General features: G+C 41.2%; 11 protein-coding genes across 12 annotated transcripts; all 11 read right to left on the reverse strand.

The window, feature by feature from the left end:
* Window positions 1-9140: 9140 nt before the first annotated feature.
* On the reverse strand, window positions 9141-11055 carry LOC136699799 (zona pellucida sperm-binding protein 3-like). The gene is made up of 8 exons (XM_066674796.1): window positions 10515-11055; window positions 10309-10424; window positions 10108-10211; window positions 9860-10037; window positions 9665-9779; window positions 9513-9598; window positions 9340-9422; window positions 9141-9254 (listed from the first exon to the last, which is right to left on the reverse strand). The coding sequence occupies exons 1-8, from the start codon at window positions 11028-11030 to the stop codon at window positions 9169-9171; spliced, it is 1284 nt and encodes a 427-aa protein (XP_066530893.1). The 5' UTR covers window positions 11031-11055; the 3' UTR covers window positions 9141-9168.
* A 2875-nt stretch (window positions 11056-13930) lies between these two features.
* Window positions 13931-15852, reverse strand: LOC136699798 (zona pellucida sperm-binding protein 3-like). Of its 2 annotated transcripts, XM_066674794.1 has the most exons (8): window positions 15317-15852; window positions 15110-15225; window positions 14907-15010; window positions 14659-14836; window positions 14464-14578; window positions 14312-14397; window positions 14130-14215; window positions 13931-14044 (listed from the first exon to the last, which is right to left on the reverse strand). In XM_066674794.1, the coding sequence occupies exons 1-8, from the start codon at window positions 15830-15832 to the stop codon at window positions 13959-13961; spliced, it is 1287 nt and encodes a 428-aa protein (XP_066530891.1). In that variant the 5' UTR covers window positions 15833-15852; the 3' UTR covers window positions 13931-13958. The 2 variants fall into 2 exon arrangements, with proteins under 2 accessions (XP_066530891.1, XP_066530892.1); XM_066674795.1 differs by lacking the exons at window positions 13931-14044; window positions 14130-14215; window positions 14312-14397 and adding an exon at window positions 14232-14255.
* Window positions 15853-23200: 7348 nt separating this feature from the next.
* On the reverse strand, window positions 23201-24921 carry LOC136699407 (zona pellucida sperm-binding protein 3-like; the record flags this gene model as incomplete). Its single annotated transcript, XM_066674105.1, has 7 exons — window positions 24386-24921; window positions 24179-24294; window positions 23985-24088; window positions 23735-23912; window positions 23537-23651; window positions 23385-23470; window positions 23201-23294 (listed from the first exon to the last, which is right to left on the reverse strand). Coding segments are annotated over exons 1-7 (1209 nt in total), but the record flags the coding sequence as incomplete, so codon positions are not given.
* A 2158-nt stretch (window positions 24922-27079) lies between these two features.
* On the reverse strand, window positions 27080-29015 carry LOC136699305 (zona pellucida sperm-binding protein 3-like). Its single transcript, XM_066673912.1, has 8 exons — window positions 28466-29015; window positions 28259-28374; window positions 28059-28162; window positions 27809-27986; window positions 27609-27723; window positions 27457-27542; window positions 27277-27362; window positions 27080-27194 (listed from the first exon to the last, which is right to left on the reverse strand). Exons 1-8 carry the CDS (start codon window positions 28979-28981, stop codon window positions 27109-27111), a joined length of 1287 nt encoding a protein of 428 aa, XP_066530009.1. The 5' UTR covers window positions 28982-29015; the 3' UTR covers window positions 27080-27108.
* A 2449-nt stretch (window positions 29016-31464) lies between these two features.
* On the reverse strand, window positions 31465-33409 carry LOC136699323 (zona pellucida sperm-binding protein 3-like). The gene is made up of 8 exons (XM_066673944.1): window positions 32855-33409; window positions 32648-32763; window positions 32445-32548; window positions 32195-32372; window positions 32000-32114; window positions 31848-31933; window positions 31666-31751; window positions 31465-31578 (listed from the first exon to the last, which is right to left on the reverse strand). The coding sequence occupies exons 1-8, from the start codon at window positions 33281-33283 to the stop codon at window positions 31493-31495; spliced, it is 1200 nt and encodes a 399-aa protein (XP_066530041.1). The 5' UTR covers window positions 33284-33409; the 3' UTR covers window positions 31465-31492.
* Window positions 33410-35980: 2571 nt separating this feature from the next.
* LOC136699150 (zona pellucida sperm-binding protein 3-like) lies at window positions 35981-37906 on the reverse strand. The gene is made up of 8 exons (XM_066673618.1): window positions 37373-37906; window positions 37170-37285; window positions 36967-37070; window positions 36717-36894; window positions 36517-36631; window positions 36365-36450; window positions 36183-36268; window positions 35981-36095 (listed from the first exon to the last, which is right to left on the reverse strand). The coding sequence occupies exons 1-8, from the start codon at window positions 37886-37888 to the stop codon at window positions 36010-36012; spliced, it is 1287 nt and encodes a 428-aa protein (XP_066529715.1). The 5' UTR covers window positions 37889-37906; the 3' UTR covers window positions 35981-36009.
* A 3109-nt stretch (window positions 37907-41015) lies between these two features.
* Window positions 41016-42977, reverse strand: LOC136699151 (zona pellucida sperm-binding protein 3-like). Its single transcript, XM_066673619.1, has 8 exons — window positions 42423-42977; window positions 42219-42334; window positions 42017-42120; window positions 41767-41944; window positions 41574-41688; window positions 41422-41507; window positions 41249-41331; window positions 41016-41161 (listed from the first exon to the last, which is right to left on the reverse strand). Exons 1-8 carry the CDS (start codon window positions 42936-42938, stop codon window positions 41076-41078), a joined length of 1284 nt encoding a protein of 427 aa, XP_066529716.1. The 5' UTR covers window positions 42939-42977; the 3' UTR covers window positions 41016-41075.
* Window positions 42978-45112: 2135 nt separating this feature from the next.
* LOC136699193 (zona pellucida sperm-binding protein 3-like) lies at window positions 45113-47079 on the reverse strand. Its single transcript, XM_066673684.1, has 8 exons — window positions 46532-47079; window positions 46329-46444; window positions 46126-46229; window positions 45876-46053; window positions 45676-45790; window positions 45524-45609; window positions 45342-45427; window positions 45113-45256 (listed from the first exon to the last, which is right to left on the reverse strand). The coding sequence occupies exons 1-8, from the start codon at window positions 47045-47047 to the stop codon at window positions 45171-45173; spliced, it is 1287 nt and encodes a 428-aa protein (XP_066529781.1). The 5' UTR covers window positions 47048-47079; the 3' UTR covers window positions 45113-45170.
* Window positions 47080-50169: 3090 nt separating this feature from the next.
* LOC136699194 (zona pellucida sperm-binding protein 3-like) lies at window positions 50170-52136 on the reverse strand. The gene is made up of 8 exons (XM_066673685.1): window positions 51582-52136; window positions 51378-51493; window positions 51176-51279; window positions 50926-51103; window positions 50733-50847; window positions 50581-50666; window positions 50408-50490; window positions 50170-50320 (listed from the first exon to the last, which is right to left on the reverse strand). The coding sequence occupies exons 1-8, from the start codon at window positions 52095-52097 to the stop codon at window positions 50235-50237; spliced, it is 1284 nt and encodes a 427-aa protein (XP_066529782.1). The 5' UTR covers window positions 52098-52136; the 3' UTR covers window positions 50170-50234.
* A 2164-nt stretch (window positions 52137-54300) lies between these two features.
* LOC136699183 (zona pellucida sperm-binding protein 3-like) lies at window positions 54301-56238 on the reverse strand. Its single transcript, XM_066673672.1, has 8 exons — window positions 55691-56238; window positions 55488-55603; window positions 55285-55388; window positions 55035-55212; window positions 54835-54949; window positions 54683-54768; window positions 54501-54586; window positions 54301-54415 (listed from the first exon to the last, which is right to left on the reverse strand). The coding sequence occupies exons 1-8, from the start codon at window positions 56204-56206 to the stop codon at window positions 54330-54332; spliced, it is 1287 nt and encodes a 428-aa protein (XP_066529769.1). The 5' UTR covers window positions 56207-56238; the 3' UTR covers window positions 54301-54329.
* A 3089-nt stretch (window positions 56239-59327) lies between these two features.
* On the reverse strand, window positions 59328-61295 carry LOC136699184 (zona pellucida sperm-binding protein 3-like). Its single transcript, XM_066673673.1, has 8 exons — window positions 60741-61295; window positions 60537-60652; window positions 60335-60438; window positions 60085-60262; window positions 59892-60006; window positions 59740-59825; window positions 59567-59649; window positions 59328-59479 (listed from the first exon to the last, which is right to left on the reverse strand). Exons 1-8 carry the CDS (start codon window positions 61254-61256, stop codon window positions 59394-59396), a joined length of 1284 nt encoding a protein of 427 aa, XP_066529770.1. The 5' UTR covers window positions 61257-61295; the 3' UTR covers window positions 59328-59393.
* Between the last annotated feature and the right edge of the window lie 4107 nt (window positions 61296-65402).

Consider the following 65402-nt stretch of genomic DNA (forward strand, 5'->3'; position numbering starts at 1 on the left):
TAAGCATTTGTTCAGAGGGTGGGTTCGCTTCCATAGGAATGCATTGAACTGATTTTTTTTCTTTTTCAATTTTCTGCCGAACATTTCACCATAACTTCCTTATACTTTCACCTACAGACTTCATTTAAATTTTAAATGGTAGAGAAATCACCCCTTGCTCACACATGTAAGATTTCAGATTATTTGAGAATACTGTTTTTGAATTATGCATTTTTGTTCCACACTTGGGAGGGTTTCATTCCCATAGAGCTCAATGTATTTTAAGAGCAGGACGGAATGCAGAATTTCAAAATTTTGCCTGTTTTTAACTCATCATTACACCATCAATTCTCAACTCAAAGTGCAAAAATTTTCATCTCATTTACACCATCTCGATCGGCAGACTTTCCTTGTCGCTACGGTGTGTTTCATTCATTTTTGGCCCTTGGAAATTCATTGAATCGTGAGTCTGTCAATTGTGGTCTGTGAGCGTGCGTGTGAGAGAGAGAGAGAGGGGGGAGGTGGAGGGGCAGAGGCAGAGACTGAGGGGGAGAGGTGTGGGGGACACAGAAATACATAGGCAGTCTCTAACACTTCAAAGGTCATTTTTAAGGGGGACATCTTAATTATCCAGGGTTTCTTAAGGTCGAATTTTTTTTTACAATACTTCATTCACAATATATTAGTTGTCTTTTGAACATTTTAATCTTTATTTCAAGTGGTCATTTTTCAATGTGGACGTCTCTATACAATTGTGGGTTTCTTAAGGTGGATTTTTTTAAGGTGGTATTTAAATTGTATTGGTCATCTTTTTAAGCTTTTAAGACTTTTTTGGCCTGCGATGAACAACAGGGGACGGTTCTTGAGTTATGAAAGTTTGTTCGGCACTAGGAGGGTTTCGGCTCCCATAGAGTTCAATGACTTTTCAGAAAGCAGAATTTTACACATTTCTCCCGTTTTCATCTCATCATTACACCATCAATTCTCGCTCAAACTTAAAATTTCTTTACACCAACACGAATGCCTGACTGTCCTTGTCGCTACGGTATGTTTCGTTCAATTTTGATCCCAGGAAAGTTTTTGAGCTACGGGAGGTTTTTTGGAGGCCCCCCCGGTCGAAATTCATTGAATCGTGAGTCTGTCAGTTGTGTTCTGTGAGTGTGTGAGAGAGAGAGAGAGAGAGAGAGGGGGGAGGTGGAGGGGCAGAGGCAGAGACTGAGGGAGAGAGCTGTGAGGGACACAGAAATACATAGGCAGTCTCTAACACGTTAAATTTTTTTTAAGGCGGACGTCTTAATTATCCAGGGTTTCTTAAGGTGGATTTTTTTTAGAATACTGCCTTCAAAATATACTGGCTGTATTTTCTACATTTTATCCTTTATCTACAGTGGTCATTTTTACATGTGGACATCTCAATACACTTGTGGGTTTCTTAAGGTGGAATTGTTTTATAAGGTGGAATTCAAAATGTATCGTTTTCCATTCATGGCCTACAGAGCTCCATAGAGTCCAATGTAAACTGCCTGTGGGAGAGTGCTCTCTCAACATCCCACTACCAACAGCTTAGCAGTCAACTCCTTCACCATAGTGTCGCCTAATGACCCACACATTTACCATATCGACGGCCTCACTTGAAGCGGGAAAGTCACGGATCGGAGGACGGGGGTTTCAGCGGTGCAACATCTTGCGTTTCCTCCTGGAAATGCAGACCTCTAGTTTTTAGTCTGATATGGTTCAAGTTTCTGTTAGCATCTACTTTCTTGGGGCATTTTATTAGTTATTAATAAACTTACCTGTGACTACCTGTGATGTTCCCTATGTAGGGAGTATGGCACTATTTTGGGGCACGACCCAAGCTTCTTTACTGATGGACGAACAGAGCTCGTTTTACATTTCTTTAATGTAAGTGTCTAAATGAAGATTAAACCTGTTGACAGAAACAATAAAACCATTAAAAACTTACTGTGGGGCTACTTTACACAGTCACCTCTGCTGTAACAAATGGATAGGTTTTTCATGCATATAACAAGAAATTTTCTCAAAATTTCCATCAAGGCAAATGGCACTCACTTTGTCTATGAGAACACAATCCTGGGGGAACTGGACTCAGCAAGAGGACCCATCAACCGAAAGAAACATTTAGAACTGAGTTTCTCCTGCATTTACCAGCTCAGCCAGACACTCACAATGGAAACTGACTTCAACACTCCCCAGAGGTGGGGCAAGTCATCAAATATGTAACTCTGAAACTCATTGTCTGCAAATGGCTACTTTTATCAGCTATATATTCATTAATACCTATATTAGAAAAGCTGTTTATATGGACAGACTATTTATGCATTAGCAGTATAATCAACCTGTAATTCATCATTTCAATAGCATAGTGTACAAGACACTTCCAAACGGTCAGGGGATGTACCGGGTCAGAATTATTCCCTATCAGGATGCTGCCTTCTCCCTCCCTTACAATGGCAGTGTGGACATTGATGTGGACAAGCAGATCTACGTGGGAGTGACTGTTCAAGGGGTGGACAGTCATCAGAATGCCACAGTAATAGATTCATGTTGGGCTACTCCTGTGAATGACCAGAACTATGCTGTCTGCTGGGACATGATAGTTAATAAGTAAGGGAAATTCTGGACAGCAGAAAAAAAATTCTGCAGTCCCTCCATTAAGTCCCATGACATTTTAGAATACTAAAATATTTTTTTGACTGTCACAAAATATTTTCAGGTGTCCAAACTCAGAAGACAGCACATTGAAAGTTCTACAGAATGGCATCTCCACATTCAGCAGTTTCTCCTTCAAGATGTTTGCCTTTAATGGAGACTACCACAAAGTTTTCCTTCACTGTTCCATTCACCTTTGCCTTCTGCAGAGCAACAACTGTGCAGCAGTGAGTATATGACACTTTTGTTACATCACACTGCAGCATGGTTAATTGTTACTTAAAATATTTGGACTGTACTATTTTTTCACTATTTAATAATTATGTCTTCTAATGAATAAACTCTAATGTGAGTTTCCTCTTTCACATTTAATAAGCTTTTCAAGAGTTATTTAAAAGGGACAAAATAGAACAACAGAGGAATCTGTCAAGGCAAATAACAAAAAGAATGGAAATATGGCAAATAAAACAAAAAACAAAAAGCAAACAAACAAACTTGCAAGTGGGTTCACAGTGAATGTGAGGAGACCAGTGTGTACTATGCGTAAAAACTCTTTCCTCAGAAATCTAAGCTTAACAGTGAGCAGCATATATAGCATTATCATATATCTGTTTTTTGTTTTCTCAATAAACGTTGCTAATTTTTTCCCATAACACCCAAGATTAGTATTATACAAAACAGTTTTTGTTCACCTGAGATTTAATAGTACAGTTTACACAAATCATGATCAATATTTACAGATCAAGCATAACATTATGAACATCTGCTTGTTTCTTCACTCACTGTTCATTCTCTCAGTAACACTGTCCACAAAAGTACTTTGTAGTTCTACAATTCTAGACTTTAGTCCATATACAAAGTATGCATTATTTGCCTTTCACCCTGTTCTTCAATGGTGAGGACTTTCACAGGTCACCACAGAGCAGATATGATCATTCTCATTGCTGCAGTGACACAGACATGGGGTGGAGTGTTAATGTGTGTCATGCTGGTATGAATGGATCAGACACAGCAGTGCTGCTGGAGATTTAAAACCATCAGTGTCACTGCTAGACTGAGAATAGTCCACCAGCAAAAAATATCCAGCCAACAGTGTCATGAGGGCAGCATCCTGTGTTCACAGATGAAGGAAGTTAGAACGACAAACACAAACCCAACCCACACTGACACATTACTCCCATATCTGTGTCGCTGGGGATCTGAGAATGATCCACCATTCAAATCATACCTGCTCTGTGGTGGTGCTAACCATTGAAGAGCAATGTGAAAGAGGGGGACAATTAAGTATACAGAGTAACAAATGGACTATATTATAAATTATAATTATAAAACTATTTAGTGCTCATGTATGATCAATGGAAATCAGAGAAAGAACAGTGAATAAAGAAACAAAGACGTGGTCATAATGATATGGGTGATCGATGTATACTGGTACAACTTTTATTTAAATGAGACAAACTCATACTCATGGGGGTTTTAATAGTGTCCTTTTTTATTTATATTCCATAACATTCTCTTTGTATGTTGGCAGATGAATGAAGGCATCAGAAGCTACAGCTCTTTTGGGTTTCTGATGTTCCTGTTACCAATTCTCCTTATTATCCATGACTTTCTCAAAACACACCCTGAAAAGAATCACTATGCACTATGATCATTCCAAATTCATAATCATATTCATTTATAATCAGTATTATATAGATATCCCTAATCAAATATGAGGTCATTGTAATTCATGTCTATCAGTCTTATTTTAGATCATAAATGATTTTTTGTTTTATATATATATATATATATATATATATATATATATATATATCAATTGTGCCTGTTCATCTATAATATTTCTGTGGGTTTTCTGTGCTTTTTTTTTTAATAAATATTAATAAACCTCATTAATCATTTACTAAACCAGTGTATAAGCCAATGAAATGTTCAATAAATTGTTACACAGACCATTATTTATATAGAGATTCATTTTCAACTTTGTGAAAATCACTGAAGAGTGTGGATGTATGAATGCGGCACTCTTCTAAGGACTGGCACTGCTGCCAGAGTGTGTCCTGCGTTGGGCCTGTAGTTACAGGTAGGCTCTGGACCCACTGTGACCCTGAACTGGATAAGCAGTTACATACAATAAATGAATGAATGAAAATCAGTGAATTAAATTTGAAAATCTGATTTAGGCATTGTATACTGTACAGAATATAAATACATTTAAGGTGATGAGAAAACTAATACCTTGTTCCCTACATGATTGAATATTTTTTTCTTCTAAGAAATTTCATCACTTTACCAAGGTGTATGCTTGACAGAAACTAGAAGTATTTACTTCTAGGTAAGTAGTTACCCCATGGCATCTAATGTAAAAGGGATCCTGATCAAGGTCATGGTGGGTGAGGGGCCTACTAAGAATCATGGAGAAAAAGCAGAAACACAATTGACAAAGCACCAGGGCCATAACATTTTTCTACTAATGCTATTGTCTGCTATATTATGAATAATATGTAAACAATGACACACACACACACAAACATCTGTCTGATAAAGACTTGCATCCAATAATTGTGCATTATGCAACCACAATAAACTTCCACATAAAAGTGCTGAAAGTAATTATAAGTATGAAAAATTTTGAATAAAAATACAAATATAATACAAAGAATACATTCTTTACAAAAATTGTAAACACAAATTTTGTAAATGAATGTACAAACCAATATCCTCAAAATATGAAAAAAATTGAGATCTAATTGTTTATCATTTTGAGTACACTAAAAGATTGGCATACCTGTTATAGAGGGTGTTAGGTCTGGATCCAAAACCTGTCTGATGTAGACTAGTGCTGAGAGCAGATGCCTCAGGTTGTCTGACAAAAACAGAAATATATCATTTTTCAAACTTCTATTCACACACACTTTTGAAAATGCCACTAATTTTAGCTTGACCAGTTTGCACTTACATATAACCCCGTGGTTTCTCAATTCTGTGCAGTAGCAGGTCCAGGTGGCACTGTCACGAGGTAACCAACAGAATGTTCTGACTGGTTCCTAGCTGAGCACCGTGCAACCACCAGCTCAGCATGTGAACAATACACATAATCCCTGACCCAAGCAACAAGGCATGTGCAGTGGGGCATGGCAAGTTTTGGTGACAGCATTCTGAACAATACTATTGAAATACAGACTTTGATGTGAATACAACTTAACACACATTTGCAAATATTTCTCCAAACTAAAAAGTTAATGAAGGTGGAATCAAATGAATTTAGACAATGAAGATTAGGTCATTTTTCATTTGGTCTAATCCACATTTCCGTGAAACAGAAAACATCAAATTTATTATCACTTATATCCATCCATCCATCCATCCATTATCCACCGCTTATCCGGGTCCGGGTCGCGGGGGAAGCAGTCGGAGCAAAGAAACCCAGACCTCCCTCTCCCCAGCCACCGACTCTAGCTCCTCCGGGGGTATACCGAGGCGTTCCCAGGCCAGTCGAGACATATAGTCTCTCCAGCGTGTTCTTGGTCTGCCCCGGGGCCTCCTCCCCGTTGGACATGCCCGGAACACCTCTCCAGGAAGGCGTCCAGGAGGCATCCGAACCAGATGCCCGAACCATCTCAGCTGGCTCCTTTCGATCTATGATAATTGCTTTTGAGTTTAGTGATCTTATATTGAGTAACCCAAATTTTAGAGGTGTTGCTGCTATCATATGTGGATGATTTAATATTGTTTAAGTTGTTGAAATGGGATGATTTCATTTGTTTTTCTATGTTTACATTTAATTCGGCGGAAGGACACAGTCTCCATACTGTGGAACCTAGTTGACGCCTGTGGTAGCATCATATTATGACAGAAATAGGAAAGCTGAGCCTCTGAGTCTGCTTCAAGTAAAAGAACAATTTATTAACGGAGAGAGAATGCTGCCGCAACACTGTTACCTCTCTCCCTGACCGTTTCTCAACTAGCATCTCTTATACCTGGATCTCCTTTTGAAGCTACCATCTGCTTGCTCCTCCACATTTCAACCATTGGTTTTTACTCTTTTTTGTATTTCTAACACCTTTCCAGACGTGCTCTGTGCACCCCCTCCTCTCTGGTCTGGAGACAAAAGGAGTTGATTGAACGGAAGCTGTCGATATGTTGTTATTTGAAACACACATACATAAGTCCGCTGTTTCACACAGAGAATTGGGAATAAAACAATTTCAGTTACCCAAGCATGTGTGGTCATTGCTGATCAAAAATATCTATTGATTATGAATCATTTCAATAAACAAATTCCATCACACGTCTCAAGGCAGTTTGCAGATGGTCAGTTTAACCTGTCTACCTGCAGCATTGTCCCAGCCCTGGATTGTCAGCAGCTGTTTACACTACTCTGCTGATTAACTAAAAGACTATGTGCTATGGTGCAAGGTGGCACCCTCCCACATGGGGTGGATACCCTCCCTACCTATAAGACCAGGCTTGCCCTGAAATGTAACCACTTGTCTATAAAGCCCACTTGATTTTCGGAACAACACTTGGACATCCAGCAGTTTAACGCCGAAAGTCTGCTATAGGTTTCAGCGCCGCAACACATTGGGATGGGACCAGAGCAGATTACAGCATTTGACATCTGGGCCAGTTTAATCACCTCTCTAAAATTACCCTTAGTTACTGCAGGCTGCCACAGACGAATATCATTCCCTACATGAATGACTATCCTCGAATATATCTCCTATTAGCTAACAGTCTAAGGTTGCCTCTAATGTCCAGTGCTCTGGCTCCAGGTAAAAAGCTAACTGTTACTGCTGGCGCCCCTAAAGGACTAGCTAATTTCACATGTCGAATGATGGAGTCTCCTATTACCAGAGGCTCCTCAGCGTGTGCTTTGCTGAGCGAGGCAAACCTGTTTGACACATGAATCGGAGGAGCATGGCATCCCGGTGGGCTAGCTTTGGCCTCCACGTTAGAATCAGCCTTAGCTTTCCGGCTATATTGCCAAGATGTCACCCATTCACCTTGCTGTGAGAGCTCTATTGCCGGAGTGGAGGGGGTGCTGACCCTCTCTAAGACACCCGGAGTTGTTAGAACTGAATCTTGTTGTTTAGCCCTTGATAATAAGCAGCTCCGGATGCGCACTTCTATGTGGTCCACTTTATCCACCAGAGAGCTAACTAGCTAGCACAAACACAACCAGTATCATTATCGCTAGAGGTGGAAAAGAGGGTTAACTAAACATGCCACACTCTGAGCAGGCAAAACAACCAGCAGTAGCCATGGTATTGCAGGTATTTACAGCTTTTGGTTGATTTAGGAACTTACACCAGAAATGTTACTGCAGGAGCAGGTGGCAGTTTTCGTGCCTCTGTAATAAATAATCCTGTGGAGATAATTTATAAAACAGATCTATGGATGGTTAGTAAGTGGTAAAAACAGAAGTACAGAAATAACAGTAGAAACAACAGTAAAACCAGGGTGAGAAAAACAACTGTTTCTAAATGGGTACAGGAACAGCCAAAGATTGTTTAGCCTATATTTGAAAGTAGCTATGGCTAGACATCATAGGTTTTATCACCAAGGTTTAATACCAGTGTTGCCAGCATCCTGAGTAACTGTTGAATTTGTGTCAATTCCAACTAGATTGTTAAAATATTAGATGTTTATTTGAAAAAGGTGCATGTTATTTCACATTCAGTATTCACAATCTGAACAAGCAGTTAGAGAAAAATCAAACAAATTAATCTGGATTTCAGCCATTTTGTCCTGAAACTTGAAGCCAAACCCCTAAAAGGAGTTATATACACTGCATCACAGAAGTTAGTATTAAAAAGCACCTATGAGCTAAGGATTTCATATGAAAGTCAATGTTTCATGTGGTTTATTAATTTATATACCACTTTTGTAAACTGATCACAGCTCAACGCAACATTAACATGAGCACTTTGATGCAATTGTATATGTGCAGGTTAAAACATTTTAATGCAATGTATTAGTGTCAATGCATAAAGTTTGCATGCCTGTGAGTAGTGTATAGAACTATATTGAATTATGATACTCTGCTAAACAGACTAGCATAGAATTTCAGCATGCTGTCAATCATTAAGGAATTAATTTTCAGCAATTCCACCAATACAAGGAGCCTGCGGCATTTCATTGTATGGATGCATTTTTTCACTAGAGCATCTCCTGCCATTGTCTTTTGAATGAGTCCAAGTCACCAGTTTCTCAGCAAGGAAAGAGGATGTTGATGCTTGACCCAAGTAAACTCAATGCTTTACCAGTCTCTCCAGACTAGACTCTCAACACTAGGCCTCTACAAAAGTGAACTAGCATTGTGCTTCCTCTACATTACATTTAGTGTAAAGATTGGGAGGAGGATTATTTTGCCTTCATTTGCCTATGGATTAAATTTGAGAAGTAAAGTTAACAGCCATCATTCTAAGCTGATGGTAAATCATGGAGCATCAAGCATGTAACATTGCAATAAGGAATCATTTTGCACAAGGAAAGATTTATCAAGATTTATTTTGTTCAATTTACACCTTTTTGCTGCCAAGCAGGTGGTTTCTGTCCAACGCTAACAGGGCCAAGTGAGATATTGCCCAGCCACTGTGGACCTGAAACAGAAGTAAAGCCATGTAAAATATAAGCCTGACACCAGAGTATAACACCTAAGGAAATATCCAAACAAATCAGACATACCAGTACCAAGACCAAGATCACTGAGGCCACAGCTTGTGTCACAGCAGCCACAAACCTGGTTATCCCCATCCACTGCAGTCCACCTGAGAAACAGCACAGTCAGGTTGTTCACCAGGTCTAATGTAGAAGCTTAGCATTGCTACATTTTACTTTTAGCACTTCTGGAAACTGACCTGTTTGCAGTGAACAAACAAGCTTTGTGTTCTGCATCAGTGGGAGCAGAAGCAGGAGTAGCCTTCACAGAGCAAGTTAAGTAGATCTACGCAGAAACAAGATATTAACTCAAGGACTGACAGCTGCAGGAAATCAGTACAGTATTACTTACCAGTCCGCTGCTGTTTATAAAGGCAAAGGCCTCCAGCTGGAACTGGAGCTTGGATCCATAAACCCGAGGCATAAAGCGGGACTTGGATCCTGTAAGCTTAGCATCCACCAGGCACCTAGGAACAAATACAGGAATACCACATCAGGCGAGTCAATTATATACTCAGCCAGACTGAAGGAGTCATGAAATGCTTACCCATAGTTCTCAATAAAGGAATATCTGGGAGAGGCATTCATATCAGGTACAGCAGTAGCCACACAGCTATCCACAAACATCCTTAGAGGCACATGGTTGTACTGCATTACAGAAGCTTCAATATTGATGATGTCTCCCAGGTAATACTGGTTGGATGGTCTCTCAAACTGCCAGTCATCTGAGGGAACCACAAAGACTTAGACATTCTGCAATGCATTAAGGTGCTCAAATCTGTTCACAATACTAACCAGTCATGAGTCTGAGGGAGAAAACCAGCTGCTCCCCAGCAATCACAGTTGAAGCATAAGGAATCCAAGCAGGTAAGAGGGCATTGCTGCTCACATTATGAAACCTGTTTGCGGGAAGAAGAAAAATACAGTTTAAGGCAGGCTCTCCAGGCCCCACAACTGGAAGGAAATATTTTAAACTTAGTTTAGATCCATTCTTACCTAGGATAGTGACATTCAATTCCAATAACAGTACCTCTCCTGACAGCTAGTGCACCACCAGAAGTTCCTGGAACATAGAGCAGCTGGAAGGTGTAGACCAGTTCAGCCTCAGTCATCTAGAGGAAGATGAGAATAAGATGCATTCAATTCCAGAGTATGAATCATGCCAAGTGAAAAAACCAATGAATCTACAATTAGGTACTCACAGTCAGCACACTATTGCAGTTTTGCAGCTGTGCTTCAAAGATGAGAACCTGAGCAGCAGCATCCTCCCCTATTGGTGCACAGCCTCCAATACTGAGAGAAGAGGGGTTTATTAGTTCTCCACTTCCAAAAAAATCTCTCTTGACCTCTACATACACTGTGCTCTCTCCACAGTCAGCTGCAACACTGCTAACTCGGACAGGTGCATGCATCTGAAATGGCACTGTTGGCGGTTTAGGCGTCACTGGAACTTGGGGGTAACGCCATGTCAGTTTCTTCACTGGACCTTGCAGCACCTGTTGGGACTGGAGATTGAGTGAGTTTTGCAAAAGACCAAGGAGACCTCCTGAGGCAGGGTTCTGTGCAGGTAGCTGTGCTACTGGCCTTGACATTGGATGAGGCTGACCAACACCTACTTGACCACTTTGCATTGCATTTGTCCTGTCAGCTAACTGTGCATTACAAATGCCAAAAAGCACCAACAGAATTACCCCAAAGCCATGCTGCCTAATCATCATCTCAGCAACCTAGCTAACAAACAGACTGACAATACCACATGCAACTAAGCAATGGCTTTTATAAAGCAGTAGATTACGATGACTCCACCTCCACTTAAGGCAAATTAATAGCTCACAGGTGTCACAGCTGCAATTAGAGTAGAATTTTCCCCTTTTTCCCCATGTCTTAATAATTGACATGAATATTTCATAGTGTTCCCATTCAAAATACATTTGTTCATATTATGTTTATATATTTAATTTTTATTCCTGAAATTCTTCTGGCAGAACTGTTGCATAAATAAATGTAAACATTCCACGTTTCATATTATTATCACCTACTATTTTCTAAACTCAGTGTCAGCTCCATGGATCATACATGTCACTCTGTATTTGTTCAATTAAACATTGTAGTCCATCTGTTGCTCTGCATACTTTGTTATTCCACATTTAGCCTGTTCTTCAATGGTCAGGACCTCCACAGGGCATGTATGATTAGGATGGTGGATAATAAAGGGATACTGAATTTGGTGCTGCTGTGTTAGTATTTGCTGGGCTGGTATGAGTGGATCAGACACAGCAGTGATACTGGAGCTTTGAAACACTATGTTCACTTAGGTTGCTTACACAATAGAGGCTGATGAAATGCCAGAAATGTATTCCTCAAACGAATTTCAGTTAGGACTCTGCATCGGCTAGGACAGACTACCAAGTTGCCTGAATGCAGTTAATGGATGAAAATCCGTAATGGAGGAAAGGCTAATCAGAGCAGTGTACACTTTACAACTTCTGTATGATGTATGATTAAGAGAATAAAAAGATTCACTTCATGTTTCGGCAGCCTAGCACATTGTGTCTGTGTATTCCTTTTTGTCTGATTTGTCTGTTTTTTCGATGGTCCATATTTTCTTCCAGATGTAAAATGTCCCGTTTCCTACTGGATGTCCAGTTATACAAACATTGCCCCTGCTTCAGCTATGTACACGCCTTCTAAATGCACAGATGCTGCATACATTTGCATGTACTGTGTTTTGTAGTGTGTAGGCACCAGTGGCGATTGCTCTAAGACTGCAAGGGAAGCTCAGCTTTCCCTAAAATGTAAAAAAATAAGTGATCAAGTATATCCTGTTGTGTGTACATGTCAGTGAATAAATATGCACTACAACGCGTTCAACGTTAGTTCAGAATCAACTTCTTATCGCTGGTAAAGATGCGGCTTTCCTGCAGTTTCACAGTGCTTTAAACAGTGTGGACGCTGAGCGTCCACAGAGTTCAATAGCGAAGCAGCGAAGTGCAGCAAAACGAGACGAGTCATTGGATAAATGCTGGGCTTTGTCCCGCCCATCGTACGCTCAGCGTCTTTGGGGGTCTATGGGGCAGTGGGCTGGCCTTGGCTGGCCTGGACGCTCAGCTTCTGCATGATGATTTGATGCTCTGTTTGAGGCTGAATCCCTTTTTGATTGACAGCGAAATGAGCAAATCAGCGATCCTTTGGTGTAAAGATCCATGGGAGCACAGGCGGACACACTTCACATGGGCCAAGGCCGTTTAAGCAGCCTAGCTCTGCTCACCATTGAGAGGACACTAGTCAAGTCCCTGGAAAAGACGCCTCGTTGTTATGACAGGGTCACAGATCATTTTCTTGAAAAGGAATGGAGGGTAGAATTTACGTATAAATAAACCGACACATTTTATGACGTAGGCCGAAACTGAGATTCCCCTCCTTGAAAGACCAGCATCCGCCACTGGTAGGCACCCTTAATCTCCAGTCTGTAGGACACAACTACCTCGATGATCCACTTTGTACATGTGAAGTCAAAGACATTAGCTTATGTGTTGCTGCACAGTTTGTGTTATTCGTTCCCTGGTCTTCATCAGTGAACTCAGGAAACTGTTGGCTATGTTTTTGTCTGGTGGAGTTTTCTCAGTCAAGCAGTAACACAGAGGGCATTAAAACTGTAGCCACCATACTGTGTACCAGCACATTAGCACTCCACCACTTTAGTGTCAATGCAGAGCTGAAAATGATCCTCCATCCAATTCATACTTGCACTGTGGTCATCCTGTGTTGTTCCTGACCATTGAAGAACATGGCAAAATTGAGTTTAAGTATTCAGAGGAACAGATGGACTACAATAAGTGTAAAAGTACAGTGCATCAGTAATGGTAAAGGAGCCAAGAGAATGGACAGTGAGCGTTGAAACAAGTTGTTTTTCATAATGTGACTGGACTGTGTACATTACATACATATGCATACCTGATTAATGCTTTCCTGAGCAGACTAGCAATAGAAATTTTCAGTATCCTTCCAAGCAGTTTACTGAATTATTTTTTGGAAACTTCAGGTCTTCCTGTAATATTCACCAGAAATCCACTGATACAAAGGACATACTGTATTTCACTGTAGCATGTATTCTTTCTGCATTCAATGGTATTATGAAATAAAATTAAGCTAATTTGCAAGTGACCATTTTACCAGCAGTTGAACACAGGACTGATTCCTGACACAAGCAATCTTCCCATGCTGGAAGAGTCTCTGACCTAGCCTCTTGAAACAGTCAAGACCATTGAGCTCATAGTGAACTTCTGGAAACAGTCCACAACTCACTGCCACAGGAGAGACAGAAGCACTGAAAAGGTCCAGCACCGGTCAGTTCATAAACATCTTTCCCCCAAGGCCATTAGCAGCAGTGTAGGAACCCACCCCAAGAACTAGCTCTGTACACAGCACTTTACTGAAACTCCACACTCAACAAGACTGAGCTATATTTAATGACTTATTGCCTGATGCCTAGATAGTATGTACACTAATTACATGTCTTTTCAGTGCACTGAAAGAATTTATTCTGCAAGTTAATGTTCATAATGTACTTGCATATTGACTACAGTAAGGTGCAATATGAAATTAACTCAAGACAAGGTTGTTTTTCAAGATTTATTTTGTTCAATTTAGTTTACACCTTTTTGCTGCCAAGCAGGTGGTTTCTGTCCAACACTAACAGGGCCAAGTGAGATATTGCCCAGCCACTGTGGACCTGAAACAGAAGTAAAGCCATGTTAAAAATAAGGCTGACGCCAAAGTATAACACCTAAGGAAATATCCAAACAAGACAGACATACCAGTAATAGACACACCAACATCACTGAGGCCACAGCTTGTGTCACAGCAGCCACAAACCTGGTTATCCCCATCCACTGCAGTCCACCTGAGAAACAGCACAGTCAGGGCTTGGTCGATCACCAAGTCTAATGTAGAAGATTAGCATAGCTATATTTTACTTTTAGCACTTCTGGAAACTGACCTGTTTGCAGTGAACAAACAAGCTTTGTGTTCTGCATCAGTGGGAGTAGAAGCAGGAGTAGCCTTCACAGAGCAAGTTAAGTAGATCTACACAGAAACAAGATATTAGCTCAAGGACTGACCGCTGCAGGAAATCAGTACAGTATTACTTACCAGTCCGCTGCTGTTTATAAAGGCAAAGGCCTCCAGCTGGAACTGGAGCTTGGATCCATAAACCCGAGGCATAAAACGGGACTTGGATCCTGTAAGCTTAGCATCCACCAGGCACCTAGGAACAAATACAGGAATACCACATCAGGCGAGTCAATTATATACTCAGCCAGACTGAAGGAGTCATGAAATGCTTACCCATAGTTCTCAATAAAGGAATATCTGGGAGAGGCATTCATATCAGGTACAGCAGTAGCCACACAGCTGTCCACAAACATCCTTAGAGGCACATGGTTGTACTGCATTACAGAAGCTTCAATATTGATGATGTCTCCCAGGTAATACTGGTTGGATGGTCTCTCAAACTGCCAGTCATCTGTGGGAACCACAAAGACTTAGCCATTCTACAATGCCTTAAGCTGCTCAAATCTGTTCACAATACTAACCAGTCATGAGTCTGAGGGAGAAGACCAGCTGCTCCCCAGCAATCACAGTTGAAGCATAAGGAATCCAAGCAGGTAAGAGGGCATTGCTGCTCACATTATGAAGTCTGTTAGGGGTGGAAAAAAAATAAAAACAGTTTAAGGCAGGCTCTCTAGGCCCCACCACTGGAAGGAAATCTTTTAACTTAGTTTAGATCCATTCTTACCTAGGATAGTGACATTCAATTCCAATAACAGTACCTCTCCTGACAGCTAGTGCACCACCAGAAGTTCCTGGAACATAGAGGAGCTGGAAGGTGTAGACCAGTTCAGCCTCAGTCACCTAGAGGAAGATGAGAATAAGATGCATTCAGTTCCAGAGTACGAAGCATGCCAAGGGAAAGGAAACAATAAATCTACTATTAGGTACTCACAGTCAGCACACTATTGCAGTTTTGCAGCTGTGCTTCAAATATCAGAACCTGAGCAGCAGTGTCTTCCCCTATTGGTGCACAGCCTCCAATACTGAGAGAAGAGGGGTTTATTAGTTCTCCACTTCCAAAAAAATCCTTCTTGACTTCCACATACACTGTGCTCTCTCCACAGTCAGCTGCAACACTGCTAACTCGGACAGGTGCATGCATCTGAAATGGCACTGTTGGCGGTTTAGGCGTCACTGGAACTTGGGGGTAACGCCATGTCAGTTTCTTCACTGGACCCTGCAGCACCTGTTGGGACTGGAGATTGAGCGAATTTTGCAAAAGACCAAGGAGACCTCCTGAGGCAGGGTTCTGTGCAGGTAGCTGCCCTACTGGCCTTGACATTAGATGAGGCTGACCAACAACTTCTTGAACACTTTGCATTGCATTTGTCCTGTCAGCTAACTGTGCATTACAAATGCCAAAAAGCACCAACAGAATTACCCCAAAGCCAAACTGCATAAAAACCATCTCAGCAACCTAGCCAACAAACAGGCTGACAATACAACATGCAACTAAGCAATGGCTTTTATAAAGCAGTAGATTACGATGACTCCACCTCCACTTAAGGCAAATTAATAGCTCACAGGTGTCACAGCTGCAATTAGAGTAGAATTTTCCCCTTTTTCCCCATGTCTTAATAATTGACATGAATATTTGATAGTGATCCCATTTAAAATACATTTATCCATATTATGTTTATATATTTAATTTTTTTACTGAAATTCTTCTGGCAGAACTGTTGCATAAATAAATGTAAACATTCCACATTTCATATTATGACCATCTACTATTTTCTAAACTCAGTGTCAGCTCTATGGATCATACATGTCACTCTGTAATTGTACAATTAAATATTATAGTCCATCTGTTGCTCTGCATACTTTGTTATTCCACATTTACCTTGTTCTTCAATGGTCAGGACCTCCACAGGGCATGTATGATTAGGATGGTGGATAATAAAGTGTTACTGAATTTGGTGGTGCTGTGTTACTATTTGCTGGGCTGGTATGAGTGGATCAGACACAGCAGTGATACTGGAGCTTTTAAACACTGTGTTCACTTAGGTTGCCTACATAATAGAGGCTGATGAAGTGCCAGAAATGTTTTCCTCAAATGTATTTCAGTTAGGACTCTGCATCGGCTACGACAGACTACAAAGTTGCCTGAATGCAGTTAATGGGTGAAAATCCGTAATGGAGGAAAGGCTAATCAGGGCAGTGTACACTTTAAAAGTTCTGTATGATGTCAGGTTAAGAGAATAAAAAGATTCACTTCATCATTCGGCAGCCTAGCACATTATTTCTGTGTATTTCGATTTATCAGATTTGTGTGGTTTTCTTCCAGTTGTAAAATGTCTGAATGTCCAGTTATACAAACTTGGTCCCTGCTCCAGCCATGTACCCACCTCCTAAATGCACAGATGCTGCATACATCTGCATGTACTGTGTTTTGTAGTGTGTAGGCACCCTTACTCTCCAATCTGTAGGAAACACCTACATCGTTTGTCCACCTTGTAGATGTGAACTCATAGACACTAGCTCATGTGTTGCTTCACAGTTTGTGTTGTTCGTCCCCCATCCTTCATCAGTGAACTCAGGACACTATTGGCTAGATGTATTTGTCTAGTGGAGTTTGATATGCATAATGATATGGTTGACAGACACATACTTATTGGGGTTTCAATAGTGTCCTTTTTTATTTATATTCCATAAAATTCTCATTGTAATCCCTACTGAACAATATTAAATTAAACAAAACAGGTAGATTCCCTTGAGCAGCTATAAAAGTTCTAAGCATGCCCAATGCCAAGCATCAAGAAGGTCGGTATGAAACCCTGTCAAAGGTTATCAAGCAGTGGAATCATATTCTTTGAAATGATGAAGGACCAGGACCTTTGGAATGAGGAGTATTGCTTCTGATCCAGACCTAATCATTGAACATCATAACTTGACCTGACTAAAGCTCCTGTGATGAATCATTAAAATCTTCCAAGAAATTTGACATCAATAGATTCTGTAAATTGAAGGAATTAACTGCAGCAATACTGATTGTATATTGGGTGCTGAAAATGTTGAATGTTTTTTAAATATTAATAAACATCATTAATCATTTACTAAACCAGTGTATAAGCCTATGGAATGTTCAATAAATTGTTACACAGACCATTGTTTATATAGAGATTCATTTTCAACTTTGTGAAAATCACTGAAGAGTGTGGATGTATAAATGCAGCACTCTTCTAAGGATTGGCACCGCCGCCAGGGTGTGTCCTGCATTGTGCCTGTAAGGGCCATCACATTATTCTACTAATGCTATTGTTTGCTATATTATGAATAGTTGTAGTGGAGATGAACAGATAAATGATTTTAATAAAATATATTATGCTTTTTGGGGACTTAATATGCCAAAGTTATCTTATTATGCTGAAAGACCTCTCTTAGCTCAGAGACATCCCCAAGCCACACCAAACCAAGATTGGAATCTGAGATAAACTTTTCAGCAAGAACTGGCCCCAAATTGTTGCCTGAAGGTCTGTGTCAGAGTCATAAAACTGACACTACAGGCCCTTTTAAGGACAGTTTACGACAGGGTCTTGGAGCGTCATGCAACTCTTCTCAAATGCAGAATACAGAGAGACACACAGACTCAACCTTGACTAAAAAGGTCTTCTCACACATTTTGAAAGATTGTTAAACAAAATAATCACATCCCTTAATTCCTTGGGTTACCTGATGAACAAGTTGCCTATGGGCACAACTGTTTGAAATTAATTCCATTTGGACAATCAAAATGAGTGGGATTTATTTACATGTGTTTAAAGTCTTTTTTTATATGAACTTATGTAGAACCAAGGTAGCCACATACTGTGTGTGTTATTTGGTTAAGAATTATATAAAACATGGTTGTCTGACTGATATTACTTTGTGTTAACATATACTTTTTATTGTGCAAAAGTATGATTCAAAATCTTGGGATGGTCATTGAACAGGAATAGTCAGTGTTGTCAAGGGTCATAAATTTTATGTGATGTCACTACGAAGGTACAGGGAACAGCTAATCAGATATCCAAGGTGAATTTTCTAAATTCTGGTAAAAAACCCAGTAGTGCCTCTTTTCATACCCCCCTCCCCCTTTTCCCTTCTGCCCCTTTCTCTTGCTCTTTTCACACACCTTTTTTTGTGAAATGCACTCTTTACATGCTTTTTGAGAAATTTTGGCAAGAAAAAGTTTTTCTGAAGAACGTCTCTCTCCTGCTTCCAACAGACAATGCTTTTCAGATAGGATAGTCAGAGAGCTCTCCAGCTCTGCAGACATCTCTGCAGGTGCAGACTCTCTCATGGCTCCCCTAAACAGTCTTTGGCCCCTCAAGCGTGATCCAGTTCTATTTTAATTTAATCTCTAGTAGAAAACTGCAGTAAAAAGAGCTGTAGTTTATTCTAGCAAAATTCAACGCCACAGCCAGAGCATTGAGGGAGACCTCAGACTGCTAATCCTCAAAGTGATGACAAAGCTTCCGGACCTGCATGGACATGTCTCTCACAAGGTGGCAGAGCAGCGATGATGGAGAATCCCCACAGAGAACTTCAGAATGCCACCAGCTCCAATGGAGGGGTCGCCGTGTCTCTAAAAAGGGGGAGAAAAGGAATGCCTGAAGCGCTTCAAGGCCCGCGTCTACAGTGCTCAAGGATGCCTCGCCTGAAAACACTGCATGTCAGTGACATACTCCCAGTTATCTCCAGTCGCCAGTATCTCCCGGGTTACGTAAGGTCACGTGGTTTCATTTCTTACATTGCTCAGGAGGTTGGTGCTGAGTGCTTGCTGGGATAAACAATAGTCTTTCTAGAATTTAGAGTAATTATCATAGAGAAAGTTCCTCATATATTAATCTCCCCATTTCCTCATATACTAATCTCCCCATTTCCTCATGTATCATTGTATCCATTTCACTAAATGAGTGTATAATCAATATTCATTATTTTATATTATAATAAACCATGTGATAATTAATTAATAATAATTCTAGCTAATTCCGCTATATAATATAATGTGATCTATAAAGTGATCTAACATGATGACCTACTTGTCTAAGCTAAAATTGGACAGGTAAAGACACTACATATTATTTAATGGCTCCCAAACATGGAGTTTAACAAAATCAATAAAATAATTATTAATGAAATAATTAATAAACATTGACTCCACTATGTAGTATTTATGCCACCTCAACGTGTGCATAGTATTTCCATTACACAATTACACACGTCTGTCTGATAAAGACTTGTATCCAATACTTCTGCATTATGTGGACCATAAAAGTGCAGAAAGTAGTTATAAATATGAAAATTTTTGACTAATTAAATTGTTCATTGTGTTCTACAAGTATCTTATTTTTCTTTTGTTTTTTATTTTTGCAGGGAAAACAAAGAATACATTATTTACAATAATTGTAAAAAATTTTGTAAATTAATGTACAAACCAATTGTCAGGCTCGCGGGGGTGGGCTGACGGAATCGGACGCAAACCCTAAAATACAAAGACTTTTATTTACAAAACATAACAAAACTAAAACAGACTAGAATTACAAAACAAAGGTGAACTAAACAAAGAACAGCAGAGATGGGCAGACTAGACTGGGAAACAAACAGTGGAAAAACGAATTGAGGACAAAGGAAACAATGACTAGCAAGACAGACAGACTAGACTGGGTAACATGACATGGGGGAAACAAATGACCAACCACCAAGAACTGACACAAGGGAACTTAAATACACAACACAGACAACGGACACCTGGAACACATAATGAAGGGGCAGGATTACAAATAACACTGACGAGGACACTGACAACTAGGAGGAACAAAGGCGGGACAAGGGCGGAGACATGAACAATAACAAACAGAGCCATGTGCTTAGTGAGCACATGACGGGGAAAACAGACAAGAGGACAAGGGCGTGACACCAATATCCTCAAGATATGAAACAAAATTGAGATCTAATTGTTTATCATTTTGAGTACACTAAAAGATTGGCATACCTGTTAGAGAGGGTGTTAGGACTGGATCCAATACCTGACTAATGTAGACTAGTGATGAGAGCAAATTTGCCTCATGTTGTCTGATAAGAACAGAAATATATCACTTTTCAAATGTCTATTCACACACTCTTTTGAACATGCCACTCATTTTAGCTTGACCATTTTGCACTTACATATAAACCCGTGGTTTCTCAATTCTGTGCAGTAGCAGGTCCAGGTGGCACTGTCACGAGGTAACCAACAGAATGTTCTGACTGGTTCCTAGCTGAGCACCGTGCAACCACCAGCTCAGCATGTGAACAATACACATAATCCCTGACCCAAGCAACAAGGCATGTGCAGTGGGGCATGGCAAGGTATGGTGACAGCATTCTGAAAACTACTATTGAAATACAGAATTTGGTGTGAATACACCTTAACACACCTTCGCAGATATTTTTCCAAATTAAAAAGTTAATGAAGGTGGAATCAAATGAATTTAGACAATGAAGATTGTCATTGTTCATTTGGTCTAATCCACATTTCCGTGAATCAGAAAACATCAAATTTATTATCACTTACATAATTTATGATAAATGCTTTTGAGTTTAGTGATCTTATATTGAGTAACCCAAATTTTAGATCTGAGGTGTGGCTGCTATCATATGTGGATGATTTAATATTGATTAGGTTGTTGTAATGGGCTGATTTCATTTGTTTTTCTATGTTTTCGCACGGTCTCCATACTGTTGAACCTAGGTGACGGCTCAAGGCGGCAGTTTGCAGACGGATGGTTTAGACTGTCTGCCTGCGGCATGGTCCCGGCTCTGGATTGTCAGCAGCTGTTTACACTACTCTGCTGATTAACTAAAAGACTATGTGCTATGTTGCAAGGTGGCACCCTCCCACATGGGGTGGATACCCTTCCTACAATTAATGTATTTTTATTATTTTATTTATTATTAATAAACCTGTTTGACACGTGAATCGGAGGAGCATGGCGTCCCAGAGGGCTAGCTTTGGCCTCAGGTTAGAATCAGCCTTAGCGGATATATTGCTGAGACATCACCCATTCACCCTGCTGTGAGAGCTCTAATGCCGGAGTCAAGGGGTCACTGACTCTCCGCAAGACAGAGCTGCTAGCACTGAATCTTGTTTATCCCTTGATAATAAGCTCCGGATGCGTACTTCTATGTGGTCCACTTTATCAACCAGAGAGCTAACTACCTGGCACTTAGCACAAACACTATCATTATTGCTAGAGGTTGAACAGAGGGTTAAACTAAACATTCTACACTCTGAGCAAGCAAAACAACCAGCAGTAGCCATGGTATTGCAGGTATTTACAGCTTTTGGTTGATTTAGGAACTTACACCAGAAATGTTACTGCAGGAGCATGTGGCAGTTTTCGTGCCTCTGTAATAAATAATCCTGTGGAGATAATCTTTAAAACAGATCTATGGATGGTTAGTAATTTGTAAAAAGATAAATAACAGAAACAAGCAACAGGAAGACCAGGGTGAGCAAAACTCTATTTAAACAGGTACAGGAACAGCCAAATATTTATGTTTAGCCTACATTTCACAGAGACATTAAGGTGGTTGTAAGTACCTAGGGCTAGAGATCATGGGTTTTACCACCCAGGTTTAATACCAGTGTTGCTGGCATCCTGAGTATCTGTTGAATTTATGTCAGTTTTGACTAGATTGCTAAACTATATTAGACCGTTATTTGAAAAAGGTGCATGTTAATTCTCATTTGGTTTTCACAAGCAGGGTTCATAAGTATGACAGGTGGTTTTCAGGAACGTCCATTTATGCAGTTTCCACTTTTGTTTTTTGGTAAAAAAAAGTGTCAGAGGCCCGCTTGGCTAAGCTCCAGGCGCTACAATCTGAACAAGCAGCTAGAGAAAAATTAAACAAATTAATCTGGATTTCAGCCATTTTGTTCTGAAACTTGAAGCCAAATCCCTAAAAGGAGTTATACACTGCATCACAGTAGTTAGTATTAAAATGCACCAATGAGCTAAGGATTTCATATGAAAGTCAATGTTTCATGTGTTGTTTCTATACATTAAGTAAATCTCAATACAGCATAAACATTACATCAAAAGACTGATGCAATTTTACATGTGCAGGTTAAAATATTAATTTGAATGCAATGTATTAGTCTCAATGCAGAAAATTTGCATGGCTGCTGGTAGTATATGAAACAATTGAAATGACTTTATTGAATTATTAGACACTAGCATACAATTTCAGCATGTTATCAATTATCAAGGAATTCATTTTCAGCAAGTCCACCAATACAAGGAGACTGTCGCATTTCATTGTATGGACGCATTTTTCCCACTGAAGCATCTCGTGCCATTATCTTGTTAATGAGTCCAAGTCACTAGTTTCTCAGCAAGGAAAGGGGATGTTGATGCTTGACTCAAGTAAACTCAATGCTTTACCAGTCTCTCCAGCCTATACCCCCAACTCCAGGCCTCTACAAAAGTGAACTAGCATTGTGCTTCCTCTACATTACATTTAGTGTAAAGATTGGGAGGAGGATTATTTTGCCTTCATTTGCCTATGGATTAAATCATGGAGCATCAAGCATGTAACATTGCAATAAGGAATCATTTTGCACAAGGAAAGATTTATCAAGATTTATTTTGTTCAATTTACACCTTTTTGCTGCCAAGCAGGTGGTTTCTGTCCAACGCTAACAGGGCCAAGTGAGATATTGCCCAGCCACTGTGGACCTGAAACAGAAGTAAAGCCATGTAAAATATAAGCCTGACACCAGAGTATAACACCTAAGGAAATATCCAAACAAATCAGACATACCAGTACCAAGACCAACATCAATGAGGCCACAGCTTGTGTCACAGCAGCCACAAACCTGGTTATCCCCATCCACTGCAGTCCACCTGAGAAACAGCACAGTCAGGTTGTTCACCAGGTCTAATGTAGAACCTTAGCATTGCTACATTTTACTTTTAGCATGTATGGAAACTAACCTGTTTGCAGTGAACAAACAAGCTTTGTGTTCTGCATCAGTGGGAGCAGAAGCAGGAGTAGCCTTCACAGAGCAAGTTAAGTAGATCTACGCAGAAACAAGATATTAGCTCAAGGACTGACCACTGCAGGAAATCAGTACAGTATTACTTACCAGTCCACTGCTGTTTATAAAGGCAAAGGCCTCCAGCTGGAACTGGAGCTTGTATCCATAAACCCGAGGCATAAAGCGGGACTTGGACCCAGTAAGCTTAGCATCCACCAGGCACCTAGGAACAAATACAGGAATACCACATCAGGTGAGTCAGTTATACTCAGCCAGACTGAAGGAGTCATGAAATGACTTGCTTACCCATAGTTCTCAATAAAGGAATATCTGGGAGAGGCATTTATATCTGGTACAGCAGTAGCCACACAGCTATCCACAAAGATCCTTAGAGGCACATGGTTGTACTGCATTACAGAAGCTTCAATATTGATGATGTCTCCCAGGTAATACTGGTTGGATGGTCTCTCAAACTGCCAGTCATCTGAGGGAACCACAAAGAGACTTAGACATTTTGCAATGCATTAAGCTGCTCAAATCTGTTCACAATACTAACCAGTCATGAGCCTGAGGGAGAAGACCAGCTGCTCCCCAGCAATCACAGTTGAAGCATAAGGAATCCAAGCAGGTAAGAGGGCATTGCTGCTCACATTATGAAACCTGTTTGCAGGAGGAAGAAAAATACAGTTTAAGGCTCTCCAGGCCCCACAACTGGAAGGAAATATTTTAACAGTTTAGATCCATTCTTACCTAGGATAGTGACATTCAATTCCAATAACAGTACCTCTCCTGACAGCTAGTGCACCATCAGAAGTTCCTGGAACATAGAGCAGCTGGAAGGTGTAGACCAATTCAGCCTCAGTCATCTAGAGGAAGATGAGAATTAGATGCATTCAATTCCAGAGTCTGAAGCATGCCAAGGGAAAAGAAACAATAAATCTACTATTAGGTACTCACAGTCAGCACACTATTGCAATTTTGTAGCTGTGCTTCAAATATCAGAACCTGAGCAGCAGTGTCTTCCCCTATTGGTGCACAGCCTCCAATACTGAGAGAAGAGGGGTTTATTAGTTCTCCACTTCCAAAAAAATCTTTCTTGACTTCCACATACACTGTGCTCTCGCCACAGTCAGCTGCAACACTGCTAACTCGGACAGGTGCATGCATCTGAAATGGCACTGTTGGCGGTTTAGGCATCACTGGAACTTGGGGGTAACGCCATGTCAGTTTCTTCACTGGACCCTGCAGCACCTGTTGGGACTGGAGATTGAGTGAGTTTTGCAAAAGACCAAGGAGACCTCCTGAGGCAGGGTTCTGTGCAGGTAGCTGCGCTACTGGCCCCAACATTGGATGAGGCTGACCAACACCTACTTGACCACTTTGCATTGCATTTGTCCTGTCAGCTAACTGTGCATTACAAATGCCAAAAAGCACCAACAGAATTACCCCAAAGCCACGCTGCCTAATCATCATCTCAGCAACCTAGCCAACAAACAGGCTGATAATACCACCTGCAACTAAGCAATGGCTTTTATAAACCAGTAGGTTACAATGACTCCACCTCCACTTAAGGCAAATTAATAGCTCACAGGTGTCACAGCTGCAGTTAGAGTAGAATTTCCCCCCTTTTCCCCATGTCTTAATTGTACAATTACAGAGTGACATGTATGATCCATGGAGCTGATGCTGAGTTTAGAAAATAGTAGGTGATAATAATATGAAACGTGGAATGTTTACATTTAAATACAAATTAAATATATAAACATAATATGAATAAATATATTTTGAATGGGAACACTATCAAATTTTCATGTCAAATATTAAGACATTATCGTCTACCTGTTGCTCTGCATACTTTGTTATTCCACATTTAGCCTGTTCTTCAATGGTCAGGACCTCCACAGGGCATGTATGATTAGGATGGTGGCAAATAAAGCGATACTGAATTTAGTAGTGCTGTGTTCGTATTTGCTGGGCTGGTATGAGTGGATCAGACACAGCAGTGATACTGGAGCTTTTAAACACTGTGTTCACATAGGTTACCTACACAATAGATGCTGATGGAGTGCCAGAAATGTATTCCTCAAACGAATTTCAGTTAGGACACTGCATCGGCTACGACAGACTACAAAGTTGCCTGAATGCAGTTAATGGACGAAAATCCGTAATGGAGGAAAGGCTAATCAGGGCAGTGTACACTTTACAAGTTCTGTATGATGTCAGATTAAGAGAATAAAAATATTCACTTCATCATTCGGCAGCCTAGCACATTGTGTCTGTGTATCTTGTTTTATCAGATTTGTCTGTTTTTTCGAAGGTCCATATTTTCTTCCAGCTGTAAAATGTCCCGTTTCCTACTGGATGTCCAGTTATACAAACATTGCCCCTGCTTCAGCCATGTACACGCCTTCTAAATGCACAGATGCTGCATACATTTGCATGTACTGTGTTTTGTAGTGTGTAGGCACCCTTACTCTCCAATCTGTAGGACACACCTACCTCATTGATCCACTTTGTACATGTGAAGTCAGAGACACTAGATTATGTATCGCTGCACAGTTTGTGTTGTTCGTCCCCCATCATTCATCAGTGAACTCAGGACACTGTTGGCTAGATGTTTTTGTCTGGCGGAGTTTTCTCAGTCCAGCAGTAACACAGAGGGCATTAAAACTGTAGCCACCCTGCTGTGTACCAGCACAACACACTAGCACTCCATTTTAGTTTCAATGCAGAGCTGAAAATGATCCTCCACCCAATTCATACTTGCACTGTGGTCATCCTATGTTGTTCCTGACCATTGAAGAACATGGCAAAATTGAGTTCAAGTATTCAGAGGAACAGATGGACTACAATAAGTGTAAAAGTACAGTGCATCAGTAATGGTATTGGAGCTGAGAGAATGGACAGTGACCGTTGAAACAAGTTGTTTTTCATAATGTGACTGGACTGTGTACATCTGTGTGCATTTCATACATATGTATGCATACATCCTGATAAATGCTTTCCTGAGCAGACTAGCAACTGAAAATTTCAGCATCCTTCCAAGCAGTTTACTGAACATTTTGGAAACTTCAGGCTTTCCTGTAATATTCACCAGAAATCCACCGATACAAAGGACATACTGTATTTCACTGTAGCATGTATTCTTTCTGCATTCAATGGTATTATGAAATAAAATTAAGCTAATTTGCAAGCGACCATTTTACCAGCAGTTGAACACAGGACTGATTCCTGACACAAGCAACCTTCCCATGCTGGAACAGTCTCTGTCCGAGACTCTTGAAACAGGCAAAACCTTTAGGCTGAGTGAACTTCTGGAAACAGTCCACAACTCACTGCCACAGGAGAGACAGAAGCACTGAAAAGGTCCAGCACCAGTCAGTTCATAAACATCCCCCCCCCCCCCAGGCCATTAGCAGCAGTGTAGGAACCCACCCCAAGAACTAGCTTTGTACACAGCACTTTACTGAAACTCCACACTCAACAAGACTCAGCTATATTTAATGACTTATTGCCTGATGCCTAGATAGTATGTACACTAATTACATGTATTTTCAGTGAACTGAAAGAATTTATTCTGCAAGTTAATGTTCATAATGTACTTGCATATTGACTACAGTAAGGTGCAATATGAAATTCACTCAAAACAAGGTTGTTTTTCAAGATTTATTTTGTTCAATTTAGTTTACACCTTTTTGCTTCCAAGCAGGAGGTTTCTGTCCAACGCTAACAGGGCCAAGTGAGATATTGCCCAGCCACTGTGGACCTAAAACACAGAAGTAAAGCCATGTTAATAAGGCTGACACCAGAGTATAATATTCAAGGAAGTATCCAAACAAGAGACATACCAGTACCAGACACACCAACATAACTGAGGCCACAGCTTGTGTCACAGCAGCCACAAACCTGGTTATCCCCATCCACTGCAGTCCACCTGAGAAACAGCAGTCAGGGCTTGGTCGGTCACCAAGTCTAATGTAGAAGCTTAGCATAGCTACATTTTACTATTAGCACTTCTGGAAACTGACCTGTTTGCAGTGAACAAACAAGCTTTGTGTTCTGCATCAGTGGGAGCAGAAGCAGGAGTAGCCTTCACAGAGCAAGTTAAGTAGATCTACACAGAAACAAGATATTAGCTCAAGGACTGACCACTTCAGGAAATCAGTACAGTATTACTTACTAGTCCACTGCTGTTTATAAAGGCAAAGGCCTCCAGCTGGAACTGGAGCTTGTATCCATGAACCCGAGGCATAAAGCGGGACTTGGATCCTGTAAGCTTAGCATCCACCAGGCACCTAGGAACAAATACAGGAATACCACATCAGGCGAGTCAATTATATACTCAGCCAGACTGAAGGAGTCATGAAATGACTTGCTTACCCATAGTTCTCAATAAAGGAATATCTGGGAGAGGCATTCATATCAGGTACAGCAGTAGCCACACAGCTATCCACAAAAATCCTTAGAGGCACATGGTTGTACTGCATTACAGAAGCTTCAATATTGATGATGTCTCCCAGGAAATACTGGTTGGATGGTCTCTCAAACTGCCAGTCATCTGAGGGAACCACAAAGAGACTTAGCCATTCTACAATGCCTTAAGCTGCTCAAATCTGATCACAATACTAACCAGTCACAAGTCTGAGGGAGAAGACCAGCTGCTCCCCAGCAATCACAGTTGAAGCATAAGGAATCCAAGCAGGTAAGAGAGCATTGCTGCTCACATTATGAAACCTGTTTGGGGAGGAAGAAAAATACAGTTTAAGGCAGGCTCTCTAGGCCCCACCACTGGAAGGAAATATTTTAAACTTAGTTTAGATCCACTCTTACCTAGGATAGTGACATTCAATTCCAATAACAGTACCTCTCCTGACAGCTAGTGCACCACCAGAAGTTCCTGGAACATAGAGCAGGTGGAAGGTGTAGACCAGTTCAGCCTCAGTCATCTAGAGAAAGATGAGAATTAGATGCATTCAGTTCCAGAGTATGAATCATGCCAAGTGAAAAGAAACAATAAATCTACTATTAGGTACTCACAGTCAACACACTATTGCAATTTTGTAGCTGTGCTTCAAATATCAGAACCTGAGCAGCAGTGTCTTCCCCTATTGGTGCACAGCCTCCAATACTGAGAGAAGAGGGGTTTATTAGTTCTCCACTTCCAAAAAAATCTTTCTTGACTTCCACATACACTGTGCTCTCGCCACAGTCAGCTGCAACACTGCTAAGTCGGACAGGTGCATGCATCTGAAATGGCACTGTTGGCGGTTTAGGCGTTACTGGAACTTGGGGGTAACGCCATGTCAGTTTCTTCACTGGACCCTGCAGCACCTGTTGGGACTGGAGATTGAGTGAGTTTTGCAAAAGACCAAGGAGACCTCCTGAGGCAGGGTTCTGTACAGGTAGCTGTGCTACTGGCCCCAACATTGGATGAGGCTGACCAACACCTACTTGACCACTTTGCATTGCATTTGTCCTGTCAGCTAACTGTGCATTACAAATGCTATAAAGCACCAACAGAATTACCCCAAAGCCAAGCTGCCTAAACACCATCTTAACAACCTAGCCAACAAACAGACTGATTATACCACATGCAACTAAGAAATAGCTTTTATAAAGCAGTAGATTACGATGACTCCACCTCCACTTAAGGCAAATTAATAGCTCACAGGTGTCACAGCTGCAATTAGAGTAGAATTTTCCCCTTTTTCCCCATGTCTTAGTAATTGACATGAATATTTCATAGTGTTCCCATTCAAAATACGTTTATCCATATTATGTTTATATATTTAATTTTTATTACTGAAATGCTTCTAGGAGAACTGTTGCATAAATAAATGTAAACATTCCACGTTTCATATTATTATCACCTACTATTTTCTAAACTCACTGTCAGCTCCATGGATCATACATGTCACTCTGTAATTGTAGAGTTAAATATTATATTCCACCTGTTGCTCTGCATACTTTGTTATTCCACATTTAGCCTGTTCTTCAATGGTCAGGACCTCCACAGGGCATGTATGATTAGGATGGTGGATAATAAAGGGATACTGATTTTGGTAGTGCTGTGTTACTATTTGCTGGGCTGGTATGAGTGGATCAGACACAGCAGTGATACTGGAGCTTTGAAACACTGTGTCCACTTAGGTGGCCTACACAATAGAGGCTGATGGAGTGCCAGAAATGTATTCCTCAAATGTATTTCAGTTAGGACTCTGTATCGGCTATGACAGACTACAAATGTGCCTGAGTGCAGTCATTGACACTCCATCAGGACAACGGATGAAAATCCATAAAGGAGGAAAGGCTAATCAGGGCAGTGTAAACTTTACAACTTCTGTATGATGTCAGATTAAGAGAATAAAAAGATTCACTTCATCATTCGGCAGCCTAGCACATTGTGTCTGTGTATTTTGTTTTATCAGATTTATCTGGTTTTTCGATGGTCCATACTTTCTTCCTGCTGTAAAATGTCTCGTTTCCTACTGGATGTCCAGCTAAACAAACCTTGCCCCTGCTCCAGCCATGTACACGCCTTCTAAATGCACAGACACTGCATACATTTGCATGTACTGTGTTTTGTAGTGTGTAGGCACCCCTACTCTCCAATCTGTAGGACACACCTACCTCGCTGATCCACTTTGTACATGTGAAGTCAGAGACACTAGCTTGTGTCGCTGCACAGTGTGTGTTGTTTGTCCCCCATCCTTCATCAGTGAACTCAGGACACTGTTGGCTAGATGTTTTTGTCTAGTGGAGTTTTCTCAGTCCAGCAGTAACACAGAGCATTAAAACTGTAGCCACCCTGCTATGTACCAGCACAACACACTAGCACTCCACCATTTTAGTGTCGATGCAGAGCTGAAAATGATCCTCCACCCAATTCATACTTGCACTGTGGTCATCCTGTGTTGTTCCTGACCATTGAAGAACATGGCAAAATTGAGGTTAAGTATTCAGAGGAACAGATGGACTACAGTAAGTGTAAAAGTACACAGTGCATCAGTAATAACATTGGAGCTGAGAGAATGGACAGTGAGCGTTGAAACAAGTTGTTTTTCATAATGTGACTGGACTGTGTACATCAGTGTGCATTTCATACATATGCATACATCTTGATAAATGCTTTCCTGAGCAGACTAGCAATAGAAAGTTCCAGCATCCTGCCAAGCAGTTACTGATTTTAGGAAAGTTCAGGTCTTCATGTAATATTCACCAGAAATTCACAGATACAAGGGACATACTGTATTTCACTATAGCATGTATTCTTTCTGCATTCAGTGTATTATGAAATAAAATTAAGCTAATTTGCAAGTGACCATTTTACCAGCAGTTGAACACAGGACTGATTCCTGACTTGAGCAACCTTCCCATGCTGGAACAGTCTCTGTCCGAGACTCTTAAAACTGCAATACGGACTAAAACCTTCCCAATTCAGCCAATGGGACCTGCTTAAATGATTGCCAGCCAGTAGCTCCAATCTCAATCATAAGCTAATTCTTTGAAAGGTTGGTTAGAGACCTCAGCTGCTTCACTACCTGCCACACTAGACCCACTCCAATTGGAACAGATCCACTGATGCGGTGCCCTGACTCTGCACACTGCCTTTTCCCACCTAAACAAGGACAACAGTTTGTGGACTACAACTCAGTTCAACAGCATAGCTTCCTTGAGATTTAACACCAATTCTAACATCTGAACAGTTCTGTGCATCCTGAGTCTAAACAGGACAGGTCAATAGCAGGTTATAAGGCTGGGTAGCATCATGTTCTCCTTACAGACTAAACAGCAGAGTGCCATAGGTTTCTGAACCCAGTCTACGCTACACCACGTGTACACAGACAACTGTCAATTGTTAACTTGCTCAACCAGGCAGCCTACAGAAAACTGGCATCAGGAAAATAACCTTAAGCTTATACAACCTTAGATAAAGCATGTAAACCAATACATGCATTTTCAGTGCAGTTAGAATGTTCATAATATACTTGCATATTGACTATAGTAAGGTGCAATATGAAACTCACAAGACAAGGTTGTTTTTCAAGATTTATTTTGTTCAAACTAGTTTACACCTTTTCGCTGCCAAACAGGAGGTTTCTGTCCAACGCTAACAGGGCCAAGTGAGATATTGCCCAGCCACTGTGGACCTGAAACACAGAAGTAAAGCCATGTTAAAAATAAGGCTGACCCCAGAGTAAAATACACAAGGAAATATCCAAACAAGACAGACATACCAGTACCAGACACACCAACATCACTGAGGCCACAGCTTGTGTCACAGCAGCCACACATCTGGTTATCCCCATCCACTGCAGTCCACCTGAGAAAAAGCACAGTCAGGGCTTGGTCGGTCACCAAGTCTAATGTAGAACCTTAGCATTGCTACATTTTACTTTTAGCACTTCTGGAAACTGACCTGTTTGCAGTGAACAAACAAGCTTTGTGCTGTGCATCAGTGGGAGCAGAAGCAGGAGTAGCCTTCACAGAGCAAGTTAAGTAGATCTACATAGAAACAAGATATTAGCTCAAGGACTGACCGCTGCAGGAAATCAGTACAGTATTACTTACCAGTCCACTGCTGTTTATAAAGGCAAAGGCCTCCAGCTGGAACTGGAGCTTGTATCCATAAACCCGAGGCATAAAGCGGGACTTGGATCCTGTAAGCTTAGTATCCACCAGGCACCTAGGAACAAATACAGGAATACCACATCAGGCGAGTCAATTATATACTCAGCCAGACTGAAGGAGTCATGAAATGCTTACCCATAGTTCTCAATAAAGGAATATCTGGGAGAGGCATTCATATCAGGTACAGCAGTAGCCACACAGCTATCCACAAAAATCCTTAGAGGCACATGGTTGTACTGCATTACAGAAGCTTCAATATTGATGATGTCTCCCAGGAAATACTGGTTGGATGGTCTCTCAAACTGCCAGTCATCTGAGGGAACCACAAAGAGACTTAGCCATTCTACAATGCATTAAGCTGCTCAAATCTGATCACAATACTAACCAGTCATGAGTCTGAGGGAGAAGACCAGCTGCTCCCCAGCAATCACAGTTGAAGCATAAGGAATCCAAGCAGGTAAGAGGGCATTGCTGCTCACATTATGAAACCTGTTTACGGGAGAAAGAAAAATAATACAGTTTAAGGCAGGCTCTCCAGACCCCACCACTGGAAGGAAATCTTTTAACTTAGTTTAGATCCAGTCTTACCTAGGATAGTGACATTCAATTCCAATAACAGTACCTCTCCTGACAGCTAGTGCACCACCAGAAGTTCCTGGAACATAGAGCAGCTGGAAGGTGTAGACCAGTTCAGCCTCAGTCATCTGGAGAAAGAGGAGATTTAGATGCATTCAATTCCAGAGTATGAATCATGCCAAGTGAAAAGAAACAATAAATCTACTATTAGGTACTCACAGTCAGCACACTATTGCAGTTTTGCAGCTGTGCTTCAAAGATGAGAACCTGAGCAGCAGTGTCTTCCCCTATTGGTGCACAGCCTCCAATACTGAGAGAAGAAGGGTTTATTAGTTCTCCACTTCCAAAAAAATCCTTCTTGACTTCCACATACACTGTGCTCTCTCCACAGTCAGCTGCAACACTGCTAACTCGGACAGGTGCATGCATCTGAAATGGCACTGTTGGCGGTTTAGGCGTCACTGGAATTTGGGGGTAACGCCATGTCAGTTTCTTCACTGGACCTTGCAGCACCTGTTGGGACTGGAGATTGAGTGAGTTTTGCAAAAGACCAAGGAGACCTCCTGAGGCAGGGTTCTGTGGAGGTAGCTGCGCTACTGGCCTTGACATTGGATGAGGCTGACCAACAACTCCTTGAACACCTTGCATTGCATTGCATTTGTCCTGTCAGCTAACTGTGCATTACAAATGCCATAAAGCACCAACAGAATTACCCCAAAGCCAAGCTGCCTAAACACCATCTTAGGAACCTAACCAACAATCAGACTGACAATATCTCACTCTACTAACAAATGGCTTTTATAAAGCAGTAGATTACGATGACTCCACCTCCATTTAAGGCAAATTAATAGCTCACAGGTGTCACAGCTGCAATTTGAATAGAATTTTCCCCTTTTTCCCCTGTCTTAATAATTTACATGAATATTTGATAGTGGTCCCATTCAAAATATATTCATCCATATTATGTTTATATATTTAATTTTTATTACTGAAATGCTTCTGGCAGAACTGTTGCATAAATAAATGTAAACATTCCACGTTTCAAATTATGACCACCTACTATTTTCTAAACTCACTGTCGGCTCCATGGATCATACATGCCACTCTGTAGTTCCACTTAGGTTGCCTACACAATAGGGGCTGATGGAATGCCAGAAATGTATTCCTCAAACGAATTTCAGTTAGGACTCTGCATCGGCTACGACGAACTACAAAGTTGCCCGAATGAAGTTAATGGATGAAAATCCGTAATGGAGGAAAGGCTAATCAGAGCAGTGTACACTTTACAACTTCTGTATGATGCCAGATTAAGAGAATAAAAAGATTCACTTCATCATTCGGCATCCTAGCACATTGTGTCTGTGTATTTTGTTTATTAGTTCTCCACTTCCAAAAAAATCCTTCTTGACTTCCACATACACTGTGCTCTCTCCACAGTCAGCTGCAACACTGCTAACTTGGACAGGTGCATGCATCTGAAATGGCACTGTTGGCGGTTTAGGCGTCACTGGAATTTGGGGGTAACGCCATGTCAGTTTCTTCACTGGACCTTGCAGTTAGGACTCTGCATCGGCTACGACGAACTACAAAGTTGCCCGAATGCAGTTAATGGATGAAAATCCGTAATGGAGGAAAGGCTAATCAGGGCAGTGTACACTTTACAACTTCTGTATGATGCCAGATTAAGAGAATAAAAAGATTCACTTTATCATTCGGCATCCTAGCACATTGTGTCTGTGTATTTTGTTTCATCAGATTTGTCTGGTTTTTCGATGGTCCATACTTTCTTCCTGCTGTAAAATTTCTCATTTCCTACTGGATGTCCAGCTAAACAAACCTTGCCCCTGCTCCAGCCATGTACACGCCTTCTAAATGCACAGACACTGCATACATTTGCATGTACTGTGTTTTGTAGTGTGTAGGCACCCCTACTCTCCAATCTGTAAGACACACCTACCTCGCTGATCCACTTTGTACATGTGAAGTCAGAGACACTAGCTTGTGTCGCTGCACAGTGTGTGTTGTTTGTCCCCCTATCCTTCATCAGTGAACTCAGGACACTGTTGGCTAGATGTTTTTGTCTGGTGGAGTTTTCTCAGTCCAGCAGTAACACAGAGAGCATTAAAACTGTAGCCACCCTGCTGTGTACCAGCACAACACACTGACACTCCACCATTTTAGTGTCAATGCAGAGCTGAAAATGATTTTCCACCCAATTCATACTTGCACTGTGGTCATCCTGTGTTGTTCCTGACCATTGAAGAACATGGCAAAACTGAGTTCAAGTATTCAGAGGAACAGATGGACTACAGTAACTGTAAAAGTACAGTGCATCAGTAATGATATTGGAGCTGAGAGAATGGACAGTGAGCATAGAAACAAGGTGTTTTTCATAATGTAACTGGACTGTGTACGTCTGTGTGCATTTCATACATCCTGATAAATGCTTTCCTGAGCAGACTAGCAACTGAAAATTAAAGCATCGTTCCAAGCAGTTTACTGATTTATTTTGGAAAGTTCAGGTCTTCATGTAATTTTCACCAGAAATCCACCAATACAAGGGAAATACTGTATTTACCTATAGTAGTGTATTCTTTCTGCATTCCATGTAATGAAATAAAATAAAGCTAATTTGCAAGGACCATTTTACCAGCAGTTGAACACAGGACTGATTCTTGACCTGAGCAATATTCCCATGCTGGAACAGTCTCTGGCCTAGACTTTTAAAACTGCAATATGGACTTCTCAATTCAGCCAATGGGATCTGCTTAAATGTTGTCATCCAGTAGCTCCAATCTCAATCATAAGCTAATGCTTTGAAAGGTTGGTTAGAGACCTCAACTGCTTCACTACCTGCCACACTAGACCCACTCGAATTTAGTTAAAATTGGAACAGATACACTGATGCAGTGCCCTGACTCTGCACACTGCCTTTTCCCACCTAAACAAGGACAACAGTTTGTGGAATACAACTCAGTTCAACAGCATAGCTTCCTTGAGTTTTAACACTAATTCTAATGTCTGAACAGTTCTGTGAATCCTGAGTCTAAACCGGACAGGTCATGAGGCTGGGTAGCATCATGTTCTCCTTATAGACTAAACAGCAGAGTGCCATAAGTTTCTGAACCCATTCTACTCTACACCATGTATACATAGACAACTCAATTGTTAACATGCTCAACCAAGCAGCCTACAGAAAACTGGCGTCAGGAAAATAACCTTAAGCTTATACAACCTTAGATAAAGCATGTAAACCAATACATTTATTTTCAGTGCACTTAGAATGTTCATAATATACTTGCATATTGACTATAGTAAGGTGCAATATGAAACTCACAAGACAAGGTTGTTTTTCAAGATTTATTTTGTTCAATTTAGTTTACACCTTTTTGCTGCCAAACAGGAGGTTTCTGTCCAACGCTAACAGGGCCAAGTGAGATATTGCCCAGCCACTGTGGACCTGAAACACAGAAGTAAAGCCATGTTAAAAATAAGGCTGACCCCAGAGTAAAATACACAAGGAAATATCCAAACAAGACAGACATACCAGTACCAGACACACCAACATCACTGAGGCCACAGCTTGTGTCACAGCAGCCACAAACCTGGTTATCCCCATCCACTGCAGTCCACCTGAGAAACAGCACAGTCAGGGCTTGGTCAGTCACCAAGTTGAATGTAGAAGCTTAGCATTGCTACATTTTACTTTTAGCACTTCTGGAAACTGACCTGTTTGCTGTGAACAAACAAGCTTTGTGTTCTGCATCAGTGGGAGCAGAAGCAGGAGTAGCCTTCACAGAGCAAGTTAAGTAGATCTACACAGAAACAAGATTTTAGCCCAAGGACTGACCGCTGCAGGAAATCAGTACAGTATTACTTACCAGTCCACTGCTGTTTAGAAAGGCAAAGGCCTCCAGCTGGAACTGGAGCTTGTATCCATGAACCCGAGGCATAAAGCGGGACTTGGACCCTGTAAGCTTAGCATCCACCAGGCACCTAGGAACAAATACAGGAATACCACATCAGGCGAGTCAATTGTATACTCAGCCAGACAGAAGGAGTCATGAAATGACTTGCTTACCCATAGTTCTCAATAAAGAAATATCTGGGAGAGGCATTCATATCAGGTACAGCAGTAGCCACACAGCTGTCCACAAAGATCCTTAGAGGCATGTGGTTATACTGCATTACAGAAGCTTCAATATTGATGATGTCTCCCAGGTAATACTGGTTGGATGGTCTCTCAAACTGCCAGTCATCTGATGGAACCACAAAGAGACTTAGACATTCTACAATGCCTTAAGCTGCTCAAATCTGATCACAATACTAACCAGTCATGAGTCTGAGGGAGAAGACCAGCTGCTCCCCAGCAATCACAGTTGAAGCATAAGGAATCCAAGCAGGTAAGAGAGCATTGCTGCTCACATTATGAAACCTGTTTGGTGGAGGAAGAAAAATAATACAGTTTAAGGCAAGCTCTCCAGGCCCCACCACTGGATGGAAATCTTTTAACTTAGTTTAGATCCATTCTTACCTAGGATAGTGACATTCAATTCCAATAACAGTACCTCTCCTGACAGCTAGTGCACCACCAGAAGTTCCTGGAACATAGAGCAGCTGGAAGGTGTAGACCAGTTCAGCCTCAGTCATCTGGAGATAGATGAGAATTAGATGCATTCAATTCCAGAGTATGAAGCATGCCAAGTGAAAACAATAAATCTACAAGTAGGAACTCACAGTCAGCACACTATTGCAGTTTTGCAGCTGTGCTTCAAATATCAGAACCTGAGCAGCAGAGTCTTCCCCTATTGGTGCACAGCCTCCAATACTGAGAGAAGAGGGATTTATTAGTTCTCCACTTCCAAAAAAATCTTTCTTGACTTCCACATACACTGTGCTCTCGCCACAGTCAGCTGCAACACTGCTAACTCGGACTGGTGCATGCATCTGAAATGGCACTGTTGGCGGTTTAGGCGTCACTGGAACTTGGGGGTAACGCCATGTCAGTTTCTTCACTGGACCTTGCAGCACCTGTTGGGACTGGAGATTGAGTGAGTTTTGCAAAAGACCAAGGAGACCTCCTGAGGCAGGGTTCTGTGCAGGTAGCTGCCCTACTGGCCTTGACATTGGATGAGGCTGACCAATACCTACTTGACCACTTTGCATTGCATTTGTCCTGTCAGCTAACTGTGCATTACAAATGCCAAAAAGCACCAACAGAATTACCCCAAAGCCAAGCTGCCTAAATGCCATCTCAGCAACCTAGCCAACAAACAGATTGATAATACCACAGGCACCTAAGCAATGGCTTTTATAAAGCAGTATATTACAATGGCTCCACCTCCACTTAAGGCAAATTAATAACTCACAGGTGTCACAGCTGCAATTAAAGTAGAATTTTCCTGTTTTCTTCCATCTTAATATTTGGCATGAATATTTGATAGTGTTTCCAAACAAAATACATTTATCCATATTATGTTTATATATTTATTTTTTTATTTCTGAAATGCTTCTGGCAGAACTGTTGCAAATAAAACTTTTTAATGTGTACTTTTGAGAAGGGAATTACTCTATATTTATTCAAAATAAATTTAAACATTCCACATTTCAAATTATGACCAAATTATGATTATTGTTTTCTAAACTCACTGTCAGCACCACAGATCATACATGTCACCCTGCAATTGTACAATTAAATATTATAGTCCATATGTTGCTCTGCATACTTTATTATCCCACATTTAGCCTATTTTTCAATGGTCAGGACCTTCACAGTGCATGTATGATTAGGATGGTGGACAATTTTCAGCACTGAAGCTATACTGAATTTGGTGGTGCTGTATTAATATTTGCTGGGATCAGGGGATCAGACACTGCAGTGATACCGGAGATTTTACAGTTTTTCTCAATTGCTTTGGTGCATTTGTCTCATCAGAGTTACATTTTTCATAACTGTTAGTTCAACCTCTACTATATATATTCCTTTGTGCACATCATAGTAGCAGTTTCTCATTACTTAAATAAATGTTGAACTAGATGTCAAAGTCAGTCAAGGAAAACTTGTGCATTTCTTCATAATTTTTTTTCTGAAAATGTCTCCCAAATTGAACAATATCTCTCAGGTGAAGATCAGCTTTCACTCATGAGGAGTGTTTGTAACCAAGGATAAGCAACTTCTCCACAGTCATTCAACGCTGAATGCCAAGAACCCTTAATTGGCAAGCATATATGAACCAAGCAGGACATATTGTGTACCATTCTGACAATACAGTGACATAGAAATGGAAGGTCAGCATCAGGGAAAAGGGGTGATGATGCATGGAGGAGGGGGAAGGGGAAAGACCAGGGGAAGAGGAAGAAGAGGCAAAGTACATAAGCAGATTCCTAATGAAATTAGGGCTTTAATTGTGGACCATGTAGTCAATCATGGCCTCACAATGGCTGAGGCTGGGTGAAGGGTGCAGTCGAATGTTGGGAGAACCACTGTAAATTCAATTACTCAAACATTATTTTGGGAGAACAGGTTTGTATATTGAACAGTAACTCAGCACTAAACAATCTCCACAGCACTACTGTGTCATACATGAAGCTTACAATGAGACAAGAACTTGGCACGTTATACATTTTACATTTAAACTCACAGCTTTATTGCAGCACAGATTTACTATATTGTAGTGTAAAGCAGTGTACAGAAAAGATTTGCCATATTTACTGTATGGCACTGTACTTCAGCGTTTTACAGTTGGGAAGCACAGTTATTGTATACTACAGTAATATGGGTTAAAGCAGTGTATCTAATGTTTACTGTACATTATTGTAATTTTACTCTGCACCACACAGGACTGCAGAACAACCTCACAGTGAAGAAGGCCCCTTTATACTCCACAACAAGAGGAAGCCATTTGTGCACACAAAGCCCTGTTATAAAGGATGACAATATCTTTTTGGGAAAATTCGATCAGTTTCAATCGCTACAATTAACAGAGTGCGCAGGAGAAATTAAATGTGCATGAAACAATTGTATAATGTGCCGACTGAACAGAACAGAGACAACGTGAAGGAGATCCGTCACCAGTATGTACAGGTAAAACATTTATGTGTTCTATTTATACTCTAATATACAGTGCTGTAAACTGGTTACTTTGTGTAGTGCCATGAAGTACACTTCTGTGGCAGTTCATACCGTACAATATGTTGTCCAAAATGCATTATGTTACGTTGGAAAATTTGTAATAGTTTTTCTCTCTCTCTCTCCTGGTATAAAGTATGTGCTGGAGCTGGAGGCCAAGGAACTGCTGCACGCATTCATATGTTGATGAGGCAGGTTTCAATGTGGCAAAAGGTAGAAGGCGTGGAAGAACTCGTCTTGGATAGATAACGCCTATAAACCCCGTCTCCTGCAAAAGTGTGTCACTTGCTCAAAATGGATAGTTCATTCCTCAATAGCAAGTATTCATATCAATAACAGTGTATTTGTCATTAAAATAATAAGTCCTGACACCATTGTTTGTTTTGCAGTGTACACTTTCAGAGTTCTGTATGATTTCAGAATAAAAAGATTCACTTTATCATGCAGCAGTCTGGGACATTAAGTTTGTGTATTCCTTTTTGTCATGCGTGCATGGATTTTGATATTTTCGTCTTGCTGTAAAATGCCTCGTTTCCTACTGGATGTCCAGTTATACAAACGTTGCCCCTGCCCCAGCCATGTACCCACTTTCTAAATGCACAGATGCTAGATACACTTGCATGTACGGTTATCTAGTGTGTAGGCACCCTTACTCTCCAATCTGTAGAACACACCTACCTCATTGGTCCACCTTGTAGATGTGAAGTCAGAGACACTAGCTTATGTGTCACTGCACAGTTTGTGTTGTTCGTCCCCCATCCTTCATCAGTGAACTCAGGACACTGTTGGCTAGATGTTTTTGTCTGGTGGAGTTCAGTCCAGCAGTAACAGAAGGCATTAAAACTGTAGCCACCCTGCTGTGTACCAGCACACCACCATTTTAGTGTCAATGCAGAGCTGAAAATGATCTTCCACCCAATTCATACTTGTACTGTGGTCATCCTTTGTTGTTTCTGACCATTGAGGAACATGGCAAAATTGAGTTCAAGTATTCAGAGGAACAGATGGACTACAGTAAGTGTAAAAGTACGCAGTGCATCAGTAATGATATTGGAGCCAAGAGAATGTACAGTGAGTGTGAAAACAAGTTTTTCATAACATGACTGTGCATTTCATACACATACAAACTTGCTCAACAAGGCAGCCTACAAAACAGGTGTCAGGAAAATAACCTTATACAAAGCATGTAAACCAATATATATATTTTCAGTGTAGTTAGAATGTTCATAATATACTTGCATATTGACTACTGTAAGGTGCAATATGAAACTCACAAGACAAGGTTTTTTTTCAAAATTTATTTTGTTCAATTTAGTTTACACCTTTTTGCTGCCAAGCAGGAGGTTTCTGTCCAACGCTAATAGGGCCAAGTGAGATATTGCCCAGCCACTGTGGACCTGAAACACAGAAGTAAAGCCATGTTAACAATAAGCCTGACCCCAGAGTATAATACTCAAGGAAATATTCAAACAAGACAGACATACCAGTACCAAGACCAACGTCACTGAGGCCACAGCTTGTGTCACAGCAGCCACAAACCTGGTTATCCCTATCCACTGCAGTCCACCTGAGAAACAGCACAATCAGGTCGTTCAACAAGTCTAATGTAGAAGCTTAGCATTGCTACATTTTACTTTTAGTACTTCTGGAAACTGACCTGTTTGCAGTGAACAAACAAGCTTTGTGCGCTGCATCAGTGGGAGCAGAAGCAGGAGTAGCCTTCACAGAGCAAGTTAAGTAGATCTACACAGAAACAAGATATTAGCTCAAGGACTGACCACTTCAGGAAATCAGTACAGTATTACTTACCAGTCCACTGCTGTTTATAAAGGCAAAGGCCTCCAGCTGGAACTGGAGCTTGTATCCATGAACCCGAGGCATAAAGCGGGACTTGGATCCTGTAAGCTTAGCATCCACCAGGCACCTAGGAACAAATACAGGAATACCACATCAGGTGAGTCAGTTATACTCAGCCAGACTGAAGGAGTCATGAAATGCTTACCCATAGTTCTCAATAAAGGAATATCTGGGAGAGGCATTCATATCAGGTACAGCAGTAGCCACACAGCTATCCACAAAAATCCTTAGAGGCACATGGTTGTACTGCATTACAGAAGCTTCAATATTGATGATGTCTCCCAGGAAATACTGGTTGGATGGTCTCTCAAACTGCCAGTCATCTGAGGGAACCACAAAGAGACTTAGCCATTCTACAATGCCTTAAGCTGCTCAAATCTGATCACAATACTAACCAGTCATGAGTCTGAGGGAGAAGACCAGCTGCTCCCCAGCAATCACAGTTGAAGCGTAAGGAATCCAGGCAGGTAACAGTGCATTGCTGCTCACATTATGAAGCCTGTTTGGGGTGGATAAAAGTAAAAACAGTTTAAGGCAGGCTCTCCAGGTCCCAACACTGAAAGGAAATATTTTAAGTTAGTTTAGATATATTCTTACCTAGGATAGTGACATTCAATTCCAATAACAGTACCTCTCCTGACAGCTAGTGCACCACCAGAAGTTCCTGGAACATAGAGTAGGTGGAAGGTGTAGACCAGTTCAGCCTCAGTCATCTAGAGAAAGATGAGAATTAGATGCATTCAATTCCAGAGTCTGAAGCATGCCAAGTGAAAACAAATAAATTTACCATTAGGTACTCACAGTCAGCACACTATTGCAGTTTTGTAGCTGTTCTTCAAATATCAGAACCTGAGCAGCAGAGTCTTCCCCTATTGGTGCACAGCCTCCAATACTGAGAGAAGAGGGGTTTATTAGTTCTCCACTTCCAAAAAAATCTCTCTTGACCTCTACATACACTGTGCTCTCTCCACAGTCAGCTGCAACACTGCTAACTTGGACAGGTGCATGCATCTGAAATGGAACGGTTGGTGGTTTAGGCGTTACTGGAACTTGGGGGTAACGCCATGTCAGTTTCTTCACTGGACCCTGCAGCACCTGTTGGGACTGGAGATTGAGTGAGTTTTGCAAAAGACCAAGGAGACCTCCTGAGGCAGGGTTCTGTGCAGGTAGCTGTGCTACTGGCCTTGACATTAGATGAGGCTGACCAACAACTCCTTGAACACCTTGCATTGCATTTGTCCTGTCAGCTAACTGTGCATTACAAATGCCAAAAAGCACCAACAGAATTACCCCAAAGCCAAGCTGCCTAAATGCCATCTCAGCAACCTAGCCAACAAACAGACTGATAATACCACATGCAATGAAGCAATGGCTTTTAAAAAGCAGTAGATTACGATGACTCCACCTCCACTTAAGGCAAATTAATAGCTCACAGGTGCCACAGCTGCAATTAGAGTAGAATTTTCCCCTTTTTCCCCCATGTCTTAATAATTGACATGAATATTTGATAGTGTTCCCATTCAAAATATATTTATCCATATTATGTTTATATATTTAATTTTTATTACTGAAATGCTTCTGGGAGGACTGTTGCATAAATAAATGTAAACATTCCATGTTTCATATTATGACCACCTACTATTTTCTAAACTCACTGTCAGCTCCATGGATCATACATGTCACTCTGTAATTGTACAATTAAATATTATAGTCCACCTGTTGCTCTGCATACATTGTTATTCCACATTTAGCCTGTTCTTCAATGGTCAGGACCTCCACAGGGCATGTATGATTAGGATGGTGGATAATAAAGGGATACTGAATTTGGTGCTGCTGTGTTAGTATTTGCTGGGCTGGTATGAGTGGATCAGACACAGCAGTGATACTGGAGCTTTGAAACACTATGTTCACTTAGGTTGCCTACACAATAGAGGCTGATGAAATGCCAGAAATGTATTCCTCAAACGAATTTCAGTTAGGACTCTGCATCAGCTTTGATGGACTACAAAGTTGCCAGAATGCAGTTAATGGGTGAAAATCTGTGATGGAGGAAAGGCTAATCAGGGCAGTGTACACTTTACAAGTTCTGTATGATGTCAGATTAAGAGAATAAAAAGATTCACTTCATCATTCGGCAGCCTAGCACATTGTGTCTGTGTATTTTGTTTTATCAGATTTGTCTGTTTTTTCGATGGTCCATACTTTCTTCCAGCTGTAAAATGTCCCGTTTCCTACTGGATGTCCAGTTATACAAATTTTGCCCCTGCTCCAGCCATGTATACGCCTTCTAAATGCACAGATGCTGCCTAAATTTGCATGTACTGTGTTTTGTAGTGTGTAGGCACCCTTACTCTCCAATCTGTAGAACACACCTACCTCGTTGGTCCACCTTGTAGATGTGAAGTCAGAGACACTAGCTTATGTGTCGCTGCACAGTTTATGTTGTTCGTCCCCCATCATTCATCAGTGAACTCAGGACACTGTTGGCTAGATGTTTTTGTCTAGTGGAGTTTTCTCAGTCCAGCAGTAACACAGAGAGCATTAAAACTGTAGCCACCCTGCTGTGTACCAGCACAACACACTGACACTCCACCATTTTAGTGTCAATGCAGAGCTGAAAATGATCCTCCACCCAATTCATACTTGTACTGTGGTCATCCTGTGTTGTTCCTGACCATTGCAGAACACGGCAAAATTGAGTTCAAGTATTCAGAGGAACAGATGGACTACAGTAAGTGTAAAAGTACACAGTGCATCAGTAATGACATTGGAGCCGAGAGAATGGACAGTGGGCATCGAAAAGTTTTTCATAATGTCACTGGACTGTGCATGTCTGTGTGCATTTCATACATATGTATGCATACATCCTGACAAATGCTTTCCTGAGCAGACTAGCAAAAGAAAATTTCAGCATCCTTCCAAGCAGTTTACTGAATTATTTTTAGGGAGCTTCAAGCCTTCATGTAATATTCACCAGAAATCCACCAATACAAAGGACAGACTATTTTTCTATAGAAGTGTATTCTTTCAATGATATTATGAAACAAAATTAAGCTAATTTGCAAGTGACCATTTTACCAGCAGTTGAACACAGGACTGATTCCTGACCCAAGCAATCTTCCCGTGCTGGAACAGTCTCTGACCTAGACTCTTGAAACAGTCAAGACCATTGAGCTGATACTGAACTTTCGGAAACAGTCCACAACTCACTGCCTCAGGAGAGACAGAAGCACTGACAAGGTCCAGCACCAGTCAGTTCATAGACATCTTTCCCCCAAGGTCATTAGCAGCAGTGTAGGAACCCACCCCAAAAACTGGCTCTGTACACAGCACTTTACTGAAACTCTGCACCCAACAAGACTCAGCTTTTTTAAATGGCTTTTATTACCAGATGCCTAGATAGTATGTACACCAATCACATGTATTTTCAGTGCACTGAATTTATTCTGCAAGTTAAGGTTCATAATATACTTGCATATTGACTACAGTAAGGTGCAATATGAAATTCACTCAAGACAAGGTTGTTTTTCAAGATTTATTTTGTTCAATTTAGTTTACACCTTTTTGCTGCCAAGCAGGTGGTTTCTGTCCAACGCTAACAGGGCCAAGTGAGATATTGCCCAGCCACTGTGGACCTGAAACAGAAGTAAAGCCATGTTAAAAATAAGGCTGACCCCAGAGTAAAATACACAAGGAAATATCCAAACAAGACAGACATACCAGTACCAGACACACCAACATCACTGAGGCCACAGCTTGTGTCACAGCAGCCACAAACCTGGTTATCCCCATCCACAGCAGTCCACCTGAGAAACAGCACAGTCAGGGCTTGGTCGGTCACCAAGTCTAATGTAGAAGCTTAGCATTGCTACAATTTACTTTTAGCACTTCTGGAAACTGACCTGTTTGCAGTGAACAAACAAGCTTTGTGTTCTGCATCAGTGGGAGCAGAAGCAGGAGTAGCCTTCACAGAGCAAGTTAAGTAGATCTACACAGAAACAAGATATTAGCTCAAGGACTGACCACTTCAGGAAATCAGTACAGTGTTACTTACCAGTCCACTGCTGTTTATAAAGGCAAAAGCCTCCAGCTGGAACTGGAGCTTATATCCATAAACCCGAGGCATAAAGCGGGACTTGGACCCTGTAAGCTTAGCATCCACCAGGCACCTAGGAACAAATACAGGAATACCACATCAGGCGAGTCAATTGTATACTCAGCCAGACAGAAGGAGTCATGAAATGACTTGCTTACCCATAGTTCTCAATAAAGAAATATCTGGGAGAGGCATTCATATCAGGTACAGCAGTAGCCACACAGCTGTCCACAAAGATCCTTAGAGGCATGTGGTTATACTGCATTACAGAAGCTTCAATATTGATGATGTCTCCCAGGTAATACTGGTTGGATGGTCTCTCAAACTGCCAGTCATCTGATGGAACCACAAAGAGACTTAGACAATGTACAATGCCTTAAGCTGCTCAAATCTGATCACAATACTAACCAGTCATGAGTCTGAGGGAGAAGACCAGCTGCTCCCCAGCAATCACAGTTGAAGCATAAGGAATCCAAGCAGGTAAGAGAGCATTGCTGCTCACATTATGAAACCTGTTTGGTGGAGGAAGAAAAATAATACAGTTTAAGGCAAGCTCTCCAGGCCCCACCACTGGATGGAAATCTTTTAACTTAGTTTAGATCCATTCTTACCTAGGATAGTGACATTCAATTCCAATAACAGTACCTCTCCTGACAGCTAGTGCACCACCAGAAGTTCCTGGAACATAGAGCAGCTGGAAGGTGTAGACCAGTTCAGCCTCAGTCATCTGGAGAAAGATGAGAATTAGATGCATTCAATTCCAGAGTATGAAGCATGCCAAGTGAAAACAATAAATCTACAAGTAGGAACTCACAGTCAGCACACTATTGCAGTTTTGCAGCTGTGCTTCAAATATCAGAACCTGAGCAGCAGAGTCTTCCCCTATTGGTGCACAGCCTCCAATACTGAGAGAAGAGGGATTTATTAGTTCTCCACTTCCAAAAAAATCTTTCTTGACTTCCACATACACTGTGCTCTCGCCACAGTCAGCTGCAACACTGCTAACTCGGACAGGTGCATGCATCTGAAATGGCACTGTTGGCGGTTTAGGCGTCACTGGAACTTGGGGGTAACGCCATGTCAGTTTCTTCACTGGACCTTGCAGCACCTCTTGGGACTGGAGATTGAGTGAGTTTTGCAAAAGACCAAGGAGACCTCCTGAGGCAGGGTTCTGTGCAGGTAGCTGTGCTACTGGCCTTGACATTGGATGAGGCTGACCAATACCTACTTGACCACTTTGCATTGCATTTGTCTTGTCAGCTAACTGTGCATTACAAATGCCAAAAAGCACCAACAGAATTACCCCAAAGCCAAGCTGGCTAAATGCCATCTCAGCAACCTAGCCAACAAACAGATTGATAATACCACAGGCACCTAAGCAATGGCTTTTATAAAGCAGTATATTACAATGGCTCCACCTCCACTTAAGGCAAATTAATAACTCACAGGTGTCACAGCTGCAATTAAAGTAGAATTTTCTTGTTTTTTTCCATCTTAATATTTGGCATGAATATTTGATAGTGTTTCCAAACAAAATACATTTATCCATATTATGTTTATATATTTATTTTTTTATTTCTGAAATGCTTCTGGCAGAACTGTTGCAAATAAAACTTTTTAATGTGTACTTTTGAGAAGGGAATTACTCTATATTTATTCAAAATAAATTTAAACATTCCACATTTCAAATTATGACCAAATTATGATTATTGTTTTCTAAACTCACTGTCAGCACCACAGATCATACATGTCACCCTGCAATTGTACAATTAAATATTATAGTCCATATGTTGCTCTGCATACTTTATTATCCCACATTTAGCCTATTTTTCAATGGTCAGGACCTTCACAGTGCATGTATGATTAGGATGGTGGACAATTTTCAGCACTGAAGCTATACTGAATTTGGTGGTGCTGTATTAATATTTGCTGGGATCAGGGGATCAGACACTGCAGTGATACCGGAGATTTTACAGTTTTTCTCAATTGCTTTGGTGCATTTGTCTCATCAGAGTTACATTTTTCATAACTGTTAGTTCAACCTCTACTATATATATTCCTTTGTGCACATCATAGTAGCAGTTTCTCATTACTTAAATAAATGTTGAACTAGATGTCAAAGTCAGTCAAGGAAAACTTGTGCATTTCTTCATAATTTTTTTTCTGAAAATGTCTCCCAAATTGAACAATATCTCTCAGGTGAAGATCAGCTTTCACTCATGAGGAGTGTTTGTAACCAAGGATAAGCAACTTCTCCACAGTCATTCAACGCTGAATGCCAAGAACCCTTAATTGGCAAGCATATATGAACCAAGCAGGACATATTGTGTACCATTCTGATAATACAGTGACATAGAAATGGAAGGTCAGCATCAGGGAAAAGGGGTGATGATGCATGGAGGAGGGGGAAGGGGAAAGACCAGGGGAAGAGGAAGAAGAGGCAAAGTACATAAGCAGATTCCTGATGAAATTAGGGCTTTAATTGTGGACCATGTAGTCAATCATGGCCTCACAATGGCTGAGGCTGGGTGAAGGGTGCAGTCGAATGTTGGGAGAACCACTGTAAATTCAATTACTCAAACATTATTTTGGGAGAACAGGTTTGTATATTGAACAGTAACTCAGCACTAAACAATCTCCACAGCACTACTGTGTCATACATGAAGCTTACAATGAGACAAGAACTTGGCACGTTATACATTTTACATTTAAACTCACAGCTTTATTGCAGCACATATTTACTATATTGTAGTGTAAAGCAGTGTACAGAAAAGATTTGCCATATTTACTGTATGGCACTGTACTTCAGCGTTTTACAGTTGGGAAGCACAGTTATTGTATACTACAGTAATATGGGTTAAAGCAGTGTATCTAATGTTTACTGTACATTATTGTAATTTTACTCTGCACCACACAGGACTGCAGAACAACCTCACAGTGAAGAAGGCCCCTTTATACTCCACAACAAGAGGAAGCCATTTGTGCACACAAAGCCCTGTTATAAAGGATGACAATATCTTTTTGGGAAAATTCGATCAGTTTCAATCGCTACAATTAACAGAGTGCGCAGGAGAAATTAAATGTGCATGAAACAATTGTATAATGTGCCGACTGAACAGAACAGAGACAACGTGAAGGAGATCCGTCACCAGTATGTACAGGTAAAACATTTATGTGTTCTATTTATACTCTAATATACAGTGCTGTAAACTGGTTACTTTGTGTAGTGCCATGAAGTACACTTCTGTGGCAGTTCATACCGTACAATATGTTGTCCAAAATGCATTATGTTACGTTGGAAAATTTGTAATAGTTTTTCTCTCTCTCTCTCCTGGTATAAAGTATGTGCTGGAGCTGGAGGCCAAGGAACTGCTGCACGCATTCATATGTTGATGAGGCAGGTTTCAATGTGGCAAAAGGTAGAAGGCGTGGAAGAACTCGTCTTGGATAGATAACGCCTATAAACCCCGTCTCCTGCAAAAGTGTGTCACTTGCTCAAAATGGATAGTTCATTCCTCAATAGCAAGTATTCATATCAATAACAGTGTATTTGTCATTAAAATAATAAGTCCTGACACCATTGTTTGTTTTGCAGTGTACACTTTCAGAGTTCTGTATGATTTCAGAATAAAAAGATTCACTTTATCATGCAGCAGTCTGGGACATTAAGTTTGTGTATTCCTTTTTGTCATGCGTGCATGGATTTTGATATTTTCGTCTTGCTGTAAAATGCCTCGTTTCCTACTGGATGTCCAGTTATACAAACGTTGCCCCTGCCCCAGCCATGTACCCACTTTCTAAATGCACAGATGCTAGATACACTTGCATGTACGGTTATCTAGTGTGTAGGCACCCTTACTCTCCAATCTGTAGAACACACCTACCTCATTGGTCCACCTTGTAGATGTGAAGTCAGAGACACTAGCTTATGTGTCACTGCACAGTTTGTGTTGTTCGTCCCCCATCCTTCATCAGTGAACTCAGGACACTGTTGGCTAGATGTTTTTGTCTGGTGGAGTTCAGTCCAGCAGTAACAGAGGGCATTAAAACTGTAGCCACCCTGCTGTGTACCAGCACACCACCATTTTAGTGTCAATGCAGAGCTGAAAATGATCTTCCACCCAATTCATACTTGTACTGTGGTCATCCTTTGTTGTTTCTGACCATTGAGGAACATGGCAAAATTGAGTTCAAGTATTCAGAGGAACAGATGGACTACAGTAAGTGTAAAAGTACGCAGTGCATCAGTAATGATATTGGAGCCAAGAGAATGTACAGTGAGTGTGAAAACAAGTTTTTCATAACATGACTGTGCATTTCATACACATACAAACTTGCTCAACAAGGCAGCCTACAAAACAGGTGTCAGGAAAATAACCTTATACAAAGCATGTAAACCAATACATATATTTTCAGTGTAGTTAGAATGTTCATAATATACTTGCATATTGACTACTGTAAGGTGCAATATGAAACTCACAAGACAAGGTTTTTTTTCAAAATTTATTTTGTTCAATTTAGTTTACACCTTTTTGCTGCCAAGCAGGAGGTTTCTGTCCAACGCTAATAGGGCCAAGTGAGATATTGCCCAGCCACTGTGGACCTGAAACACAGAAGTAAAGCCATGTTAACAATAAGCCTGACCCCAGAGTATAATACTCAAGGAAATATTCAAACAAGACAGACATACCAGTACCAAGACCAACGTCACTGAGGCCACAGCTTGTGTCACAGCAGCCACAAACCTGGTTATCCCTATCCACTGCAGTCCACCTGAGAAACAGCACAATCAGGTCGTTCAACAAGTCTAATGTAGAAGCTTAGCATTGCTACATTTTACTTTTAGTACTTCTGGAAACTGACCTGTTTGCAGTGAACAAACAAGCTTTGTGCGCTGCATCAGTGGGAGCAGAAGCAGGAGTAGCCTTCACAGAGCAAGTTAAGTAGATCTACACAGAAACAAGATATTAGCTCAAGGACTGACCACTTCAGGAAATCAGTACAGTATTACTTACCAGTCCACTGCTGTTTATAAAGGCAAAGGCCTCCAGCTGGAACTGGAGCTTGTATCCATGAACCCGAGGCATAAAGCGGGACTTGGATCCTGTAAGCTTAGCATCCACCAGGCACCTAGGAACAAATACAGGAATACCACATCAGGTGAGTCAGTTATACTCAGCCAGACTGAAGGAGTCATGAAATGCTTACCCATAGTTCTCAATAAAGGAATATCTGGGAGAGGCATTCATATCAGGTACAGCAGTAGCCACACAGCTATCCACAAAAATCCTTAGAGGCACATGGTTGTACTGCATTACAGAAGCTTCAATATTGATGATGTCTCCCAGGAAATACTGGTTGGATGGTCTCTCAAACTGCCAGTCATCTGAGGGAACCACAAAGAGACTTAGCCATTCTACAATGCCTTAAGCTGCTCAAATCTGATCACAATACTAACCAGTCATGAGTCTGAGGGAGAAGACCAGCTGCTCCCCAGCAATCACAGTTGAAGCGTAAGGAATCCAGGCAGGTAACAGTGCATTGCTGCTCACATTATGAAGCCTGTTTGGGGTGGATAAAAGTAAAAACAGTTTAAGGCAGGCTCTCCAGGTCCCAACACTGAAAGGAAATATTTTAAGTTAGTTTAGATATATTCTTACCTAGGATAGTGACATTCAATTCCAATAACAGTACCTCTCCTGACAGCTAGTGCACCACCAGAAGTTCCTGGAACATAGAGTAGGTGGAAGGTGTAGACCAGTTCAGCCTCAGTCATCTAGAGAAAGATGAGAATTAGATGCATTCAATTCCAGAGTCTGAAGCATGCCAAGTGAAAACAAATAAATTTACCATTAGGTACTCACAGTCAGCACACTATTGCAGTTTTGTAGCTGTTCTTCAAATATCAGAACCTGAGCAGCAGAGTCTTCCCCTATTGGTGCACAGCCTCCAATACTGAGAGAAGAGGGGTTTATTAGTTCTCCACTTCCAAAAAAATCTCTCTTGACCTCTACATACACTGTGCTCTCTCCACAGTCAGCTGCAACACTGCTAACTTGGACAGGTGCATGCATCTGAAATGGAACGGTTGGTGGTTTAGGCGTTACTGGAACTTGGGGGTAACGCCATGTCAGTTTCTTCACTGGACCCTGCAGCACCTGTTGGGACTGGAGATTGAGTGAGTTTTGCAAAAGACCAAGGAGACCTCCTGAGGCAGGGTTCTGTGCAGGTAGCTGTGCTACTGGCCTTGACATTAGATGAGGCTGACCAACAACTCCTTGAACACCTTGCATTGCATTTGTCCTGTCAGCTAACTGTGCATTACAAATGCCAAAAAGCACCAACAGAATTACCCCAAAGCCAAGCTGCCTAAATGCCATCTCAGCAACCTAGCCAACAAACAGACTGATAATACCACATGCAATGAAGCAATGGCTTTTAAAAAGCAGTAGATTACGATGACTCCACCTCCACTTAAGGCAAATTAATAGCTCACAGGTGCCACAGCTGCAATTAGAGTAGAATTTTCCCCTTTTTCCCCCATGTCTTAATAATTGACATGAATATTTGATAGTGTTCCCATTCAAAATATATTTATCCATATTATGTTTATATATTTAATTTTTATTACTGAAATGCTTCTGGGAGGACTGTTGCATAAATAAATGTAAACATTCCATGTTTCATATTATGACCACCTACTATTTTCTAAACTCACTGTCAGCTCCATGGATCATACATGTCACTCTGTAATTGTACAATTAAATATTATAGTCCACCTGTTGCTCTGCATACATTGTTATTCCACATTTAGCCTGTTCTTCAATGGTCAGGACCTCCACAGGGCATGTATGATTAGGATGGTGGATAATAAAGGGATACTGAATTTGGTGCTGCTGTGTTAGTATTTGCTGGGCTGGTATGAGTGGATCAGACACAGCAGTGATACTGGAGCTTTGAAACACTATGTTCACTTAGGTTGCCTACACAATAGAGGCTGATGAAATGCCAGAAATGTATTCCTCAAACGAATTTCAGTTAGGACTCTGCATCGGCTTTGATGGACTACAAAGTTGCCAGAATGCAGTTAATGGGTGAAAATCTGTGATGGAGGAAAGGCTAATCAGGGCAGTGTACACTTTACAAGTTCTGTATGATGTCAGATTAAGAGAATAAAAAGATTCACTTCATCATTCGGCAGCCTAGCACATTGTGTCTGTGTATTTTGTTTTATCAGATTTGTCTGTTTTTTCGATGGTCCATACTTTCTTCCAGCTGTAAAATGTCCCGTTTCCTACTGGATGTCCAGTTATACAAATTTTGCCCCTGCTCCAGCCATGTATACGCCTTCTAAATGCACAGATGCTGCCTAAATTTGCATGTACTGTGTTTTGTAGTGTGTAGGCACCCTTACTCTCCAATCTGTAGAACACACCTACCTCGTTGGTCCACCTTGTAGATGTGAAGTCAGAGACACTAGCTTATGTGTCGCTGCACAGTTTATGTTGTTCGTCCCCCATCATTCATCAGTGAACTCAGGACACTGTTGGCTAGATGTTTTTGTCTAGTGGAGTTTTCTCAGTCCAGCAGTAACACAGAGAGCATTAAAACTGTAGCCACCCTGCTGTGTACCAGCACAACACACTGACACTCCACCATTTTAGTGTCAATGCAGAGCTGAAAATGATCCTCCACCCAATTCATACTTGTACTGTGGTCATCCTGTGTTGTTCCTGACCATTGCAGAACACGGCAAAATTGAGTTCAAGTATTCAGAGGAACAGATGGACTACAGTAAGTGTAAAAGTACACAGTGCATCAGTAATGACATTGGAGCCGAGAGAATGGACAGTGGGCATTGAAAAGTTTTTCATAATGTCACTGGACTGTGCATGTCTGTGTGCATTTCATACATATGTATGCATACATCCTGACAAATGCTTTCCTGAGCAGACTAGCAAAAGAAAATTTCAGCATCCTTCCAAGCAGTTTACTGAATTATTTTTAGGGAGCTTCAAGCCTTCATGTAATATTCACCAGAAATCCACCAATACAAAGGACAGACTATTTTTCTATAGAAGTGTATTCTTTCAATGATATTATGAAACAAAATTAAGCTAATTTGCAAGTGACCATTTTACCAGCAGTTGAACACAGGACTGATTCCTGACCCAAGCAATCTTCCCGTGCTGGAACAGTCTCTGACCTAGACTCTTGAAACAGTCAAGACCATTGAGCTGATACTGAACTTTCGGAAACAGTCCACAACTCACTGCCTCAGGAGAGACAGAAGCACTGACAAGGTCCAGCACCAGTCAGTTCATAGACATCTTTCCCCCAAGGTCATTAGCAGCAGTGTAGGAACCCACCCCAAAAACTGGCTCTGTACACAGCACTTTACTGAAACTCTGCACCCAACAAGACTCAGCTTTTTTAAATGGCTTTTATTACCAGATGCCTAGATAGTATGTACACCAATCACATGTATTTTCAGTGCACTGAATTTATTCTGCAAGTTAAGGTTCATAATATACTTGCATATTGACTACAGTAAGGTTCAATATGAAATTCACTCAAGACAAGGTTGTTTTTCAAGATTTATTTTGTTCAATTTAGTTTACACCTTTTTGCTGCCAAGCAGGTGGTTTCTGTCCAACGCTAACAGGGCCAAGTGAGATATTGCCCAGCCACTGTGGACCTGAAACAGAAGTAAAGCCATGTTAAAAATAAGGCTGACCCCAGAGTAAAATACACAAGGAAATATCCAAACAAGACAGACATACCAGTACCAGACACACCAACATCACTGAGGCCACAGCTTGTGTCACAGCAGCCACAAACCTGGTTATCCCCATCCACAGCAGTCCACCTGAGAAACAGCACAGTCAGGGCTTGGTCGGTCACCAAGTCTAATGTAGAAGCTTAGCATTGCTACAATTTACTTTTAGCACTTCTGGAAACTGACCTGTTTGCAGTGAACAAACAAGCTTTGTGTTCTGCATCAGTGGGAGCAGAAGCAGGAGTAGCCTTCACAGAGCAAGTTAAGTAGATCTACACAGAAACAAGATATTAGCTCAAGGACTGACCACTTCAGGAAATCAGTACAGTGTTACTTACCAGTCCACTGCTGTTTATAAAGGCAAAAGCCTCCAGCTGGAACTGGAGCTTATATCCATAAACCCGAGGCATAAAGCGGGACTTGGACCCTGTAAGCTTAGCATCCACCAGGCACCTAGGAACAAATACAGGAATACCACATCAGGCGAGTCAATTGTATACTCAGCCAGACAGAAGGAGTCATGAAATGACTTGCTTACCCATAGTTCTCAATAAAGAAATATCTGGGAGAGGCATTCATATCAGGTACAGCAGTAGCCACACAGCTGTCCACAAAGATCCTTAGAGGCATGTGGTTATACTGCATTACAGAAGCTTCAATATTGATGATGTCTCCCAGGTAATACTGGTTGGATGGTCTCTCAAACTGCCAGTCATCTGATGGAACCACAAAGAGACTTAGACAATGTACAATGCCTTAAGCTGCTCAAATCTGATCACAATACTAACCAGTCATGAGTCTGAGGGAGAAGACCAGCTGCTCCCCAGCAATCACAGTTGAAGCATAAGGAATCCAAGCAGGTAAGAGAGCATTGCTGCTCACATTATGAAACCTGTTTGGTGGAGGAAGAAAAATAATACAGTTTAAGGCAAGCTCTCCAGGCCCCACCACTGGATGGAAATCTTTTAACTTAGTTTAGATCCATTCTTACCTAGGATAGTGACATTCAATTCCAATAACAGTACCTCTCCTGACAGCTAGTGCACCACCAGAAGTTCCTGGAACATAGAGCAGCTGGAAGGTGTAGACCAGTTCAGCCTCAGTCATCTGGAGAAAGATGAGAATTAGATGCATTCAATTCCAGAGTATGAAGCATGCCAAGTGAAAACAATAAATCTACAAGTAGGAACTCACAGTCAGCACACTATTGCAGTTTTGCAGCTGTGCTTCAAATATCAGAACCTGAGCAGCAGAGTCTTCCCCTATTGGTGCACAGCCTCCAATACTGAGAGAAGAGGGATTTATTAGTTCTCCACTTCCAAAAAAATCTTTCTTGACTTCCACATACACTGTGCTCTCGCCACAGTCAGCTGCAACACTGCTAACTCGGACAGGTGCATGCATCTGAAATGGCACTGTTGGCGGTTTAGGCGTCACTGGAACTTGGGGGTAACGCCATGTCAGTTTCTTCACTGGACCTTGCAGCACCTCTTGGGACTGGAGATTGAGTGAGTTTTGCAAAAGACCAAGGAGACCTCCTGAGGCAGGGTTCTGTGCAGGTAGCTGTGCTACTGGCCTTGACATTGGATGAGGCTGACCAATACCTACTTGACCACTTTGCATTGCATTTGTCTTGTCAGCTAACTGTGCATTACAAATGCCAAAAAGCACCAACAGAATTACCCCAAAGCCAAGCTGGCTAAATGCCATCTCAGCAACCTAGCCAACAAACAGATTGATAATACCACAGGCACCTAAGCAATGGCTTTTATAAAGCAGTATATTACAATGGCTCCACCTCCACTTAAGGCAAATTAATAACTCACAGGTGTCACAGCTGCAATTAAAGTAGAATTTTCTTGTTTTTTTCCATCTTAATATTTGGCATGAATATTTGATAGTGTTTCCAAACAAAATACATTTATCCATATTATGTTTATATATTTATTTTTTTATTTCTGAAATGCTTCTGGCAGAACTGTTGCAAATAAAACTTTTTAATGTGTACTTTTGAGAAGGGAATTACTCTATATTTATTCAAAATAAATTTAAACATTCCACATTTCAAATTATGACCAAATTATGATTATTGTTTTCTAAACTCACTGTCAGCACCACAGATCATACATGTCACCCTGCAATTGTACAATTAAATATTATAGTCCATATGTTGCTCTGCATACTTTATTATCCCACATTTAGCCTATTTTTCAATGGTCAGGACCTTCACAGTGCATGTATGATTAGGATGGTGGACAATTTTCAGCACTGAAGCTATACTGAATTTGGTGGTGCTGTATTAATATTTGCTGGGATCAGGGGATCAGACACTGCAGTGATACCGGAGATTTTACAGTTTTTCTCAATTGCTTTGGTGCATTTGTCTCATCAGAGTTACATTTTTCATAACTGTTAGTTCAACCTCTACTATATATATTCCTTTGTGCACATCATAGTAGCAGTTTCTCATTACTTAAATAAATGTTGAACTAGATGTCAAAGTCAGTCAAGGAAAACTTGTGCATTTCTTCATAATTTTTTTTCTGAAAATGTCTCCCAAATTGAACAATATCTCTCAGGTGAAGATCAGCTTTCACTCATGAGGAGTGTTTGTAACCAAGGATAAGCAACTTCTCCACAGTCATTCAACGCTGAATGCCAAGAACCCTTAATTGGCAAGCATATATGAACCAAGCAGGACATATTGTGTACCATTCTGATAATACAGTGACATAGAAATGGAAGGTCAGCATCAGGGAAAAGGGGTGATGATGCATGGAGGAGGGGGAAGGGGAAAGACCAGGGGAAGAGGAAGAAGAGGCAAAGTACATAAGCAGATTCCTGATGAAATTAGGGCTTTAATTGTGGACCATGTAGTCAATCATGGCCTCACAATGGCTGAGGCTGGGTGAAGGGTGCAGTCGAATGTTGGGAGAACCACTGTAAATTCAATTACTCAAACATTATTTTGGGAGAACAGGTTTGTATATTGAACAGTAACTCAGCACTAAACAATCTCCACAGCACTACTGTGTCATACATGAAGCTTACAATGAGACAAGAACTTGGCACGTTATACATTTTACATTTAAACTCACAGCTTTATTGCAGCACAAATTTACTATATTGTAGTGTAAAGCAGTGTACAGAAAAGATTTGCCATATTTACTGTATGGCACTGTACTTCAGCGTTTTACAGTTGGGAAGCACAGTTATTGTATACTACAGTAATATGGGTTAAAGCAGTGTATCTAATGTTTACTGTACATTATTGTAATTTTACTCTGCACCACACAGGACTGCAGAACAACCTCACAGTGAAGAAGGCCCCTTTATACTCCACAACAAGAGGAAGCCATTTGTGCACACAAAGCCCTGTTATAAAGGATGACAATATCTTTTTGGGAAAATTCGATCAGTTTCAATCGCTACAATTAACAGAGTGCGCAGGAGAAATTAAATGTGCATGAAACAATTGTATAATGTGCCGACTGAACAGAACAGAGACAACGTGAAGGAGATCCGTCACCAGTATGTACAGGTAAAACATTTATGTGTTCTATTTATACTCTAATATACAGTGCTGTAAACTGGTTACTTTGTGTAGTGCCATGAAGTACACTTCTGTGGCAGTTCATACCGTACAATATGTTGTCCAAAATGCATTATGTTACGTTGGAAAATTTGTAATAGTTTTTCTCTCTCTCTCTCCTGGTATAAAGTATGTGCTGGAGCTGGAGGCCAAGGAACTGCTGCACGCATTCATATGTTGATGAGGCAGGTTTCAATGTGGCAAAAGGTAGAAGGCGTGGAAGAACTCGTCTTGGATAGATAACGCCTATAAACCCCGTCTCCTGCAAAAGTGTGTCACTTGCTCAAAATGGATAGTTCATTCCTCAATAGCAAGTATTCATATCAATAACAGTGTATTTGTCATTAAAATAATAAGTCCTGACACCATTGTTTGTTTTGCAGTGTACACTTTCAGAGTTCTGTATGATTTCAGAATAAAAAGATTCACTTTATCATGCAGCAGTCTGGGACATTAAGTTTGTGTATTCCTTTTTGTCATGCGTGCATGGATTTTGATATTTTCGTCTTGCTGTAAAATGCCTCGTTTCCTACTGGATGTCCAGTTATACAAACGTTGCCCCTGCCCCAGCCATGTACCCACTTTCTAAATGCACAGATGCTAGATACACTTGCATGTACGGTTATCTAGTGTGTAGGCACCCTTACTCTCCAATCTGTAGAACACACCTACCTCATTGGTCCACCTTGTAGATGTGAAGTCAGAGACACTAGCTTATGTGTCACTGCACAGTTTGTGTTGTTCGTCCCCCATCCTTCATCAGTGAACTCAGGACACTGTTGGCTAGATGTTTTTGTCTGGTGGAGTTCAGTCCAGCAGTAACAGAGGGCATTAAAACTGTAGCCACCCTGCTGTGTACCAGCACACCACCATTTTAGTGTCAATGCAGAGCTGAAAATGATCTTCCACCCAATTCATACTTGTACTGTGGTCATCCTTTGTTGTTTCTGACCATTGAGGAACATGGCAAAATTGAGTTCAAGTATTCAGAGGAACAGATGGACTACAGTAAGTGTAAAAGTACGCAGTGCATCAGTAATGATATTGGAGCCAAGAGAATGTACAGTGAGTGTGAAAACAAGTTTTTCATAACATGACTGTGCATTTCATACACATACAAACTTGCTCAACAAGGCAGCCTACAAAACAGGTGTCAGGAAAATAACCTTATACAAAGCATGTAAACCAATACATATATTTTCAGTGTAGTTAGAATGTTCATAATATACTTGCATATTGACTACTGTAAGGTGCAATATGAAACTCACAAGACAAGGTTTTTTTTCAAAATTTATTTTGTTCAATTTAGTTTACACCTTTTTGCTGCCAAGCAGGAGGTTTCTGTCCAACGCTAATAGGGCCAAGTGAGATATTGCCCAGCCACTGTGGACCTGAAACACAGAAGTAAAGCCATGTTAACAATAAGCCTGACCCCAGAGTATAATACTCAAGGAAATATTCAAACAAGACAGACATACCAGTACCAAGACCAACGTCACTGAGGCCACAGCTTGTGTCACAGCAGCCACAAACCTGGTTATCCCTATCCACTGCAGTCCACCTGAGAAACAGCACAATCAGGTCGTTCAACAAGTCTAATGTAGAAGCTTAGCATTGCTACATTTTACTTTTAGTACTTCTGGAAACTGACCTGTTTGCAGTGAACAAACAAGCTTTGTGCGCTGCATCAGTGGGAGCAGAAGCAGGAGTAGCCTTCACAGAGCAAGTTAAGTAGATCTACACAGAAACAAGATATTAGCTCAAGGACTGACCACTTCAGGAAATCAGTACAGTATTACTTACCAGTCCACTGCTGTTTATAAAGGCAAAGGCCTCCAGCTGGAACTGGAGCTTGTATCCATGAACCCGAGGCATAAAGCGGGACTTGGATCCTGTAAGCTTAGCATCCACCAGGCACCTAGGAACAAATACAGGAATACCACATCAGGTGAGTCAGTTATACTCAGCCAGACTGAAGGAGTCATGAAATGCTTACCCATAGTTCTCAATAAAGGAATATCTGGGAGAGGCATTCATATCAGGTACAGCAGTAGCCACACAGCTATCCACAAAAATCCTTAGAGGCACATGGTTGTACTGCATTACAGAAGCTTCAATATTGATGATGTCTCCCAGGAAATACTGGTTGGATGGTCTCTCAAACTGCCAGTCATCTGAGGGAACCACAAAGAGACTTAGCCATTCTACAATGCCTTAAGCTGCTCAAATCTGATCACAATACTAACCAGTCATGAGTCTGAGGGAGAAGACCAGCTGCTCCCCAGCAATCACAGTTGAAGCGTAAGGAATCCAGGCAGGTAACAGTGCATTGCTGCTCACATTATGAAGCCTGTTTGGGGTGGATAAAAGTAAAAACAGTTTAAGGCAGGCTCTCCAGGTCCCAACACTGAAAGGAAATATTTTAAGTTAGTTTAGATATATTCTTACCTAGGATAGTGACATTCAATTCCAATAACAGTACCTCTCCTGACAGCTAGTGCACCACCAGAAGTTCCTGGAACATAGAGTAGGTGGAAGGTGTAGACCAGTTCAGCCTCAGTCATCTAGAGAAAGATGAGAATTAGATGCATTCAATTCCAGAGTCTGAAGCATGCCAAGTGAAAACAAATAAATTTACCATTAGGTACTCACAGTCAGCACACTATTGCAGTTTTGTAGCTGTTCTTCAAATATCAGAACCTGAGCAGCAGAGTCTTCCCCTATTGGTGCACAGCCTCCAATACTGAGAGAAGAGGGGTTTATTAGTTCTCCACTTCCAAAAAAATCTTTCTTGACCTCTACATACACTGTGCTCTCTCCACAGTCAGCTGCAACACTGCTAACTCGGACAGGTGCACGCATCTGAAATGGCACTGTTGGTGGTTTAGGCGTCACTGGAACTTGGGGGTAACGCCATGTCAGTTTCTTCACTGGACCCTGCAGCACCTGTTGGGACTGGAGATTGAGTGAGCTTTGCAAAAGACCAAGGAGACCTCCTGAGGCAGGGTTCTGTGCAGGTAGGTGTGCTACTGGCCCTGACATTAGATGAGGCTGACCAACAACTCCTTGAACACCTTGCATTGCATTTGTCCTGTCAGCTAACTGTGCATTACAAATGCCAAAAAGCACCAACAGATTTACCCCAAAGCCAAGCTGCCTAAACACCATCTCAGCAACCTAGCCAACAAACAGACTGATAATACCTCGCTCTACAAAGAAATGGCTTTTATAAAGAAGTAGATTACGATGGCTCCACTTCCACTTAAGGCAAATTAATAGCCCGCAGGTGTCACAGCTGCAATTAGAGTAGAAGTTTACCCTTTTCCCATCCATCCATTATCTGTAACCGCTTATCCAATTTAGGGTCGCGGGGGGTCCAGAGCCTACCTGGAATCATTGGGCGCACGGCGGGAATACACCCTGGAGGGGACGCCAGTCCTTCACAGGGCAACACAGACACACACACATTCACTCACACACTCACACCTATGGACACTTTCGAGTCGCCAATCCACCTGCAACGTGTGTTTTTGGACTGTGGGAGGAAACCGGAGCACCCGGAGGAAACCCACGCGTACCCTTTTCCCCTGTCTTAATATTTGGCATGAATATTTGATAGTTTCCAATCGAAATACATTTATCCATATTATGTTTATATATTTAATTTTTATTACTGAAATGCTTCTGGCAGAACTGTTGCAATATAACATTTTAACCTGTACTTTTGGGAAGGAAATTACTCTATATTCATTTAAAAGTAAATGTAAACTTTCCATGTTTCCTTTTATGACAACCTATTCTTTTCTAATCTCACTCTCAGCTCCAGGGATCATACATTTCACACTGTAGTTGAGAATGTTTTGTTTAGAGTCTGTATTTTTCAGGTTCCCTAGCCTGGGTGGTGCTGGGTTCTTCCAGTTCCTGTTGTGTTGCTGTTTTGTCTTTGTCTTTTTTTTATTTTAATTTAGGACAGATTTGCTCTCTTGGCGGTGTTTTGTTTATATTTCTGCTTGTTGACTTTGCTCTACTCTAGGACTGATTTCACACACTACCTTGCCCTAAGGCTGTGTGACTGGAAGGTATGTAATTTGCCTTAAAGGGTATTTGTCCTGCTGGAGTATTGCTTTGTCATTGTCATTGTTTTTTGTGTTTAATGATTATATTGTTTTGCTTTAGTATTATTGTGTTTTTTGTATTTTTTTATTCATATTTGCAAGATTTAGGCGCTATCATTGTGTTTATGTGTGTGTGTGTGTGTTTGAGGTGGTGTGAAGATTGGTGCCTTTTTAGGGTTAGTAATTTTGATTTCTTTTTCTTCCATTACCATTTTGTGTTTTTCTCTCTCCCTCACTTTTCCAGACAGGAGCTGTGGGTCATGGCAAGAGGGTTATAGGTTTGGGTTATGGAGTCCCGGTCACTCATCCTGCAGTTTTGAGCACTTGGTGTACATGGTGTGATCACGTATGGTGGTGGTAAAAAAAGTCTAGCCATTTTGAAAGATCTTTAGGACTGTTCAAAGTCTTATGTCAATGGGCCTTTTTTTGAGGAAACAGCAGGAAGGAGAAACAGTGCAGGAGTTCTCATCAGATTTAATGGCTTTAATGGAGTCCTTAAAGCACCATGCACCTGAGGGGGTGTTAAATGTAGGAGTCTTATTTCGAGATCAGTTTGAGGAGCATGTTCTCTATGCTCTTCATAGAGAAATAAAACAGTTAATTCATCAACAGCCTACTGCTACTCTACCGGAGGTACAAGGATAAGCCAATCGAAGGGAGAGGGAGGGGTTGCCTGGGTTGCTAGGGGACCTAGATTTCTCTACGATTGACTTGTGGTTTACAGTATAGCGTGCAGGGAAGCTCCTTCCCAGCTCCTTCAGGCATCTTTCAGTCATCAGAATTGAGGGTATTAAAGGATATGCTGAAATGTCAGCAAGAGCAGCTTAATCAGTTAACTCTAACTGTGATTTCCTTACAGACCTCCTCTGGATTTAGTCGTCCTCTTTGCCAGTGGCGTGTTATTTGCCGGGGATATCAACAGCTGGGTCATTTTGCTCGTGACTGTAACGGCGAGTGTGTTTTCCCTTCTCCAAGAGTCTTGCCTCAGAATATGGCTGGACTTTCCCGTTCCTGACTAGGTGGCTAGGCTAATCTCTTCCTGTCCAGTGATTAATGTTTTAATCAGTAGTGTTAGGGTTTTTTGTCTCTTAGACGCTGGTTCCATGGTGTCCATGGTAACAGAAAGCTTTTTCCTCAAAGCAATTTGAACCTTGGGGTCATGATAATCTCTAGTCTTGTCAATGGTTACAGCTTCGGGCAACTAATGGGCTTGATATTCCTTACATAGGGTACTTGAAGCTAGATGTCCTGTTGTGCAATAAGGTGATGTCTCACTGTGGGATCCAGGTCATGAAGGATCCTCCTGGGGCTTTGTCGCAGTCCCTGGCATTCAGGTTGTTTGCCTGATAGTGAAGTGCAGAATGGGATAGAGATTTTAGACCTATCAGGCTTGACAGATCTAAAACAGAAGGAGGTTAGATCTCTCTTACAGGGCTATAGTTCAGTTTTTACTACTCATGAGAGTAATCTGAGTTGTAGAAACCTAATTGCCCATGAGATTCCCTTGCTAGATAACTTCTCAGTATGGCAGAGGTATAGAAGCATTACTTCATCAGAGTACAAGTTGGTAAGGGCTCATATTGATCAGCTCCTTGAGGCTCAGGTCATGAGAGAGAGCAGTTGCCCTTATGCATCTCCTATCATCCTGGTTAAGAAGAAGGATGGGAGTCTGCACATGTGTGGATTATTGATTGCTTAATAGCAAGACCAGCAAAGATGCCTTTCCTTTGCCTTGTATTGAGGAGAGCCTGGATGTCCTTTCAGGAGCCTGCTGGTTTTCTATTTTAGATCTGGCCAACGTGTATAATCAAGTTCCAGTGGCAGAATGAGATAAGCCCAAGATTGCTTTTTGTACCCCATTTGGCATGACATGCAATGGATGTTTGGAAATCAGCAGTATCAGTCACAGCTTCTTTATTTGGACAATATTATTGTGTTTTCCTCATAATTTTCCCAGCATCTGCAACAACTGGAATTGGTGCTCGGCATCTCAAAAAGAAAGGTCTAAAAGCTAAGCTGAGTAAATGCGTGTTTTTCCAACAAGTTAGATACTTGGGACATGTTATTTTGAGCCAGGGAGTTTTCACTGATCCTGCTAAGATCGAGGCTGTAGCACAGTGGCAGCGTCCCCGCAGTGTGTCAGAGCTGCATTCCTTTCTGGGGTTTGCCAGCTATTATAAGCACTTGTAGAGGGTTCCGCTCAATTGGCAGGACCTCTGCATAAATTGGTGGCTAACCTTGTAGGCCCAACTAAGACTAAGAAGGGTTCCAGGCAGGCCCTTGGGCTGAATAGAGCTTTGAACTCTTAAAGGCAAAGCTGGTATCTGCTCCAGTCTCGGCCTATGCTGATTTCTCACAGCCCTTCATGCTGGAGATTGATGCCAGTCATAGTGGTCTTAGAGCTGTGCTTTTTACAGTGTTGGAACCTTCACGGAATGGGTTGGACACCATGCCTGTGATGATGGATGTGTTCAGCAAATATACCGCGGTTCCCACTCATGCTGAAGGAGAGGTTTAAGTTTGGCCTTCCAAGCTGTATTCATTCTGATCAAGATAGGATCTTTAAATGTGTTCTGATGCAGCAGTTAAGTTGCCTATATGGGGTAGAAAGGGCTCAGATGACCCCATATCACCCCTTTTTTTTTTGACCTGTGATTTCCTTTTTTTTGGTATTTGCAAGATTTAGATACTATCATTGTGTTTTTGAGATGGCGTGAATATTGGTGCCTTTTGGAGCTAAAAATCTAAATTACTTCTTCCTTTACTCAATTTCTCTTTTCCAGACAGAAGCTGTGGATAACAGCAGGAGGTTATAGGATTGGGTTGTGGAGCCCCAGTCACTTGTCCTGCAGTTTAGAGCACTTGGTGTGTAACCTGTGTGGTATGATAACATATGGTGGTAGTATAAGGGATTATTTGAGCTCAAATTTCACTGTGGTAAGCCCAGCCCTGTTCTGCTAATTGGTTCTGTCTAGTAATTATTTTGATATTGTTAGTATTTCAGTCCTGTCAGATACATTTGTTAATAAATTTGGAATTGTTGGAAGCAGGTCTCTGGCCTCTTGGTGTAAACAAATCTGAGTGTCTTTCCCATTTCTTTTCTCCTCTGGGCCTTAATGCCCCTTCTTTACTTACTAGGGGTCAAAGTCCCTAAGGTGGAATACTTCTCTTTATGTTCCTCCTGAATACTACCACTACA

Source organism: Hoplias malabaricus, chromosome 6 (assembly GCF_029633855.1).
Source record: "Hoplias malabaricus isolate fHopMal1 chromosome 6, fHopMal1.hap1, whole genome shotgun sequence".
Lineage (NCBI taxonomy): Eukaryota > Metazoa > Chordata > Actinopteri > Characiformes > Erythrinidae > Hoplias > Hoplias malabaricus.

What these genes read in the sequence shown, in the direction of transcription:
- LOC136699183 (XM_066673672.1), bottom strand. Translation starts at nt 56,206, where the DNA reads ATGGCATTTAGCCAGCTTGGCTTTGGGGTAATTCTGTTGGTGCTTTTT. An exon ending in TTATAAACAGCAGTGGACTG is followed by an intron (nt 54,769 to 54,834) that starts GTAAGTAACACT and finishes GTTTCTGTGTAG; the next exon opens with ATCTACTTAACTTGCTCTGT. An exon ending in TGTTGGTGTGTCTGGTACTG is followed by an intron (nt 54,416 to 54,500) that starts GTATGTCTGTCT and finishes CTTCTGTTTCAG; the next exon opens with GTCCACAGTGGCTGGGCAAT.
- LOC136699184 (XM_066673673.1), bottom strand. Translation starts at nt 61,256, where the DNA reads ATGGTGTTTAGGCAGCTTGGCTTTGGGGTAAATCTGTTGGTGCTTTTT. An exon ending in ATTGAATGTCACTATCCTAG is followed by an intron (nt 60,439 to 60,536) that starts GTAAGAATATAT and finishes CACCCCAAACAG; the next exon opens with GCTTCATAATGTGAGCAGCA. An exon ending in TCCTTTATTGAGAACTATGG is followed by an intron (nt 60,007 to 60,084) that starts GTAAGCATTTCA and finishes ATTTGTTCCTAG; the next exon opens with GTGCCTGGTGGATGCTAAGC.
- LOC136699799 (XM_066674796.1), bottom strand. Translation starts at nt 11,030, where the DNA reads ATGATGATTAGGCAGCATGGCTTTGGGGTAATTCTGTTGGTGCTTTTT. An exon ending in ACTGCAATAGTGTGCTGACT is followed by an intron (nt 10,425 to 10,514) that starts GTGAGTACCTAA and finishes ATCTTCCTCTAG; the next exon opens with ATGACTGAGGCTGAACTGGT. An exon ending in TGTTTGTTCACTGCAAACAG is followed by an intron (nt 9,423 to 9,512) that starts GTCAGTTTCCAG and finishes GCTGTTTCTCAG; the next exon opens with GTGGACTGCAGTGGATGGGG.
- LOC136699194 (XM_066673685.1), bottom strand. Translation starts at nt 52,097, where the DNA reads ATGGCATTTAGGCAGCTTGGCTTTGGGGTAATTCTGTTGGTGCTTTTT. An exon ending in TGTTTGTTCACTGCAAACAG is followed by an intron (nt 50,491 to 50,580) that starts GTCAGTTTCCAG and finishes GCTGTTTCTCAG; the next exon opens with GTGGACTGCAGTGGATAGGG. An exon ending in TGACGTTGGTCTTGGTACTG is followed by an intron (nt 50,321 to 50,407) that starts GTATGTCTGTCT and finishes TCTGTGTTTCAG; the next exon opens with GTCCACAGTGGCTGGGCAAT.
- LOC136699305 (XM_066673912.1), bottom strand. Translation starts at nt 28,981, where the DNA reads ATGGTGTTTAGGCAGCTTGGCTTTGGGGTAATTCTGTTGGTGCTTTAT. An exon ending in TGTTTGTTCACTGCAAACAG is followed by an intron (nt 27,363 to 27,456) that starts GTCAGTTTCCAG and finishes GCTGTTTCTCAG; the next exon opens with GTGGACTGCAGTGGATGGGG. An exon ending in TGTTGGTGTGTCTGGTACTG is followed by an intron (nt 27,195 to 27,276) that starts GTATGTCTCTTG and finishes TCTGTGTTTTAG; the next exon opens with GTCCACAGTGGCTGGGCAAT.
- LOC136699798 (XM_066674794.1), bottom strand. Translation starts at nt 15,832, where the DNA reads ATGGTTTTTATGCAGTTTGGCTTTGGGGTAATTCTGTTGGTGCTTTTT. An exon ending in CTCCCTCAGACTCATGACTG is followed by an intron (nt 14,837 to 14,906) that starts GTTAGTATTGTG and finishes TGGTTCCCACAG; the next exon opens with ATGACTGGCAGTTTGAGAGA. An exon ending in TGTTTGTTCACTGCAAACAG is followed by an intron (nt 14,216 to 14,311) that starts GTCAGTTTCCAG and finishes GCTGTTTCTCAG; the next exon opens with GTGGACTGCAGTGGATGGGG.
- LOC136699323 (XM_066673944.1), bottom strand. Translation starts at nt 33,283, where the DNA reads ATGCAAGGTGTTCAAGGAGTTGTTGGTCAGCCTCATCCAATGTCAAGG. An exon ending in TTATAAACAGCAGTGGACTG is followed by an intron (nt 31,934 to 31,999) that starts GTAAGTAATACT and finishes GTTTCTATGTAG; the next exon opens with ATCTACTTAACTTGCTCTGT. An exon ending in TGTTGGTGTGTCTGGTACTG is followed by an intron (nt 31,579 to 31,665) that starts GTATGTCTGTCT and finishes TCTGTGTTTCAG; the next exon opens with GTCCACAGTGGCTGGGCAAT.
- LOC136699150 (XM_066673618.1), bottom strand. Translation starts at nt 37,888, where the DNA reads ATGGCATTTAGGCAGCTTGGCTTTGGGGTAATTCTGTTGGTGCTTTTT. An exon ending in ACTGCAATAGTGTGCTGACT is followed by an intron (nt 37,286 to 37,372) that starts GTGAGTTCCTAC and finishes ATCTATCTCCAG; the next exon opens with ATGACTGAGGCTGAACTGGT. An exon ending in ATTGAATGTCACTATCCTAG is followed by an intron (nt 37,071 to 37,169) that starts GTAAGAATGGAT and finishes TCCACCAAACAG; the next exon opens with GTTTCATAATGTGAGCAGCA.
- LOC136699151 (XM_066673619.1), bottom strand. Translation starts at nt 42,938, where the DNA reads ATGGCATTTAGGCAGCTTGGCTTTGGGGTAATTCTGTTGGTGCTTTTT. An exon ending in ACTGCAATAGTGTGCTGACT is followed by an intron (nt 42,335 to 42,422) that starts GTGAGTACCTAA and finishes ATCTTTCTCTAG; the next exon opens with ATGACTGAGGCTGAACTGGT. An exon ending in TCCTTTATTGAGAACTATGG is followed by an intron (nt 41,689 to 41,766) that starts GTAAGCATTTCA and finishes ATTTGTTCCTAG; the next exon opens with GTGCCTGGTGGATGCTAAGC.
- LOC136699193 (XM_066673684.1), bottom strand. Translation starts at nt 47,047, where the DNA reads ATGGCATTTAGCCAGCTTGGCTTTGGGGTAATTCTGTTGGTGCTTTTT. An exon ending in ATTGAATGTCACTATCCTAG is followed by an intron (nt 46,230 to 46,328) that starts GTAAGAATGGAT and finishes TCCACCAAACAG; the next exon opens with GTTTCATAATGTGAGCAGCA. An exon ending in CTCCCTCAGACTCATGACTG is followed by an intron (nt 46,054 to 46,125) that starts GTTAGTATTGTG and finishes TGGTTCCATCAG; the next exon opens with ATGACTGGCAGTTTGAGAGA.